Consider the following 72089-nt stretch of genomic DNA (forward strand, 5'->3'; position numbering starts at 1 on the left):
GTCCTCTTTATGAAGTACGGTAGAGTATGATTGCATACATTACGAATGGGTGAACTATCTCTCAGCAATATGATTGTTATCTTGAGTGTATTAACCCATTTAAATCTTTTAACAGTCTTTTGAAATGATACTGTCCACTAAAGTCACACAGTTACATAGTAGTACTGGTGGGACTTAAACCCAGATATAAACCACTCAAGCTATTTTCTTGAACAATTGACATCTATACTACAGACTTCACATGCAACATCTTGCTTTAATTTCATAACAACCTGAAAAGAAAACAGATGAACAGAAGACTCACTTCTCCTATATTGATGAGACAGTCGAGATTCAGAGACCTTAAAGTTATTTTTTCAAGATGGCCAGCTGGTAAGCTACGTAACAGGTTACAAACCAAGTTCTAATCCCAGAATTAGAGCCACGCTTCTCTTACAGGCTAGGTGATTCACTCTCCTAAACATAGCTAATGTTCACAGCTCCTTGACGTGTGCATCTAGAGAATTTACACTCTAAGCGAGATGCTTGCTCTGGGCTGTATGAGTCATGGACTCACGGAACCCGCTGCACCCACCCAGTGCTTTAATCATAGGAGACTATGTGTTATAATTTAGAGGCTGTGAAAGAACCTTGGTCACAGGCTGTCTTGGAAATGAAAAAAACAGGGTTGCCTCCTGAAGTGCCTTTTGCATGGAGTGGAACCCCGATGGGTCAGGAGGAACAACCAGAGGGCTGTAGCCTAACTTAAACAAATGGTTTGTGTCTTTCTCTCTACCTTCTACCTTACAGCACTAACCATGTATCATTATATGAGCAAAGGACACAGTAAAAATTCAAATAAGGAAGATATACCTCTGGCATGGGAAAAATAACAGAATTATCCTGGTGGCTCGTAAACAAAATACAGCCACGGGAGGACGTTCCTCCTGAATTCATTTTCTTTAACTTTCAGAGATTCTTCCTAATGCCCTGACCACCACCTTCTCATTCTCCTGATAGCCCTGCCCACTGGGAGAGGGGGCACTAAATGCTCTTATGGAATGTCTCATTGAGAAGCCTACATTTTCAGTAATACATTTGCCAACAACGTTAAGGAACTTGAGATACAACATCTGCTCTTGAAGTTGTGGCTTAATAGTGATCATTTCCATTTGGATTTGAGATAATTACTTGGAAAAATGCAGAGTCTCTTGCTTTCCATACTTTAAGCCACTGCTAGTCTAAAATTAGAAATATTAAGCAACATGTTCCACCTTTTCAAATGGAACCAAAGCAAACAAAATATTTCTATTTCTTTTTACTTGGGGTCATAGCAGAGCATACAAGTTCCAAAATTCATCGTGGTCCTGAACCTTTCTGTTTGCAAAATTACTGCACCATTTTGTTTGCTTGCTTGTTCACTTTGAGATAGTGTCTCACTATATAGACCTGGGTGGCCTGGAACTTGATGTGTACATGAAGCTGTCCTTGACTGCATAGAAATTCACCTGACTCCAGCTCAGGAGAGCTGAGACTAACAGTGAACTCCATCAAGGCTAGCTAAGTACCATTTTGGAAAGGGTATGTAGGGCATTCATAGAGCCTATGTGTCAGGCAGGATGCTCAGGTTTGGGCTCATGGCTTAAAGGATCAAATCTTGTATATGTGGAGAAACTGAGATTTTCAAGTCCTGTCCATGGAACTTAGCAAGGAGGGAGGCTGGGACTCAGCATTCTTTAGTTCCAAACTCAGGCACCAATAAAACTTCCACACACTCAGAAACTTAGCACTTACTATCACTATGAGTAAGCACTTACTATTACTCTTGAGTAAGTGTTTTATCCTTATTTTCTATGTGATGGAACTGAGGCTGACAGAGGTTAAAATTCTTGCATCAATTTCCCAAGCTAATAGCTGACAAAACCATATTCTGATTAACTGACTGATGTCAAAGTTTCTCAATCAGATCATACATCAAACTAACTTCTCAGAGCCTCAACTTCTTTCACTGGTATTTAGGAAAACTAATTTTGAAAAGTACCAAATGCAGCTGTCTTACATGTGGATGGTATTTCCGCTTTCCCTCAGCAAAAGACATTAAACCCAGGAGGCACATTGTATTTGCAACAAAATTGCCTTGATGCGTTTGGCGTTTGTGTATAGAGAGACTACTGATTTTCATGAATTAATTTTGGATCCTACTGCTTTGCTGAGTGCCTTTATCTCGTCAAACATTTTGTTGTTTGTTATTTGTTTGTTTGTTTTGTTTTTCAAGACAGTGTTTCTCTACATAGTCTTGAATGTCCTGGATTTGCTTTGTAGACCAGGCTAGCCTTGAATTCACAGAGATCTGCATGTCTCTGCCTCCCCAAGTGCTGGGAATACAGACGTGACCCACTGCATCACACTAATCTGGCCAATCTTTAGAATTTTTTTATATGCAGAATCCTATCATGGGCAAATAATACTTTCTCCTTTCCTACCTCTGCACTTTCTGTTGTTTCTTTTTCTCTTAACATCCAGTTTAATTCCATTATTATAAGACATAATACAGGATGTGATTTCATTTTTCTTTATATTTGTTGAGAATTGTTTTGTGTCCTCATATGTAATAGGTTTTGGATATGGTCCCATGAGCTTCTGAAAATAATGTGTATTCCTTAGTATTTAGGTGGAATAGTATAGTTTTCTATTTGATTTGTGATATTCTCTGCCTTCAGGTTTTCTTTAGTTTTTCTTTTTCTATTTTTTTTTTTTCAGAATGATATGTGTATAGGTGAGAGTGGATTTAGGAAACCATCACTATCACTGTACTGGGTTCAATCTGCGTTTCAGTCTTTATATATTATAGTGCTTATTTTATGAAATTAGGAATGCCTGTGTTTGGTGCACATATGTGTAGAATTCTAATATCCTGTTGGCAGATATTTTTCCTTTAATGAGTAGGAAGTTTCCCTCCCTATCCCTCTGAGGCAGACTTTTGTTTGAAGTTTATTTTACCAGATATTTGAATAGCCATATTATCTTATTTTGTAGTTTCATTTGATTGAAATACCCTTCCCACTCTTTTACCTCAACATGGTATCTATGCTGTTGATGGTGATGTCTGTTTTTTTTTACTCACTTTTTTTTCTGATTCAATCGGTTAGGCTGTGTCTCTTTATTTGTGAGTTGACACCATTAATACTGAGAATTTTTTTCAATAAATGTTCTGAATTTATAAGGGCAAAACCCACGTGCCCTGCATAAGGCAATTTCCTGATGACAAGGATCATGCACCCTCTCACAAGGCTGTTTATCAGCTGTAGATTCCCACACTTAGAACTACAACAGAAACATGTTTACATAACATAACTAAAACTTCTACTACGTATCCCTCTTTTTGTTAAAAAGGGGCTTTTTCTTTAACATTAATAAATTATATGCAATAATAACTATGAAAATTATAGAACTAGAACTTTACATCATATTTTAAAAAGCTGCTTATGTACAATACATTAAACAGTAGTTAAATAAAATAATCTTAAATATCAATATGCAATAATTTAAACAATAGTTAAACAAAATAACCTTAAATTTCTATCAATATACAAAAATGAATAAATGAGAAAAAAGAAACACATTTAATGAAAAAATAAAGCCACAGCATGTTGAAAGTGAAAAATATAATAGACAAAATAACCTTAAATTTTAATATACAATAATTTAAACAATAGTTAAACAAAATAACTTTAAATTTTATACAAGAAATTAGACAACAAACAAAACAAACTTAAATTTCTATCAATATACAATAATCCATACCAATGTCATCCTATATCCTATATTCCCCCCTCTTTTTTAAATGGTTCTATTTTCCCTTCATTTCCTCATCAGTAGATAAGAGAGAAACATAAGAGAAAAAGAAAAAGAGCAGAGAAAGAAAGCCCTGAATTTAACCTTTACTTTGTTTCATCCTGGACCATAGCCAATAACAGCTTATAACCACTCTAGATGACAGCTAACATCCATAACACATCAAACAATCAAAAGCACCCACCCCACCTCTTGGGATTGGGGAATCATGTTTTTAAAACTACTTATTTATGTCTGGGGGCAAAGACATCTTTTGGGTAACCTATGAAAATAAGAATATTGGGCACATCCTGGGAAGGGCAGCTGTATTTTTTTCTGTACAGTCTCTGTGGGACTGATCATTTGGACTAACCCTTTTGAGGCTTTTTTAATAAACTGTATACATTTGCTTTTCGGATATTTGTCATTAATTTCTCCCAAGGAGTTACTGCAAGCTCTTTGCCAATCTTCACTGATTACTCACAATAACTTAATCTTAACATTAGTGAGAGTTACTCCATTTTTGGCCATATCTGCTCCTGACAATGTAAATATTCTTATTCTACCTTTTATAATAAATTCAGAAATCACTTCTCTGTATGTTTTCAATTTTTTTACCTGTTTATGTGCAAAGAAAATCTATTCCACAATACTATCTTCCTCTTCCATAATAAGCCCAGTAGGAGAATGAGTTGAAGGCAAAATGACTGAAATACAATCAAGCTGAGGATCAGTTCTATCCACATATGCATCTTGCAGTCTTTGTTCTACCAGAGTTAACTCTTTTTGAGCCTCAGCTGTTTGACATCTGGGACTGTTTAAATCCGAATCTCCTCATAATGTTTTAAAAAAATTACTTAACTCATAAATACCTATTCCAGTTGTAGGCCTCAACCAGTTATTATCTCCCATTAATTTTTGAAAATCATTAAGAGTCTGCAATTAGTCCCTATAAATCTGTACCTTTTGTGTCAAATTTTTGTTGACTTGTTTTATAACCCACGTAGCTAATTGAATCTCCACTTTTAATTTTTTTCTGGAGCAATTTGTAACCCCCAGCATAGCAGAATTCTTTGTGTTTCTTTAAATATTTTCTCTAAAGTATATGCATCTGAATTAGCCAACAAAATATCATCCATGTAATAATAAATGATGTACTGAGTAAATTGCCTACAAATTATCTCTAACAGTTGTCACACAAAATAATGACATAAATTTGGACTACTTAACATTCCCTGTTGAAGAACCTACCAATTGCATCTCTTCATTGGACCACTGTTGTTCAGAGCAGATACTGAGAAACCAAACTTTTCCTTATCCTGCTCATGCAAGAGTACTCTGAAAAAGCAATCTTTCAAATCAATTTTTAATTACAGGCCATGATCTAGGTAAAAAAGAAGGCAAAGAAATTCCTAAATGTAAAAAACCTATTGGTTGAATTATCTATTCACTGCTCTTAAATCCATTATCATCTTCCATTTTCCTGATTTCTTGTTTATACAACAAACATGGGGCTATTCCATGGGCTGATACACTCGTCTCTGTGTTGAGCCTTTAGCTGCTCTTGTATCAGTTGTTCAAGTGCCTGCAATTTTTGTTGTTGTTGTTGTTGTCATTGGCCACAGCTCTTGCCACACAGGTCAGTTTGACATCCATTTTAGGGGTAAGGCTATTGGTATTTAAGCAGTAGCTCCTGTAATAAATTTGGAAACTCAATCCCTGTCATGTCTTGTGTTAGGACTATGGGCACAAATTGTGATTGTTCTTAAATACATGTATCAATACCTTCTCCAGGAGAATCTACCACCTCACACCTAATTTAATCATTGGTTGTTTCTGGGATTGCAGGAATATTAATTTGAGTACTCCATTGTTGTAAAAGATCGATTTATCACAAATTTCTAAGATGTCAGCCAAGTAGAGTCTCAACTTCCTTGTTTGCCTTTTTGGTCTCATGCATTTAATTCACCATACACTTATGCTTATTTGAAATAATTTATGAAATTCAGAAGGTGTATAAACCTTCTGAAGTGGCTGATCTGGATTCCAAGACTTTTGGGCAAAGATACTGCTGTTAGATTCTGTATCTACAAAACCTTCTGCTTTCAGCAGCACTCATTTGTAATATTAATTTGGGTCTCTGATCATTAACCATTGTTTGCCAGAACACATATTTTCCAGTACTCCCAAATGCCCTCTTTTTCTTACTGAGTGTCTTTGCCCTTAGTATAAGGAAACAGTAACAGCTGAGCAAATCTCTTCCCTGCATTAATTTACATCATCTTCTTTACATATGCCATGATTTTAATTAATTCCTTGCAATCCCAATCTGTAATACCTGATCCACAATAAATCCTTAAGAAGTTAATCCACCTCTTCCCAAGACTGTTCCTACTGCCCTTTAAGGTAAAGGACCATAAACACCAGTGGTTATTTTGAAACATTCAGTTTTGGGGGATAGTATAAAAGATTTATCTCTGACCAGATCCAAAGCTACACTGCCTTCAATATATTAGCAAGAGTTATTTTTGATTTTCCTGCCTGCTTGTTACCATACCACCTGGCTAACCAAATAAAAAAGTGTGTGTGTGTGTGTGTGTGTATGTATATATATATTTAATTTATTACAATTTATTCACTTTGTACCCCAAGTGTTGTCCCCTCCCTTGTCTTCTCCCAATCCCCCCCTGACTCCCTCTTCCTTTTTCACCGAGATATTTTAGTGGCTTTGGAGGTGTTCATCATCATGTCTTCCTTGTAGTGAGCTCCCTTTTTCTTTTATTGTTATTTTTATTTTATCTTTTTATTTTTTATTTTTATTAGTTACATTTTATTAACTCTGTATCCCAACTGTATCCCACTCCCTCATTCCCTCCCAAACCCTCCCTCCCTCATCTCCTCCTTGCCCCTTTCCAAGTTCACTGATTGGGGAGGACCTCCTCCCCTTTCATCTGACCCTGACCCTGTTTTATCAGGTCTCTTCAGGACTGGCTGCAAAGTCCTCCTCTGTAGTCTAGCAAGACTGCTCCTCCCTCAGGGGCTGGGGAGGTCAAAGCCTGCCATTGAGTTCCTGTGAGAAATAGTCCCTATTCTCCTTACTATGGGAAATCAATTGGTTACTGAGCTACCACGGGCTTCATCTGAGCAGAGGTTCTAGGTTATATCCATACATGGTCCTTGGGGGGAGTGTCAGTCTCAGAAAAGACCCTGTGCCCAGATATATTTGCTCCTTGTGGAGCTCCTATCCTTTCCACATCATACAAACTCCCCCTTCTTTCATATGGATCCCTGCACTCTGCTGAAGGTATGGTTATGAGTTCTAGTATTTGCTTTGATACACTGCTAGGTAGAGTCTTTCAGAGGCCCTCTGCGGTAGGCTCCTGTTATGTTACTTGTTTTCTCCTATGTCCAATGCACCTCCCATTTGTCTTTCTAAGTGAGGATTGATCATCTTACCCTGGGTCCTCTTTTTTTGTTTATCTTCTTTAGGTGTATAGATTACATTATATTTATCATATCTTATAGGACTATATGAGTGAGTATATACCATGTTGTCTTTCTCCTTCTGGGATACCTCACTCAGAATGATCTTTTCTAGATCCCACCATTTGCCTGCAAATTTCATGATTTCCTCGTTTTTGGGAACCCTCCTCCATTGCTGGTGGGAATGTAAACTGGTACAACCACTTTGGAAGTCAATCTGGTGCTTTCTCAGACAATTAGGAATAGTGCTTCCTCAAGATCCAGCTATACCACTCCTAGGCATGTACCCAAAATTTGCTCAAGTACACAACAAGGATATTTGCAGTATGTTTGTAGCAGCTTTATTTGTAATAGCCAGAACCTGGAAACAACCCAGATGTCCCTCAATGGAGGAATGGACACAGAAATTGTGGTAATTTTACACAATGGAATACTACCCTCTTCTCTCATGACCCTCCCCCAGTCCACTGATAGAGGAGGTCCTCCTCCCCTTCCATCTGACCCTAGCCTATCAGGTCTGGCTGTACTATCTTTCTCTGTGACCTAGTAAGGCTACTGCCCCCCTCAGGGTGAGGTGATCAAAGAGCCAGCCACTGAGTTTATGTCAGAAACAGCCCCTGTTTTCCTTACTAGGGTACCCACTTGGACACTGAGCTGCCATGGGCTAAATCAGTGCATGGCTTCTAGGTTATCTCCATGCATGATCCGTGGTTGGAGTATCAGTCTCAGAAAAGAACCCTTGAACATATTTTTTTTGGTTCTGTTGCTCTCATTGTGGAGCTCCTATCCTCTCCAGGTCCCACTATTTCCTCCTTCTTTCATAGGATTTGCTGCACTCTGTCCAAAGTTGGGTTATGAGTCTCAGCATCTGCTTTGATACCCTGCTGGGTAGAGTCTTTCAGAGGCCCTCTGTGGTAGGCCCATGTCCTGTTCCTTGTTTTCTTCCTCTTCTAATGTCTATTCAGTTTGTCTTTCTGAACAAGGATTGAACATCTTACTCAGGGTTCTCCTTCTCGTTTAGCTTCTTTAGGTATACCAATTTTAATATGATTATCTTATATTTTGTGTCTAATATCCACTTATAAATGAGTATATACCATGTGTGTCTTTCTGCTTCTGGGATACCTCACTCAGGATGATGTTTTCTAGATCCCAACATTTGCATGCAAATTTCATGATTTCTTTGTTTTTAATTGCTGAGTAGTATTCCATTGTGTAAGTGTAGCACTTTTTCCCAAGACTGCTCCTGGACAATTTCTTCAACTGAGGGGCATCTGGGTTGTTTCCAGATTCTGGCTATTATTTTTTGCTGCAGGCCCTTGATCTGACAGGCCTCTCTGTTCATTTCCCAGTGACAAGAGGTTACCTTGTATGACCCTCTTGGATGTTGGACCTGCAATCCCAAGTCCAATGTTCTCCCTTTCCACAGAGGCTACAAAACTCTGGAAGTCTTGGCATGCCATTGTAGCCAGAAACTGCTTGTTCTTTTCTACAAATACCATATTTTCCAGTATTAATGTACCTGTTATTTTGAGCTCTGAAAATTTTAATCTTAAAATTTCTTTGTAAATGTCCAAATTCAGTGCAATTAAAGTACCAGGTATGTTGTTTTCAGAGACCTCCTGCTTTGGCTTGTCCTACGAGATTGGCATGATGCTGCTGGGAGTCAATTATCAGTTGTGGTTCCTTATCTATTCAACAATTGGGCTTTCTCATACTCTTAATGTTCTAATTACTCTCTTACATTCAGTATTTGCATTCTCAAATGCCAAAATCTCTGTCAACCTCTGTCTGGTGTCGGGGTCTGATACAGCTTTATTTACAGCTGAACACTTTCCCCCTCACTTTCCTAACCATGCTTTTCACTTCTCACATGCTTCCATCTTAACCGGAAAACTCTCTAGTTGCACAGCACACTCTTCATTCCTTTTAAATATGCTAGAATTGAGTGGCACTAACAGGTTTCCTACTTCATTCACTTTTTGTTTCTCAGACTCCCTCATACCCTCTCTTTACTTTTCTAATTGTTCAGTCATCCTTCCAACCTTTTCAAAAATAAAATACAGGAAGAAGACAAAACAAAACCAGAAAATCTCTGGGAGCAAGGTGGATGAAAATCCTCTGGCACAAGAAGTTTTGCTGACGTCAAGAAACAGTAGTTCCATTCCTTTGTAACCTACTACCTCTCCTACTGCATTAGAAGCCAAGTTTCCCACTATGCTGCCCCATATAGGCACCACCAATAATCTTTGGTTTGTAAAAGCTACTTTATCTGGAGTTCCTTACGCCTATACCTTCCTTCCAACCCTCCCCTACTCCAGCGCTAGGTAGGAGAGAAAGAAGGTTAAAAGGGACAGGAGATGTAGATATCTTTAGATGTAGTTCCTTGGGGGTATTCCATGCTTCATCATCAGAATATCCAGCAGTCCAGCAAACCGGCAAATCAGAAAACCAGCAGCAGAACAAAGCAGCAGGCAATCCAGCAATAACAAAAACATCAACAAGGACCATCACCAGCAGCAGCTGTATCAGCAGCAGCAGGAGCAGCAGGGGCAGCAGCAAACTCCTTCAAGCATTCTTAGAAGTGTTTCTCTCTAGAAGCATCTTGACACGAAGGAACACATTCTCTCTGTGTCTCTGTTTCTGTCTGTCTTTCTGTCTCTCTCTGTCTCTGTCTCTCTCTCTCTGTCTCTCTCTCTCTGTCTCTCTCTCTCTCTCTGTGTGTGTGTGTGTGTGTGTGTGTGTGTGTGTGTGTGTGTCTAACAGCTCCTATTAACACACAGAGTCCACACCAGTATGTTTTTCAGCTGGCCAAAAATACACAGCCTGCACAAGGCAGTTCCCTGCTGACAAGGATAGCACACCCTCTCATGAGGCTGTTTATCAGTTCTGGATTCCCACATCTCACACTTGGGATTACAACAAAAATATATTTACATAACATAATCAAAACTTCTACTACATCAATTTTTTTATTCCATATGCCTTTTTTTGGGGGGGAGTTAACTTTCTCTTCAGGCCTAAATATTCCTTTCATTAGCCTCTAAGAACTGGATTAGTAGTTATAAACTAGTCTGTTACACTTTTATTTTTTCTTCAATTTTAGTAGATAATTTTGCTGGATATAATACTTGGAGTTGACAGTTGCAGTCTTTCAGGACTTGTAATTCAGCTTCCTACACCCTCTGGCTTTAGTCTTTACAAAGCACATTGTGATGAAAGCTGCTGCCTTTATCAGACTAGATTTTTTTTTCAAAAGGATTAAGGTTCCTTATTTCTAAGATCAATAATCTGAAACCAAGCATTTGAAGAAATTGTTTTTACTCTTCTAGTATGGTTGTCTTCCTCATCTGATATGGATGACTGTGATTCCACAGGCTCACAGATAAAGATGAGCAACCTAGGCAGCATATGATCATCCTCCACTAAAATATCTGAATACAGTTCTTTGTGATATTCCTCAGTGTCACATGATTTCATCATTTACCATCACCAGAAGGAGGCAAGTATCCCATGACTCCATGGTCCAATAAAGCCTGCATTAGCTGGGCATCAAACATTGAATATATTCCAACTTACCTCACCATCTAACATCACGTGGAAGAAGGTAGGCATATTTGGTTGTTCCTACAAATAAGTCTTCTACTCTCAGACAGATCAGCCTCCATTGTGTGTCTCACCACCTACCACAGAGCTCATACAACATCTTCTTTCAACTTATCTTGGGTTCTGATTGTGTTTCTTTGTGTACAATTATATCATGTGACTCTTCTCCAGGACACACAAATGTCTAGTTAACCTCAGATAAGGTGCAGACAACAGACAAGAGAAATTATTCCACCCAAGTCTAGCTTAAAAGACAACTGAGTTTACTAGGGTTATTCAAGGAGCATCGGTAAGCAGTTTTTGGTGCACAAGTGATTTAAGGGCAACTGCATCACCCCAGCTTGGGTGATAACTTAGATAGCTGCAGCCATGAAAATCCCTGCACAATTTAAAGGCAATTTAGACAGCCCAAGAGTCTGCTCTTGTAGCAATTGCTTGCTGCTTCCATAAACTTTAGAAGTGTGAATTTTACAACATACATGAGCTCTATGAGTGGTCCAAAATTCATTAGTTTCTCGATTCCTGTGAGTCTCTTTCCTCTCTCTCCTCTCTCCCCTCTAAAAGAGTTTCTTGGTTTATGGTAAACAGCCGTGAGTGCAGACATGGGTCACCACAGCCACTTGGGGAACTGTGCCACATTTGAAATTGTCTTTGGGTAGAATGAATGGATTGTGCAGGTAAAACCTGACATTTGCAGAAAGAGCTGAACAGAATTAAGAAGCACGAGAAGGACACCCAGCCTCCAAGATCTAATTGTTTCACGATATCACTGAAGAGGTGGGGCCAAAAGAAAGAAGGAAGAGATGCAGTTTAACCTGAGAGACATTAAAGTGGATAGCTGTAAGTTCAGCTCAGGGGAAGAGCTCTTGTTTAGCACACATAACGCTTTTGGCTCTTATTCCTTGCACCACAGCAAATGAGTAAGTAAATAAAAAGCAGTCAAATACTGAGAAGCATAACATGCACAGACATGGACATTCACCTGCATATGTGTACATGGACACAAACATACATGCAGTTTGCATTCATGACGCACAGACACACATTTATCTGCACATGTACACACCATACCACACCATACCACACACACACCGCACACCACTACCACCACCACCACAGAACTCCACGCCACACACCCTAGTCAAGAGTGTGATTAATTATCTTAACTCGGTTTTAGAAATACAAACTCTATAGTTTCAGATTGTCCAAAGCTTCATATGAGACTTTTTAGCATAAACGTGGAAGACTTGCCCAGAGGAAACCAGTAGGAGGACACTAAGAATTAAGCCCTGGGACATGGGGGTGGTAGGGTGATAGGAAGTGTAACCAAGTAGCGTCCCTGGCTGTAGAGCTGGGCAGCCTGTACTAGCTCTTATCACAACACCAGGGATACATCTCAGCCTCTGCAGAGCTGCATCCAGTCTGCCAGGCCCTGGATGCAGTCACTGAAGCTTCCAGGCCCCCAGTGAGAGGCAGGATTTCTTTTTCCAGGCTAGGGTAGATGCTGTGGCTAGTGACTGTAGGAGCCCAGCAAAACAATGGTAACTTAGAATAGGAGACAAAGAGGCATGAAGGAGAGCCCAAAGACGCCATGCATTTGAAGGTGTGTTTCGTCAGTCTCTGCTCAAAAACACTTAAACAAAAGCAGCAAAAATCACATTGCTAGGGCCTTCTTTTCTGCAGAGGTGAGGTCTTTCTCTGATGAGGCTGGGTCAGCATAAACCCTGGACCCCTGGAAACACAAGGTTCTTTATGAGTGGAGCCCAATAGGGTTCAAAGGGCTGACACTGCCGAAGTGTGGTTGTGTGCCCATGATTTCAGAGGGAGATTCTCCAGACTGCACATGCCCTCATTCCTGTCATCACCACCATGAGCATCCAAGCAGCACCAGGGATGAGATGCCAGCTCCAAACCTACCAAGATGATGAGGTGCCAGCTCGCTTCCCTACCAAGATATCTTCCCATTGAATGTGCTGGAGTCACCAGCCTCGGCCTGTGACCTTGCTCTTCCTTTTTAGTGTTGCTAATTATTAATTTTATTACCAACATTTCAAGCACAGAAATTTAAAATTTCATTTTCCTGAGAAAATATCACACTAATTGGAGCAAATCTTATTTTATTAATTTTAATGGGTTTTTTTTGAAAAATTTCTGTAGTTACTATATCCACATCATTTTCCTTCTACCCTGTCTCCAAATCTTCCAGTGCCCCCTCCACTTCATCTCAAATACACACACACACACACACACACACACACACACACACACACATATATATATATATATATATATATATGTAGAGAGAGAGAGAGAGGGAGGGAGGGAGGGAGGGAGGGAGGAAGGGAGGAGGGAGGTGTGGAGCTGTGGCCCATGAACTTTACAGCTGGGAAGGACTATTGATTGCTTTTGTCCCTTTAGTAGCATGCATAGCACTTTTGAAATCTGTGAGAGCTGGTTCTCCAGGAGGAAGTTTCCTAGTCGGTTCCAGTAATGCTATACAGTCTTGTGCCTGAAATATATGGTGTTTTCAGCAATAAGATTTTAACTTCAAGTTCTGGTAGTCAGCCATGAACAGTGGTGATAACCTACATTGATTTGGGAGTTTCTTTTGGTTCCCCTGACCAACTACTCATAAGGCTGTTTTCCTTGCCTGGAAGTGGGGTTTTGTTAAGTGGTCTATGGCTCTTGGGAGGGGATGTTATCATCCCCGTGATAACTCCACTAAACTATGCAGTTTCCATTTCTTCCTTCATAGCACCTATGTTTTCCTCTGTTCCCCTTTAGAGATCCTTCTAACAACCCCCTCCATGGTCCCATTCTATATTCCTGGCTCCTAAAGTTACTTCAGGATCCACAAATAAGAGAGGGCATTTGGCATTGTCTTTTTGTTAACCTTACGAAGTATAATATTATCAGTGTTCATATATTTACCCACAATTTTCATGATTTCACTTTTCTTCACAGCTGAATAAAATTCCACTGTGTGTATGTATGTGCCACCCAGTATTCAGTAGAAGGACACTTAGGTGGTTTGTATTTCTTAGCTATTTTGAAGAGAGGGGCAACAAGCACAACTGAGAAAGTATCTCTGTAGTCAGATATTGAGCCCATTGGGTAAAAGTAAAAGACTGATGTAGCTGGACAATTTGTTAGATCTGTTTTTAGCTTTGTAAATAATTCTCCACACATAGTATAGTTCCACAGTGGCTGAGGCAGTTTGGAATCCACTAACAGTTGTCTAATCCCCCCCCTTTTCCTCTAAACTGACAACATTCTTGATCTTAGCCATTCTGACTGAGGTGAGATTACATCTTCAAGTAATAATAATTTGCCTTTCTATACTTGGTATGGATACTGAACACCTTTAGAAAATAGATTTCATCTCAGCTTTTATTTCTGCTTTTGAGAACTCCTTGTTAAAATCCATAGTCCATTATTTAAGTCAGTAATTTGTTTTCTTGACTCTTTGTTTCTGAGTTGTCTTTGTGGATTCTGGATATTAATACTCTGTTAGATACGCAGCTAGAAAAGATTTTTCTCCCTCTCTATGGGCTTCTTCACTTGATTATTTTGTTGTTGTTCTTTTGTTTGTTTGTTTAGTTTAATGAGGCTCCACTTGTCAGTTGTTGGCTTTAATGCTTAAGCAAATGTAGTTCTCTGTTTTATTGTAAAAATCCTCTCCACATATGAACTTCTCAATATTTTCCACTTCTCTCGCTTTCCTGTCTCGCTCTTTCCTTCTCTCAACTCTTAACCTTTCTCTTCCCTCCTTCCTTTTGCAGCTGGAACCAAAAAAATGAGGTTTCAGGAGAGAACAGCTCTTTTCCAGCTCCAGGAGCTGCCTAATTAGCCTTCTTCCCTGAAGTTCCAGGTTTCCCTTCAGCCCAAAGCTGAGCTGCCATTCATGGGGCACTCAGCCTCTGCAGTGGGAAAGGGAGCTTCCAAGGCCCTGTGCAGCCACTGCTTAGGAGACAGGCCTCCAGAGAAGAGTGGAAGCTTTCTGCTTGGCTTAAGCACGGAAACAGAGTGTGGTATCCTGTTGTCCTGGGTCATCCCTTTGAAGAAGACACTGGTCCCAAAGTCTCATGCTCCTATTCCACTAAGAGGACAAGATAGCCTCCTTGCAAGTATGATTTTTATCCCTTATCCCAGTGTCCCTATTCTTCTAAGATGTGTTCACAAACACCTAAAAAAAACATTCATCCAACACATTTAATATTATTACACAGACAGGGCTGAAATACCATTTTTACAGATTAGGCAGATTTGTTCAAACTCATGCCTGGTCCTTAATTAGAACGAATAATCTTAGCCATACAGCAAAATGAAATTGATGACTTGCTGACAGCTAATCTCTTCCAAGAAACAACAGATGCCCTTAAAATGAAGATATATTTCACAGCTGTTTCTTACCTCCCCCCCAACTAAAAAGAAAGCACTTCTCTTTGATTGAATAATACATTACAATGATTAAGTTGTTAGTTTCAAATATGTTGTTAAGAATTTATGAGAAAATGTGTTCTCTGAGAAGCCTGGGGAGGATCTGGGATGATGATAACACTAAGAGAGAAGGCTGAAGCCCTGAGTGCTTCTGGTGTTTAGAATGCAGAGACCCTGAGAGGCCTCCATTGATGGGGATGGGGCAGGTATTTCTGTGATGATATACCTGGATCCCAGAGCAAATCCTGAGCACAGAGCCCCCGAGAGCAGCAGTTATGCAGCACCTTCAGCCAAAACCAGCATCAAAGGCCACAGTCGCCCACTGCAGCTATGAGAACTAGACAGAACTGTGAGGTGACAGCCTCCTCTCTCTACACCTGACTGGTATTAGGTTAGAGGCTCTAAGAAGACGGTCGACATGAGTGTCTGTGATCATGGCCCTTTACCCTGGAGTCTGCCTGAGGGGTGTGTACATTAGATGATGCTACTAGAAGTATGTTGAGTAGGAGATATTCTCCATCAGACCATTGTTCTCTGATGAAAACTGAGCGTTTTCTCTAATCTGCTTTGAAAGCCCAATGACAGGAATCCTGATAGGGCACAGTGCATTATGAGAGCAGGATGAGTTCACAGACTCAGGCAGAAACAATAAATTATTTTTTTTAACTTTTTTTTCTGGCCCTTAAAATATTGGGTGATGCCATCTGTACTGGGAAAACTTTCTACTGTTCAGTTGATCAGCTGAAATGTTCATCTCATTCAGAAACTCTTTCATGGACAACCAGGAATAATAAATGACTGGGTACATCATTTGGACACCCTCTAGTCCAACTGATGTGTAATATTTGCAATGTACCTGGTCCAGTTCTTAGCTCTAAATGTATCCTCAGCTCTGAAGTTCCTATGTGTTGAACTTGAGTCTCCAATAGAGAAATGGATTTCTTTGAGTTTCTCTCCCCCTGAGATCCTATATGATGATGAATGGTCTGTAGCATCACAGTCTGCATTAGCTGGGGGGTGATAACAAGTTAGTTTAGATTTCTCATCTATAGGACAAGATTTAATATTTTAAAAGCCAAAAAGTTTTAAGTTATGGAAAATTGTTTTGGACAGCAAAGTAAACTTCAAAAAACTTAAAATGAAAGGAGGAGGAGGCGACCAAACCCACAGGTGTGGCTATGATTGCAGCATCAAGAGCATCAATAGTGTGCCTTTTCTGTATTTGTTGCTCCCTCTTCAGAAAGTCGCTGGGTACCTTGGCCTGCTGGCTGCCTAGCGATATCTTTGATTTGTGTAAATAAGGACTTGTAGTTGATGGAGGAGAAGAGGACAAAGCAGACTCTACTAAGTGCAGGAGAGGGCATAGAATTCTAGCAGCTGATGGTTTCATTTTTCTAAATTAAGGGAGGAAAACGAAGTTAGGTGACTTTTTCCTAAGCCCATGAGCTAAGCTGTGTGTGGAGAACTTCATAGCCCTGAATGCAGGGTTTCAAAGAACTGATTATAGATTCATAAATACATTTCATTATTTACCATTGAAAGAGTCTCAATTTCCTTGCAAGTTTATAGTGTCTATGCAACACTAAGTCATGCCTTTATCTAAATGTCTACATTATTTGATTTTCTTTTACTTTCTCTGTATCTATACAGATACTATTTATCTTAATTTTTGTTTTGTTTTTCAGATAAGGCTTTACTATGAGAAATAAATTGCTTTAAATTTTCTGTGTAGCACAAGAACTAAACTTTGCCTTCATGCCTCAGTTTCCCATGTACTGGGAATTATAGATGAATGCCACTATTCCTGGCTGATAACAAAAAGTTTTAACTTTTTTGTTTTATAAAACAGATTGATTTTAAGTTAAATATTTTAAATATAACACATATTTATCTATTTTCTTTATTATTTGTATATTTTCATTGTAAAATGTAGTCTTGTGAATAATAGAGAAGGAAAAAAATCACCAAAATTAGATATACTGCTACTATCAGTTTTGGTATGCTTCATCAGAGATAGTATGTGCACAGAGAGACTGCAATGCTGAACAATGAAACACAGAACTGAACAGCGGAAGTATATTCCAAGAAATGTGTTGTTAGCCAATTCTGTCATGCACATACTCCAAGAACACTCTTACAAGCTAAGACAGACACCAGGCAATATAATCTTTTAGGACCGCCATGAATATTAATTTAATCTAAACTTATATACTTCTGACTGAAGCACCATTGTATAGAGTGTCACCATTCATTGCATGTCAGTGTCCATTGTATGAAACACTGGTTATGGGCTATGTCCCCATTGTTTCCGAGTCAGAAGAGACCCAGGCTGTGCTTTGTACTATTCTCTCAGTAGTACTTTTTTCCACTCAGAACACCTCTTTGCTTTAACATATGTGTCTGTATGTAACTCAAATTTAATTCAGCCTGTCTCAACCTTTATATGTGCTGTTTGCTTTTGAAATGAGCATAAATATGCACATCCTTATGTAGGTGTTTGTGTAAGAGAAATTTCGAGGGGAAATTTCCACCAGTTCTCCTGGCCACAGTTAGGATTTACATGTGCTGTTTGGAGCCCATTCTCTAGAAGATAAATCCTCAAGTGAAGGACTAAAGATGATTAGATTAGATCCTACTGGATTGGAAAGGCAGCGATGTGGGGTTAACCCTGCCCTTGTAGGAAATCCCATCTCCAGTTTTGCTTTCAGCTCTCTATTGCACTTTGCAATTCAATCAGTTATTATTGCCACAGGAATTTCCATGTTATTTCTTGTTTCAGAAGTAACTTATGTGAGACACTGAGTGTAAACTATTTCTTCTCCTTTTAATAAGAGAGTGAATATTCTCACAAGTAATAGAATATAATTAATTTATAACTGAAGAAGTTACCAGAGCTTCTAAAATGGTTTTCCCATTTCCTTATGTTTACTATAAGAGTGAGCTGTCATTATCATAATCTCATTATATTTTTTCAATGTATGATTTTTTTGTGTGAAGAATTGTCAGGCATGAAAATTATCATTTCTTCCATCCACTTTGTATTTAATCTGCTTTTTGAAAATAGTTTTCTTAAATTAATTTGAGCCATTTTCCCTTTGCAATAAAAGAGGTTAGTTGTATACATTTCTAAGGAATTTTATTTTCATCCTACAAATTTTGATGTTTTAATTTTATTAAATTAAAAATTATTTAATTTTTAAATGTGTACAGTGCACACACATTGTATCTAATGTCAATCTCAACATATTATCTGCCGTTGTTCTTCCTATATTTTTTCTTTTTTTATTAATTACACTTTATTCACTTTGTACCCCCCCATTAGCCCCTCCCTCCTCCCCTCCCGATCCCACCCTTCCTCCCCCTTCTTCATGCATGCCCCTCCCCAAGTCCACTGATAGGGGAGGTTCTCCTCTCCTTTCTGATGTTAGTCTATCAGATCTCATCAGGAGTGGGTGCATTGTCATCTTCTGTGGCCTGGTAAGGCTGCTCCCCACTCAGGGGGAGGTGTGTTCCTATATTTTATATAAAGTGTTTATGTGGGGTTGACTAAATGTTTGACATATTTGGTCAAGTTACATGTGCCTTGACTTCAGCTAAAGCAGCTCTGAGGGATCCAGGCACATGGTGGGGTCAGCAGGAAGCACCTATATGAGGAAAGACAAAGGGGCAATGCAGGGTATGAAGCTGTGCCCTGTGTCAGGTGAGTCCCTGCCTTCTTAGAGCTCTTCCAGGCTGTGCCTGTGGAAGATTTCTGCCCAATATTGGTGGAATATCAGTAGGGCTAAAGCTTGCTGAACTACACAAGTAAGTCAGAAAAACCAGTAAGGGGACACAGGTGGGGAAGATTTCAAAGAAAGGGAAAAAGAATGCTGGTGGAACTAAATGAGAGGGTAATAATGAAAAAGGAAGAGTTAAATGGAGCAGAGGGTGGGAAGGCTAGGCACTGAAGAAAGCATACAGAAAAATAGCTTGCACACACACAGACACACACACACACACACACACACACACACACACTTAAGGAAGCAAATAGGTTTCCACAGGACATTTTAAATTTTCTTTAGTGTTAGCTTTTTCTCTGTATGCCATCTGCAGTGAAACAGTGTTTGCCTGACATAACAAGACCACTGAACACAAAGACTCACAGCAGCTATGACTCTATGCACAAGAGCAGCACAAAAGCAAGGCAGCTAAAACCCAGTTTGAATGGTGAAGGAGGGCACAAGTTCCCATCCATAGCTGAGAATCTATTAGCAATTGATGCGGATGGAGGGCAATCGTTCTTCAGGGATGTGACTTCTGAAGGATTACCCATGCTTCTTTAGATGGTCCTATACACACACACACACACACACACACACACACACACACGAGAGAGAGAGAGAGAAACAAACAGACAAACAGAGAGGCAGCATTAGAGAGGAGAGAGAGACTGAGAGAAAGAGAGATCTGCATTGGAAAGGGAAATAGTGGAGGGTAGAGGAAAGAAATTTAAGGGGAGGGAATGAGGTTTCAGTTTGATCACATTTATATGCACGTATAAAGTTTTCAAACAATAAAATATTGTGACATTTTAAAATAGGAAGAGTCTGTTTGTTGTTTCACAATCTGTTATTGCAAAAATCGAGCCTTCCAGATGGCCCTTGGGAGTAAACTCAACAACCAGCATAGTCCTACTCTAATGAAGCCAAGGCCTCTGGCTCTACTCTCTCGTTCCTTTGACAGTGACTAGAGGGTCCCAGAATGCACTCGGCAATCTCACTACAGAGTTTTTCTTTCATCTCATCCTTGACCTCATTGTGTCTGTGCACTGAATAAAGAAGAAAATTCTTAGGCTTAGTGCTCTCAGCACAGTGCTTCCAAATGCTTTGTTGATTCCTAAGTATTTTCTAAGCATAAATTTGTATTTCATCCCATTAAACAAAATCCACATTCAAGTGCATTTAATGTAATCCCTGATCTATTTTAGGTTTCCCAAGAGACTGTGGTGGTTGATACCCTGAAGTTTTATATTTGCTTGTTTTTGTCTATTGTGTTGCTTTTTATATTTTTTATATTTTTATTATACCGATCCACACAAATATGTGTGTATAAAAATACATATATATATATTCATCTATATAACATATATGGACACACATATGTGTGTATATATCTATGAATTTTGATCAGTTTTACACACACCTTCTTAATGTCTCTTATCCTTCTTCCTCTCCCACCGGAATCCTTGCTCCCAATAAGTCCACATCTTACATTTATGTCTTTCTTTTCATGTATTTTTGACTCACCAAAATAAACAGGATGATTTGTACGAGAGTAGAAAGACTTAAGTTGGGGTTGGGGACAAGGGGAAAAAAAAAACATAAGGTAGGGAAAAGCGTTAGTCAAAATTAAGGTTGTCTGTTTGATTTTTGAGACAGATCCTGCTGGCCTAGAACTCATGGTTCCACCCCAGCATCCAGAGTGAGGGGATTATGGGTGTGAACCACCATGCTTAGTTTACCCTATTGATTTTAGTTGGTTTGCCATCATTTAAACACTGCATTTATACTCACATATTAAACTGAGTAAGACCTTAATGTTTTTTGTTTGTTTGTTTGTTTTTTTGCCATCTGGATTGCTAAGGATCCTTCATTTAAAACCTTTCCTAAGAGTCACTAGAATAAACGATATTTATATTTAAGAACCAAATAGAATAAATAAATAAAAAGAATGCAAGCATAAAAGTAAACCACCAAGTATTTCCCCTGAGTTTCCAAAAATGATTGTTGAAAATTAATCTTGCCTTTGTGTTTTATTCCATAGTTTAATCTCTTTTTTATCTGAGTTGTATTATGCATGGTAAAATAAACTTGTCTACATTCTAAGCATCATTCCTGGAGATTTTATTGTTTAGATCTATCAGTTTATCACATCCTGATTTAAAATTTTTCATTTACTACAGGCAACAGGAGTTGCTGACCTGCATAGCAGAATTTCTCATCTCTCTGCCTATTAATAATGCTTTCCTTGTTTTTCCTCGATCTTTCATCAGCATAATCCCAAGGTCAGCATGCTTCTAACAACATGCTTCAAGATGCCCTTCTGATTTCTAACCTAGATCTGGTCTGAAGTCAGTGTCACATATCTTAGGCTTGAGATATGGCAGCTCCCGAATCCAGATGTGAAATTCTAATCTCATTACTCCGTGCTGTCATAAATTAGCCTGCCATTTTTTTGTTTGAAATAACTATCTTACTTTGTTAACATTTCTGAGGGCCAAGAATTTGGAGGGTCTCAGCTGGATGTTACTAGAGAATATCCAAGAGACCTGAAGACATCTGAGAGCTACTGTGTCTGATGGGTACGTAGCTCTCTTTCTGGGATGACCACTAGAGCCAGGCATTCAGCCAACGTATTGGCTAAAGCACCTTCATAACTTTGGCTACAAGACCATTTTAGATCTTGGGGATTTGAGGAATGTGTGCTTAGTTTATGTCTGAAGCTGTTTATAGGCTTGGCCCATTGCTGCTAAAGGTCATGACAGCTCTTCTTGTGGCAGCTCATCAACCTGTAGAGCACAGCCAGGAAATCGGGAATTGTGATGTCTGAAGCTGCCACAGGATCCAGTTCTCTTTCTCACCCCAAAATTAGGCTTATCTTCCACTCATGCCCTCTTTGTTCCCTTAACTCCTTCTCCTAAATATTTACAACTCTTCCTAAGATAGGCCTGAACTTTTATCACTTGCAAGAATGGTCTCCAGTCTGAAAACTCTGTTGATTTCTATCTTGAGACACACACATAACCATAGACTTTTGAAAGTTATGGGGCCCGACTCTACCTGAAAATGGAGGTTATGAGTGAGAAATAAAAAAAAAAAGTTATGATAATTAGAACAACTTAATATATCATCCTTCTTGCCACATAGATAAATCTCTGTGAACCAGAGATGAGGAAAGGAAAACGCTTTCCATGCATGTGTTGCTGATATCTGCATTTGGCTGCTATTGACCATTAGTGTGTAACCTAAGGTAAATTAGTTTATCTCCATTAATGGTGCTATGGAAACCTGCTGTATCCTATGTGGATTCCTGCTCATAGCTCTGTCAAGCTTTGTAAGGATTAAATGGGGTAGCAATAGCTTGTGCACACTTTTTAGAGCCATATCTTGAGGCTATTAGCTACTCTGCATGAGTTTCTTCAAGAATGCATTATATTGGCAAAGCTATTTGTAATCTGTTCAGAAAGCTCTTTATATTTTTAGTATTTAATTATTGACATGGTTAAAACAAATTGTAGTGTTAGACTTTCTGGGGCAGTAGCAACTCTCTCTGGAAGTCCCAATGAAGGGAAACAGAACTCAGCCCTTTGAGAATGGGCTCTCTATTCTGTGGCCCCTGCAGAGAACATGATGCAGACATTTTCTGAAACCTATGTGATTGCATCTCCCCTTCTGTAGAACAGTACTTAGGGAATTGTTGTAAAGTACTTAGTACTTTACAACTCAGAGCCCAGACTCAGCTTCTCTGTCAGGGTTCCCCAGAAGTCTTTCCATGAGGCATTCTGGTCATGTGCCAGGCATAGATAGAGACCCTTAGTAGGTAAGAGATCTCAGAGCAGGTGAAAAGGTCACCACTGTGGCCTCTGTTTTGGTCCCTGGCCTAGAAACTACACATGTACAAAGTGGGTTTTAGCAAATGGTTTTCATGCCTTTTTAAAGTGTCATCAGGTAGAAAGATAATCAAGGACACAAAATCCATGTTAAAGTACTTGTTGATCTGGAAGATTGCTTGGATTTAGTAACCAGATGAACCTGGCTAATAATGAATTTGAAACTTAAGAGAGCAGCTCCATCAGATTCAAGAAGATCAATTCTGAGAACAGAGGAGGCACAGAAGGATATGACTCAAGTGATTTAAGTTTCATTGCCTCTGGAGTGACTTTTCTCCTCTGTATTCTGCCTACCTGCTCATTTTCACATGAGAACAGTCCCACCCCATGTGGACAACCAAGACCTCAGAAGGCTGGTGCTGGGCTGGAAGGGACCACAAGTGTGTGAATCACTCCAGCAGGTTGAGGTTAGTGTCATCTTCAGATGTTGATCCCCCAGTAGTGAGACAGTTTTGATGGATGAATGAGTATGGGAAACCAGTGTCAAGAGGAGATGTGAGAAGGACATAGTTAGATTTTAATCCATCTGGGTAGGAGCAGTAACTACATACCATCCTACCCTATATATGGTCAATGCTACCTGGTGTGTGGAATGGGGTAAATAAAAGAGGCAATCTCTAAATCCTAACCCAAGCCTCTTTCCAATGGACTGTGATGAATCCAGACTCATGCATGAGGTGCTGAGAATAAGTGAATAGTGATTTCCCCATTGTAGTTGACTTCCTGGTGGTCTTTGAGATCTGGGCATAACATTTGAAGGCTCTCCAGTATCTCCAAGAACCCCTAGGGCCCTGACATGTAGAGCCAATGCCAGCCAGTAAGTGTTATTGTTTGTCCTGCTTATTTGTTGTGTTCTTGACTTGGGCCCAACCTGTAAACATGCATTTGCTTTGGGGACAGGTTTGTGTGTGTGTGTGTAGTGTCTTAGGCAGACTTGCTGCCGGATGACCCTGGGCTATGGAATTCTTGGACCTACCTGTAGCGAGTTGGATCCCCTCCACTGGCATCTTTCTTTCTTGGTTGGCTTTGGTTGGCCAGGAGGACTGATGTCTGTATATTAATTGTCTGTCTTGTGTTTATTGTTCTTGGCTGACAAAATGAGACAGATGCAGAGAATCCCAACCCCCTTGACCCTTGTGGAGAGCCATTTTAAGAAAGCTAAGGAACGAGCTCAGAATTTGAGTTTGGAAGTCAGAAAGGAAAAATTTTCTATCTTTTACAGGAATGAGTGGCCAGCTTTCAATGTTGGCTGTCCAGCAAAGTGTACATTTGATTTGCCTAACATTCACCAGGTCCTGGGCATTATCTTTGGCAAGCCCGGACTCCCTGATCAGGTCTCTTACATCAACACTCGGCAAGACCTAGTTGAAGAGCCTCCCGCTTTCCTGATTGGCTCTAACCCCTCATCCCACCTCACCCCAAGACAACCCCCCCCCCCGCCCACTAGAGGATAAAGGACAGGGGCAATTCTCGTCCTAACCTCTGACCCACTTTATCCCGTTCTGTAGGGCAGTACTAAGAAAAAAAAAATCCTCTTTTCCCCCGCCTTATCAGCCTCCAAGGCCCAGGGGTACATCACCCCAGCCAACCCCCTCCCACCTCCCCAAACCGCCCAGGATCAAGCACCACATCAAGGAATGAAAGGTCTTAGGGAAAAAACCGGTCCCCCATCTCACTTATACTCGAGAGATTGGTAGGAACAATCTAGACAGCCCGCTGACTCCACCATCCTCCCCTGGAGGGGCCACAGGACCTCCTGAGGAATGTAGCAATCAGCCACTTCATTGTTGGTCCTTTGCCACTAGTGAGCTATATAACTAGAAAACACAAATCCCCAAATTCTCTGAAAAACCGGGGGATCCGGCTTTGACAGTACTGGGAACTTTGAGCCCATGTGCCTAGATGGAAATTTCTCCAAAGTGGAGCTAAGAGAAAGGGCACAAGATGCTCATTGTCCTGGGAGGAAGGGCAGGAAAAGGCACTTCTCCACTCCACAGAAACGCCCACAGGGAAGGTTCCTGTTCTGTTTAATCACTTCCTTATATCACACTGGGCTTCTTGGTCCTTGAGCTGTGAATATCAAAGTGTAGATAGCACCATGGATTAGGCTACATGGGGGAAGGGAAGAATTGCTCAACTTTCTGTTATTTGAGCCTTTCTAGCATGCACACAAACCTGAAGTATTCTTAAACTTTCCAATGTAGTGCTAAGAAAGTGATAGCGAGCTTTGAGTTCAAGGTGGGAAGTACCTGAAATTCAAAAGGTGATGACTAAAAGTGAGGTACGAGAGAAACTTCTCTCTGTGAAAGTAGAACCCTCTGAGATGTTTTGGGTTTTTGTCCAAAGTCTACCATGGCTACTGGAAGCTGCTCCTTGCTCTTCTTTGCTGCTCTCTAGGAGAGATAAGTAATGTTCTCTCTCAATCTCTGAAGAAGGACACTGAACTGGCAGGTGACAGCTCTGATTCTCTTCTCCAGGCCAGGCTCTTCTTCTTCTTCTTCTTCTTCTTCTTCTTCTTCTTCTTCTTCTTCTTCTTCTTCTTCTTCTTCTTCTTTTTTGTTGTTGTTGTGTGGGAAGCTCTTTGCTGACCTTTTCAGAGACAATGGGCTCTTAGGAGGCTGAGCTGCTGGAGAAGTAGGGAAGAAAGTGAGATGAGTACTGTAGGAATGTGGGTGGTTCTCAGTAATAGGCCTAGACAAGCACAGGCCATTGACATACAACACCATGCAGTCAGTCCTGAAATAATGTACATACAAGCAACTAAATACAATCAGAAGTTGTATCTCTCTCTCTCTCTAAATATATGTATAACATATAAGGACATATAACAATAATAATCATAGAAAAAGAGAGCATAAACTGAAGACAGATTATGGGAGGTGCAGAGGGAGTGGAGGGATTGGAAGGAGGAAAGGGAAGGGGAAAATGATGTGATTGTGTTTCACCCAAAAATTTACAAAAGAAATTAATTAAAAGAATTAATATTAGAATATAGAGAGAAATTAAAGTAAATCATTCTATAAAATCTGTTTCAAAGAGCAAGTCCTTTGAAGAGGGGTGAGAACTCCACTTACTGTGGTTATAAGGATATTTAGAATGTAAAGAGATGGCGCTCATTTAGTACGGCAGCAGTTAGGGATTCTCCTTCATGACATATGACTTCACTAGTTGGGGAATCATTGGCTAGGGTTTCAATACCGCTTTTGAATTCCTTCTTGTTGAAAAGACCTTAAGTCCTTTTAGAGAGCTGTTGACTACCATTAATGCTTTGGGAGTCTCCTAGATGTCCCTGGCCAACAATTTAAAACAGGACTTCTCATGCCCGTTGTTAAAAAAAAATTTGTTAGATTGTCCATAGCACTCATAGGGGGAGAATTGAGAACATTGTACACAGACACAGCCACAAACAACACACACACAGACAAACTCACACACACAAAGTAGATAATAATATGATGTCTCATGACTGTCTCAGACATCATATTGTTATTTTACCTGCACTTTTCTGAATGTATCTGTCTCCCCACCTCAACTAAAGGCGCCCAATTTTCCCATTTCCCCAGTCAAATCACTTGTATCTGTTGTTCCCCCTTCTGTTGTTCTTTTCCTCCTTCTACAGACCCATTTCACCTTCATGGTTTCTGCAGTTACTCCAGGTTATACTGTCACATCTCAAAACTTGAAGCTAGGAAACACAGATATGATGGAACATACAATGTATGTCTTTGGGGTCTGGGTTACGTCACTCAAAATGATCTTGCCTTGTTCAAGACTACAAATTTCATGATTTCATTTTTCTTTATGGCCGAATATAATCTCATAATGTATATGTACCACATTTTTTCATTATCAATTCCTCAGTTGAAGGAGATTTAGCTTGTTTCTATTCCCTGACTATTGTGAATAGAGTAGTAATGAACATGGCTGAACAAGTATCTGTGAAGTATAATATCAACTCTTTGGAACATATGTGGAGGAGTGGTAGAGCTGGGTCATAAGGTAGACTAAAATTGCTGCAGATTCAATACAAGTAAGAATGATAACTGATAACTGTGGCAGGCATATACATGAGTTGGCCAGATACTGATGATGTTCAACCATCTCTCTTTCCTCCCTCTCTTTATCTCTCTCCCTCTCTCTGTCTCTCCTCCCCATTATAAAAGAAGACAAATACAGACACAGACTCAGATACACACACATACACACACACACACACACACACACACACACACATACACACTAATATGCTTACACATGTACTTTGGCTTTTGGATTTCAAAGAAAATGCTGTCAAAATACCCATTGAATGATATAGGTACAGAGACTTTAGAGAGTACTCACGACAAAGAATACATAATTTATTAACAGTTATAGCCAACACCATGTGAAAAGAACCTGATTTACTATGTTATTACAATATTCACACTTCCCATTTTTAATAAAATTTATGAAGCATATAAAAATGAGAAATATGGACCACAGAGCTAACTACCAAGACCTGCTGCTGCTGAGGCATAGGTATTGTCTTCCTCTTTCATATTTTTCAGTGTTTTCTTTAGTTAGTATCTGTGCACGCCTGTGTATGCTCACGTATGTGTTAATACATGTGAGCATGTGTGTGCATGTGCATGCATTCATGTGTGTGTGTGTGTGTGTGTGTGTGTGTAGAATACAACTTAGGAAAGTCAGTTCTCTTCTTCCAGGGATCAAAGTCAGGTCCTCAGGTCAGGTTCAACAGCAAGTGACCCTACCTGGCTGAACCAACTGACTTAAAAGAAACTGTAGACAGCCAGTTTAATCAACCTGGAAAGAGTTGTATACCCCATAATATTTAATTATTTAATATTAATAATTAAACTAGAATTAAAACAAGTTTTAGAAGTGACATGTACAATAATTAAAGTACACTATAAAGTTTTGATAGTAAATTTGAGTGAGCAGAATAAGAAGCTATGAAATTTGCAAAGAAATAAATTGAATAAATAAGAACACTAGAAAGTATAAAAATATGAAAGAAAGATGAAGATTTTGTAAGACCTGTAAGCAATTATCAAGTGTACCAGAAAATACAGGATTGTAGTAAAATCAGAATGAGTGCAGAGAGAAGGGAGGAAAAATATACAGAAATAAGATTGCTACAAACTTTGTAAATTGAATAAACCTCCATTTAAGAAGACAAATGACACCCAATAAATGGGGTCACAGATATCTACACTGAAAAACAACAAATTACTTAGCAATTCAGATAAAGAACAGGATCTTAAAAGCAGCAAGAGAAAAGCACTCATCACAAAGCTTTCTCAGCTTAATAGCTAACAGTTCACTAGAAATATCAGAGAGAAAAAATAACCTAGGAAAACAAATGGGTTCAAAAATTAATAAACAACAGTCACCCAAGATATTAAGTTTCACAAAATTCTATTAAAAAAAAAAGGAAATGAACATGCCGCTAGACCAAGATCAGAGTCTGTTGCCATTAGATCTACCCAAGGAGAATTTTTGAGTGAACCTTAGGGTTCAACTAGAAGAATGATATACAGTGAATATAAAACAGAGAGAGAGAGAGAGAGAGAGAGAGAGAGAGAGAGAAACAAAGTGCTCCAGCAAGAGTGATTGCATGACTAATAAAAAAGACACTATTATTGTATTTTTGTTTTGGAACTTGTATCTTATTTCCACTACTATTTAAATAATAATGGTGTAAAATAATTATAAAATAAGTGAAGAGAAGCAATTTATAAAAATATAAATTCTGCTAGTAACAGCAATAACAACACACACACATACACACACACACAAATAGAAACAGAATGTTTTTAATGTTTTATTGAATTTAAAGTTGTATCTAATCAGCCTTTCTTCTACCTTCCAGAGGACACAGCCAGAAGAACTCAGTAACTTTCACTTTGAAGGAGGTCTGCAGGCTCCAGAAATAGCCAGGTTAGAGCTGCTCAGCCTTTCTTCAGCCCACCTGGGACATATTTGCCTATTGGTCCCCAGGAACACCCAGACAGCAGAAGTGAGCATCTGTTACTCCTTGGGTTCAGTTCCTAGCACCCGCCCAGAGCAGTTTACCACCTCCAGAAACAGCATTTCTGATTTCTGCCTCTGGCTTCCTTGGCACTGTGGTGGTTTGAATGAAAATGCCCCCCTACAAGCTTAGATATTTGAATGCTTCCTTGTTAGGGAATGGTACTACTTGAGAGGAATTAGAAAGTGTGGCCTTGTTGGAGTAAGTGTGATCTTATTGGAGGAAGCGTGTTACCTGCTGGGCTTTGAGGTTTGAAAAGGTCTATTACAAGCCCCGAGTCTCTCTCTCTTTCTGCTGCTAGCAGACCAAGATGTAGAACTCTCAGCTCCTTTTCCAGTATGAGGTTAGCCTCTGTGTCACCATGTTCCTGCCATGATGATGATGGACTGCACCTCTGAAACTGTAAGGAACCCCCTTTAAACATTTCCCTTTATATGAGTTGCTGTGGTCATGGTATTCTTCACAGAAATAAAATACAGACTAGGACAGACACCAACAACCATGGCACACATATGGATAAGTAGGTACACAAAAAAGAAAATAAGATGGGATTACATGTTACAAAAAGATCACTGTAAGTATACAAGACATAAATACACTCAAAATCAGAGCGTGAAATGATATATTCTGCCAACACCATCCTAAAAGGAGTTATAGCAAGTATGCCTCAGTAAACAAGATAGATTCTAAGTGTAAGACTGTTAAGAGATGAAAAGGAATATTATATCAATAAAAGTATGGATTTATGAAGAGCATGTAACAAATATACATGCACTGAAAAACAAATCTCTGAAATAGGAGAAGCAAAATTGAAGGGAGGTGTCATATTCTTAAATTAACAGTTGGAGTGGGGGCAGGGCAAGATGTCAGCACCGGGAGGACTCTCATTCTGAGCAGCAGCACAGCAGGATCAGCACAGTGACCAGCAATCAGAACTCGCAGCCATAAAACACAAGTGATTGTGTTTCCCAGGTGAGATGATACCCCACAGTGGGGGATTCAATCAGCTTTAACTCACCCAGCTAAACCTCGGAAGAGATCCTGGTTCTGCCAGATGCTTGGTCGCCAGCCCAGAGCCACACGCCAGCGTGATCTGGTCACTATCCCAGACTGAACTGTGGGCCCACAACATCACAGACTGGATTTACCAGTCGAGAGATAACCCCACGGAGCAGGAAATGATTGCGACCGACCTTAGGTCACCCAGACATCCCCTGGAAAAGACTCGGGTTCCACGGGTGCCCCAGGAGCCAGCCTGGAGCCAGAGCCAGGGACCCAGGCACCTGCATAGAGCCCTGCCTGCATGCCTGATTCGCCGCCTCAGATAGAACTGTGGGCCCCAGGGCACCAAAGACTGAGTTTCACTGTCAGGTATAAACCCACAGGGAGGGAAACGGCTGGTCTGATCTCAGAGCACTCAGCTGATACCACCACCCCAAAAAGGTCTTGGGAAAATCACCCAGTTTAGGCAGACGCCCAGGCTCCCAAAGGCCAGAAAGGCGGAGCCAGGGGTGGGTGTCTGTGCCTGTGGGTTCTACTCACCACCCCAGACAGAACAGTGGTCCACAAAGCAAAGACTGGGTGTCCCTGGCAGGAGGAAACCCCACAGCAGGGGGGACCATCAGGTCTAATGCTCAGGACACCCAGCACCAAAAGATTTTCTGGATTCACGCAGACTCTAGACTCTAGCTTTCTAATGCAGGCAGGAGTGCTGTGCTCAGCTGCCATTATTGAGTACCCCTAGGACACTGGGGCACACAGCTGCACCCTCAGACCTACAAAAGCCAGAGAGCCATCACAGCAGCCCTCAGATACTGTTCCAAGGATCAACCAGTTATCCCTAGCTAGACTGACAAAACTGTGGGAATCCCTGGTCCTTCAAGAAGGCTACACCCACAGTGTCCAGAACAGAGCACTGCCCGCAGCCGACATCCCAGACAGGGGCACACAACTTCCGGTCCAGACTGAGGCACCCAGCCTTCAGACCAGAGTAGAGCCCTCAGTTACCAGCCTCCAGACCAGAGCGGCGCCCCCAGGTGCCAACTCAACCTAGGTGCACATTCTCCAGGCCCAGAGCAGATCACCCGGCCTCTGGCCCAGAGACTTGCTGGGCGCTCCTCTCACTTTCCTGGACAGAAATGTGTGCCCCAGGATAACAGACTGAGTTTCCCTGTTGGGAGAAAACCTCACAGCTAAGGAATCAGCAGGTTCTTCAAGAGGACTGTACCTGGAAAACTGTAACAACAGCAGCAGCTCACTAAATTTATAACAAGAAACCCAACAGTGGGGCAGCTGTCTTCAAAACTTCTATGGGTAAGAGGAGAGGCCCCCTACTGCCTCAAAGACCACAGCTACTACTCAGGGCTATACACCTGAGGTGAGCAGTGGCAATTCCTGAGAAACACTGGCCATACAGTGACCATACCCAAAAAGCAGAGGAGGACTCCTTCAGGAAAAATCATCTTCTAGCCAAGGGGATTCTCCCTACTTCAGGACTCCAGGAAGCACAGAAACTAACAGCCAACACCTAAAACAGCCCAATGGTAGAGGTCAGTGTAAAAGCTCAACCAAAAAAAAGACAGAGCAATATGGCATCTCCAGAACCCAGCCATCCAGGGGCGAACAGCCCTGGACAACGCAGCATAATAGAAAATTAAGAAGATGACCATACATCTATGCTGATGAAGAGGATAATAGAGGAAACGAATAAAATATGTAAAGAATTAGAGGAAGATAAAACCAAACAGATCATGGCTATCTGTAAAGAAATGGAGGAAGTTAAAGACAAGCAGATTATGGCCATCCATGAAGAAATACGGGAAAAAGATGCCAAACAGTTTGTGGCCTTCAGAGAAGAAATAATTAAATCACTGAAAGAAATAAAAGAAACAGAGTTGAAGGAACTAAAAGAAAAAGAGGAAAATACAATCAGACAGGTGAAGAAAGTAAACAAAACAACTCAAGACCTAAAGATAGAACTGGAAAAATTAAAGAAAACACAAATGGAGGAAATAATGGAGAGGAAGAATTTAGGGAAGAAAACAGGAACTACAGAGGTAAGCATAACCAACAGACTACAAGAGATGGAAGAAAGAATCTCAGGTGTAGAAGATTTAATGGAAGAAATCAATGTATCTGTCAAAGAAAATGTTAAATCCAAAAAATTCCTGACACAGACCGTCCAAGAAATCCAAGACAATAGGAAAAGACAAAACCTAAGAATAATAGGTATAGAGGAAAAAGAAGACTCCCTTCTCCAAGGCCCAGAAAATATTTTTAACAAAATCATTGAAGAAAATTTCCCCAACTTAAGGAGAGGCCAATAAGAATACAAGAGGCCTACAGAACACCCAACAAATTTGACCAGAAAAGAAAATCCTACCGCCATATAATAATCAAAACAGTAAGTATACAGAACAAAGAAAAAATACTAAAAGCTGCAAGGGAAAAAGGCCAAGTAACATATAATGGCAAACCCATTAGAATCACACCTGACTTTTAAACAGAGACTATGGAAGCTAGAAGGGCCTGGACGGATATCATGCAGACCCTAAGAGAACACAGATGTCAGCCCAGGCTACTATACCCTGCAAAACTCTGAGTCCTCATAGACGGAGAAAACAAGATATTCAATAACAAAAACAAAATTCAACAATACCTAAACACAAATCCAGCATAACAGAAGACACTGGAAGGAAAAATACAACCCAAGAAAATTAGCTTCTGTCAAGAAAACACAGGAAATAATTAACCTTACTACAGTAAAACAAAAAGCAACCAAGCACACAACCTTATGACCACAGCCAACATCAAAATCAAAGGATCTAACAGCCACTGGTCATTAATCTCTCTCAACATCAATGGACTCAACTCTCCAGTAAAAAGACACAGATTAACAGAATGAATAGGTAAACAAAACCGAGCAATCTGTTGCATACAAGAAACACACCTAAGGCACAAAGATAGATATTACCTGAGGGTAAAAGGTTAGAAGATGACTTTCCAAGCAAATGGAGCCAAGAAACAAGCAGGAGTAGCCATTCTAATATCTGATAAAATAGACTTTCAACCAAAATTAATAAAAAGAGATGGGGAAAGACACTTCATACTCATCAAGGGAAATTTCTACCAGGAAGACATCACAATCCTGAACATCTATGCCCCAAATACAAGAGCACCCACATTTGTAAAAGAAACATTGATAAAATTTAAACCACATATAGATCCCCACACATTAATAGTGGGAGACTTCAACACCCCACTGTCAACAAAGGACAGGTCAACAAAACAGAAATTAAACAAAGAAACAATATCTCTGATAGAGATCATGAATCAAATGGACCTCACAGATATTTACAGAACTTTACACCCGGACACAAAAGAATTTACCTTCTTCTTAGTGAAAGACCCCCTGAGGGTATCTTTTGTCTGAGAGACCCCCTCCCAAGGATCAGCGAGTCTAGGCGTTCGGATGCAAACAGCAAGAGGCTTTATTGGATATACGGGTACCCGGGCGGAAAGCCACTCAGATGACTTTACGCGCCCTTCCGGGTGGAAAGCTGGGTTTTTTTTTATAGGGTTAGAGCAGAAGCACTGATACAGAAGCGAGAAGCATAGTTACAGGGAGCTGACTGGCTCTTTCACATGAAACCATAACATGAATCAGGGTTGGCAGGGACACCAGAATTCCAGGAACTGGGTGGTCAAAACAATTATGACGACCTTGACTAGTGCCGCCATATGTTGCTTTTCCCAGGACTCCTATCTCAGCCGGACCACCTGTCAGATATCCCATGAGGGTGGTCAGGACAAAGTTGTTTTTGGCTCAGTTGGGGCAGCCTTGACCGCAGATATCTTGAGGGGGTGACTTAGCTGGATTTCTCAGAGTAATTTTTAGTTCCCATCCGGCCTTTACTATTTTTCCCAGAACTGTGGTACACCACAAAATGGCATTAGCTATGTTTAACTCTGTTTAACTCAGGGTGATATGGGGTCTTTCATTCCCCCATTTCTTTGCTAACTTAGAATGGAATCTTCCATTCTAGGGCCTAGGGGCAAGTACTTTCTGTTTCCCGCTGTCAGAGTTGATGATACTGTTGGGTCAGTACCAACGCTTGTATGACAGAGAGCCGATCTTTTATGAACTGGACCAGCCGATTTAGAATACAAGGCCCAAATAACAGAATCAAGAGAATTATGATCAGGGGGCCCATGAGGGAGGAAACGAGGGTGGTGAACCAGGGGGCTTTATTGAACCAACTTTCATACCAACTCTGTCCCTCCTTGAAGAGTTTCTCTCTCTGGCTAAGTCTTTCTCTGAGCTTGGCCATATTATCTCTTACTAAGCCGGTATAGTCGGCATAAAAGCAACATTCTTCTCTTAAGGCTGCACATAATCCCCCTTCTTGTAAGAAGAGGATATCTAGCCCCCTTCGATTCTGTAAGACCACTTCTGACAGAGAGGTTAAGGATTTTTCTAGGGCACTTACTGATTCTTCCAATGCCTGTAAGTCGGTATGCATAGCCTGCTGTAGTTGTTGGAATTGATTCGTTGCTGTCAAGGCGGTGGCCCCAGTCCCAATTCCGGCGGCAATGCCTCCTACTGTTAGCCCCCCTAGAATTATTGCCAAAGTTAAAGACACGGGTTCCCTATGATACCGAATTCTTTCTTCAAAGTGTCTGTAGATATAGTCCGGTTTGTGATAGACTATCTTAGGCCATAATTCAATAAGGACACAAAAGTCAGAACCAGCATTCCAGCCTATAGCTGATATGCAGGGGGTTAGGCCGGTATTACATGCCCAATAGGTACCATTGGGACCAGTCAGGTAGTAATTTCCGGTATCAATATTGGCAGTGGAATCACAAAGTTGCTGATAAGCCACAGGTATCTTTCCGACACAAAGCCCCTGCCCGGACACTTCAGACAGAGTCAATCTATGTTGGGCAGAGGGGTAGCAGTTCGCTGGAGGGCTTGTATGGTTAAAAAAGTTACCCATTACGGCCAATCCTTCATAATAGGGTGGAGTTGAAACCAGGCATAACCAGCATTCTTGGGTCTGATCGGGATTGGAGTGGTTTAGCACCTGATAAGCTCCTGTTATTAGATCTAGAAGTCTATCTCCTGATCTAGGCCTCTGGGGAGGCTGTATAGTAGGGTCTATGACAGTCGGGCTAGGGGAAGAAACAGAAGCATTTGGGGCCGTGGGCCATAGGGGTGGATGTTTTGGCTGAGAGGGTCTTTTCTGATCTGACAAGACCGGGTTGGGGCCCACAGACCTAGTAATAGGTAAGACCTTTATAAGCCTGAGCCGAAAGGTGAGGCCTATGTCCTTTCGATCTTTATAAACCCGGAGGCCCCATCTAAATCCTTGTGAAGTCCAAATCTGGTGTTTGGCTTGTGGAGTAAATTGAATCAACAGGGGATTGCACCATCCTTTAGTTTTGCCCTGAGGATTACATACCCCCAACGTGGTTTGTTGGAGAGGTGTATTAAGAGGGACAGATGTGGGATTCTTTCTTTTTACTGTAATATAGTCCCAGGAGGAGGAGGGCTTCCAGTGAGTGTCTCCTGAGGTTTCACATCCCCATGAGGCACAAAAATATTGATCTGTCCACCCACATTTATGATGGAGAGTTCTATTCCGATGTGTACCAGGACAGACATAAATACCCCATACCCCACTGCCGGGAGGGCCCCGCAAAAGGGCCCTCCCAACCGAATTGATGCAGCTTGGATCAGTGGCCCATCCTGGGGTTATCCGTTCAGGCGCTCGGCCCCCAGGTGGAGGTCAAAAAATATCAGGAACTGCCCAGTCGGTATCTGCTCCAAGGGCAAGGGCACAGAGATCCACTTCTAAATCTGGCCAATGGGGCTGGGCCCCAATAGAGGAGCTTGTCATGACTATATCCCCAGCTTGGTTTTCGATGACCCAAGTATAATTGTAAACCTGATGAGGGGAAGCATAAGTTATTTCTAGACTTAAAATTAGACACAAGCTTATTAGGGCTCCCCACGAGTCAATCTTATCTTTAAGGGATTTTGGGTGCGGTGAAGTTTCCATCTGGCTTTCGACTCCGGGTGGTCGGGTAGGAGTTCGGAATTGGCGGCCTTGACGTGGGAGGCGTGGACCCAGGCTGCGATGCCGTCTACCTTTAGGGCCGTGGGTGTCGTTAGTAGTACAGTGTAGGGTCCCTTCCAGCGCGGCTCTAGGTTCTTGGTCTGATGTCGTCGCACCCAGACCACGTCCCCGATCTGGAATTGGTGGGGTATCACAGGTTGATTTAGCTGTTCTTGGTATGCAGCTGCCAGTGGTTTCCAGACCTCCTGTTGTACGATTTGCAGTGCCTGTAAATGAGCTTGGAGAGGTCGAGAGAAAGAGGCTATGTCAGGGTCGAGGAAGTGGGCAGCTGGCGGTGGGGCACCATAAAGGATTTCAAAAGGAGTGAGTCCATGAGGGCCAGGTGTATTTCGGGCCCAATACAGTGCTAAGGGGAGGAGGGTCACCCAATCCCTAACGCCAGTTGCAAGCGTCAATTTAGTTAAAGTCTCCTTAATAGTTCTATTCATTCGTTCTACCTGTCCTGAGCTTTGGGGACGATAAGCACAGTGTAATTTCCAATCAATCCCCAGTAGTGTGGCCACCGACTGACTTACCTGGGAGATGAATGCAGGGCCGTTGTCGGAGCCCAGTGCCTGTGGCATACCATACCCGGGGAAGATTTCTTCCTAAAGCTTTTTGGTGACGACTCTGGCAGTTTCATGTTTGGTAGGGTAGGCTTCTACCCATCCAGAGAAAGTGTCCACGAACACCAGCAGATACCGGTATCCATATAGTCCAGGCTTGACTTCTGTGAAATCAAATTCCCAATGGGTTCCGGGTCGGTGTCCCCGGACTCTGGCCCCAGGACCCACCTTACTGTGTCCAGCATTTACTTGTGCACACACGGTGCACCTTTCTGCCACTTGCCGTAGAATCTTGTCTTTCCCCAGCAGATGGTAGGTGTTTTCTTCATTTTCAAGAAGGGCTTTCATTTTTCTGTAACTCAGGTGGGTCAGTTTATGGAGATAATCAACCAAGTAATAGGTCAAACGTTGGGGCCACACTAGTTTTCCCTCTAATGTCCATTTCTGCGTTTTAGGGTGGTAGGTAGCCCCCATTTCTTTTAGTAGGTTTTGGTCTTCCTGGCCATATTGAAAAACAGGCCCTTGATCTCGTGTAGGGGAGTCTATGATTGTATCCTCTATTGTCAGGACTTGAGAAACAGTAGGGCTTTCCTGTTGAGCCACCCTACGGGCAGTTTCATCTGCCAGGCGGTTACCTCGAGCCTCAGGGCTGTTCCCTTTTTGGTGGCCCGGACAGTGAATGATGCTCAACTTTAAGGGTAGGAACAACGCCTCGAGCAAGGCTAGTATTTCAGCCTTGTTTTTGATTTCTTTTCCCTCCGAGGTCAACAGTCCCCTTCTTCGGTATATTTCCCCATGAATATGGGCCGTGGCAAAGGCATAGCGGCTATTGGTATAGACGTTAAGCTTCTTACCTTCTGCCATCTGGAGGGCTTGAGTTAGGGCGATGAGTTCAGCCCGCTGTGCCGAGGTACCAGGTGGTAAGGCCCTAGCCCAAATTACCTTAGTCTCAGTGGTGACCGCAGCCCCTGCTCTTCGTTCTCCGTTGTCTAAAAAACTGCTCCCATCTGTGTACCAGGTGAAGTCGGCATCAGGGAGGGGCTGATCGGTCAAATCAGGCCGGGTGCCATGTACCTCTGCAAGTATCTGGAGACAGTCATGAGTTTCTGGACTCTCCGGTAGGGGAAGTAGTGATGCTGGATTGAGTGTTACCACAGAGCCAAAACGTACGTGGTCAGTGTCTAGTAGTAGAGACTGATAGTGGGTCATGCGGGCATGTGAAAGCCATTGGCCCGGAGGTTGTTTGACCAGGGCTTCCACTGCATGAGGAGCCAAAATTGTTATCGGTTGCCCCATTGTTAGCTTACTTGAGTCTTTGGTTAGGAGGGCAATTGCCGCGACCATCCTCAAACAGGGAGGCCACCCTGAAGCCACCGGGTCAAGTTTCTTGGACAGGTAGGCAATCGGGCGCCTCCATGGCCCCAGTCTTTGAGTCAGGACTCCTTTAGCATAGCCTTGTTTCTCATCAACAAATAGCTCAAAGGGCTTATTTAAGTCGGGAAGTCCCAATGCGGGGGAGGTTATTAAGGCCTCTTTAATAGCTGTGAAGGCCGTTTGTTGCTCATTCCCCCAGGTGAAAAGGGTACCTGGTTCGGTGGGTGGGTAGAGCGGTGCAGCCATTTCGGCAAATCCTGGAATCCAGAGCCGACAGAACCCCGCCGTTCCCAAGAACTCCCTCAACTGCTTTGGGCTTTTAGGCACTGGAATATTCAGGATTGTTTGTTTTCGTGCTCTTGTCAGCCATCTTTGACCATCCCTGATCTGATAGCCTAAGTAGGTGACTTGCCTCTGACATATTTGGGCCTTTTTAGCTGAGGCCCTATACCCCAGAGTTCCCAAAGCCCTCAAGAGGGCCTTTGTTCCTTCCCTACATTGTTCTTCAGTTCTTGCAGCCAGGAGGAGATCATCCACGTATTGGAGCAAGATTAGGGCTGGGTGTAATACCCTAAAGTTAGCCAGGTCTCGATGTAATGCCTCGTCAAACAGGGTAGGGCTATTCTTGAACCCTTGGGGGAGCCTAGTCCAAGTGAGTTGTCCTGATAACCCCAACTCTGGGTCCTTCCATTCAAAGGCAAAAATGGACTGGCTCTGAGGATGGAGCCTTAGGCAAAAGAATGCATCCTTGAGGTCCAGGACTGTATACCAAATATAGGCCGGTGGTAATCCGGTCAGCAAACTGTATGGATTAGGGACTGTTGGATGTATATCCTCTACCCTCTTATTGACCTCTCTTAGGTCCTGAACGGGGCGATAATCGCCTGTGCCTGGCTTTTTGACCGGAAGGAGGGGAGTATTCCAGGGAGACTGGCAAGGGGTCAAGATTCCCTGTTCCAAAAGCCTCTTTATGTGGGGCCGGATTCCTTGGTAGGCCTCTCAAGACATAGGGTATTGTCTGATGGAGACCGGAGTTGCGGTCGCTTTGAGGGGTATAATTAGAGGTGGCTGTTGGTAGCCAATCCCATTCCCCCTGTTTCTGCCCAGGCAGATGGGAAGTTGTCCAACCAGTCAGATATGTCCTCAGCCGGAGGCCTCTCAGGGGGCCTCTCAGGCTCATGTAACCGATATTCATCCTCCAGGTTAATGGTCAAGACATGTAATGGCTGTCCCTGCGGCCCCGTAATATGGGCTTTAGTCCCTTCAAAATGAATCTGCGCTTTAAGTTTCATTAATAGGTCTCTTCCAAGCAAAGGGTAAGGGCAATCAGGTACATGCAGAAAGGAATGGGTCACCTTACCAGTAGCAAGCAGTACTTTTCTTTCGGTGGTCCAGCGGCACTTCTTCCCTCCAGTAGCTCCCTGAACCCATGCTGACTTATCAGACAGGGGTCCTGGAGACGTGCTGAGCACTGAGTGTTGAGCTCCGGTGTCCACCAAGAAGGTGACGGGTTGGCCCCCCACGTTAAGGGTTATCCTGGGTTCAGGGGGGGGGCTCCTGACCCCGACCTCCCTAATCCTCGAGATTGAGTAGGGCAGTTTGAGGCCGGAGTTTGCGTGGCCCCTTTGGCTTTTTCGGACAGTTTTGGACCCAATGACCTTTTTCTTTACAGTAAGCACATTGATATTTATCCAGTGGGAAGTTTCTTCGACCTCCCAGGTCCTGTCTATTCTGCCTCTGACCTGTCACTACGGTTGCCAACAACTTACTGAATTCCCTGTTTCTCTTACGTTCTCTCACATTCTCTCTCTCCTCTGCTTCTTTCTTCAGTCTCTCATCTCTCTCTTCCTGTGTCTCTCTCGTTAAAAATCCGTTCTGCCTCCTTCAGCAAATCCTGCACTGAACACTCTCTCAAGTTTTCTAGTCTCTCTAACTTCCTTCTGATATCTGGGGCAGATTGCCAGATGAAAGACATGGCCACGTTAGTCGCCTGATCTGGGCTCTCTGGATCATAGGGAGTGTACATACGGTATGCCTCTTTAAGTCGCTCTAAGAAAGCAGAAGGGGACGTTTGAGTCACCAACTTAACCTGGGCCAAATTGGTAGGGCGCCTTGCAGCCCCTCGGAGACCCGCTATAAGCAACTGGCGGTAGAGACGTAGGTGTTCCCTACCGCGTTCAGTGAAGAAATCCCAGTTGGGCCGTTCCAAGGGGACGGCAGCATCAATCCGGTCGGGTAGTTGGGTAGGTTGTCCATCATCTCCTGGAACATTTTTGCGGGCCTCTAAGATGACTCGCTGTTTCTCCTCTGTGGTCAGCAGCGCCTGGAGCAGCTGCTGGCAATCATCCCAGGTAGGCTGGTGGGTCACTAGAATGGACTCGATAAGGGCTGTTAACCTAGAAGGGTCCTTTGAAAAAGGAGGATTGTTATTTTTCCAATTATATAGGTCAGACGCAGAGAAGGGCCAGTATTGGAGTTGGCGGTCTGGCCCCGTCCGCAACGGAAATGCCTGAGAGGAGGGATCAGGAGTTATTTCCCGACGCCCCCTCAGTCGCCCTGCTACCGGGGACGAGGGGGGTTCTTCTTGGGGTTCCCGTCTTGCAGCCGCCCCCTCTGGTTCCTCTACAGGTACAGGGTCTGGGTTCCCGTATGGAGGAGGTTGTTCAGTTAGGAGGTCCAGAAGGGGACCATCATCTGCCGGCAGCACTGGGGGTGTCTTCTTTTGCCCAGAGGTCTCCTTTGGATCCGACTTCATACGAACCGGAAAAAGTGTAGAGTTAGTAGGGGCTGGAACTAGTGGAGGAGAAGGAAAAGGGGCGGACGGGGTGGACCTCGGCCGAGGGGGAAGGAAAGGTTTTACCCATGGTGGGGGATTCCTGACCAGAGATTCCCATGTGATGATATAGGGAATCTGGTCAGGATGTCCATGGGGTCCAGGATCCATGACTTTGACTTTAACCTGTAAAATCACTTCTAAGTTAAAAGTGCCATCTCGTGGCCAGCCCACGTCAAAGGTGGGCCACTCCGATGAACAGAAGGTGTCCCATTTCCCTTTTCGCACATCCACCGAGAGGTTGTGGACGATATCACGGACTTCCTTGAAATGCTGTAAAGTTAAACTTTTTGGGGTGGTGACAGTTTGTCCCATGTTTTCAGCTAGATAGAAAACACTTACTATACTTATAACAAAAATTAGACAGACAAAACACAACACAAGCCGCGCGGCACGAGATTGGCGCAAAACTGAAAGCAAAAATTCAGATGGAGACTGTGTTGGAGATCCGGTTTCTCCGTCTCCCAAATGGAGCACGTAGCCTTCGGTCAGGGGCGAAGCCCCAAAAAGCCTGAGTCAGCTCGTACTTCCAGTCAGACGGGGAGCCAAGCTGGCCCCCACTCAGATGAGAGTCAGTGGGACCGAACCCACTCAAACTCTCTCAGACACCTCTGGGACGTATCCCAAAGGTTGCGGAAGAGAAGTCTGAGCCCGTCAGCTCCTTCTGATTTCCACCTGATTCAGATGACCTGATCAAGTCTCAGATTGCACACTAAACAGACACAGAAACACATGACAAAATGATGGCTACACACAACAGAAAAGACGGCTGGCCAGCTTACCTCCCGAGGGTGGGTCGGTGGTCCCTGGGAGGGGGTCTCAAATCCCAGATGAGCCCCCACATGAAAGACCCCCTGAGGGTATCTTTTGTCTGAGAGACCCCCTCCCAAGGATCAGCGAGTCTAGGCGTTCGGATGCAAACAGCAAGAGGCTTTATTGGATATACGGGTACCCGGGCGGAAAGCCACTCAGATGACTTTACGTGCCCTTCCGGGTGGAAAGTTGGGTTTTTTATAGGGTTAGAGCAGAAGCACTGATACAGAAGCGAGAAGCAGAGTTACAGGGAGCTGATTGGCTCTTTCACATGAAACCATAACATGAATCAGGGTTGGCAGGGACACCAGAATTCCAGGAACTGGGTGGTCAAAACAATTATGACGACCTTGACTAGTGCCGCCATATGTTGCTTTTCCCAGGACTCCTATCTCAGCCGGACCACCTGTCAGATATCCCATGAGGGTGGTCAGGACAAAGTTGTTTTTGGCTCAGTTGGGGCAGCCTTGACTGCAGATATCTTGAGGGGGTGACTTAGCTGGATTTCTCAGAGTAATTTTTAGTTCCCATCCGGCCTTTACTATTTTTCCCAGAACTGTGGTACACCACAAAATGGCATTAGCTATGTTTAACTCTGTTTAACTCAGGGTGATATGGGGTCTTTCATTCCCCCATTTCTTTGCTAACTTAGAATGGAATCTTCCATTCTAGGGCCTAGGGGCAAGTACTTTCTGTTTCCCGCTGTCAGAGTTGATGATACTGTTGGGTCAGTACCAACGCTTGTATGACAGAGAGCCGATCTTTTATGAACTGGACCAGCCGATTTAGAATACAAGGCCCAAATAACAGTATCAAGAGAATTATGATCAGGGGGCCCATGAGGGAGGAAACGAGGGTGGTGAACCAGGGGGCTTTATTGAACCAACTTTCATACCAACTCTGTCCCTCCTTGAAGAGTTTCTCTCTCTGGCTAAGTCTTTCTCTGAGCTTGGCCATATTATCTCTTACTAAGCCGGTATGGTCGGCATAAAAGCAACATTCTTCTCTTAAGGCTGTACATAATCCCCCTTCTTGTAAGAAGAGGATATCTAGCCCCCTTCGATTCTGTAAGACCACTTCTGACAGAGAGGTTAAGGATTTTTCTAGGGCACTTACTGATTCTTCCAATGCCTGTAAGTCGGTATGCATAGCCTGCTGTAGCTGTTGGAATTGATTCGTTGCTGTCAAGGCGGTGGCCCCAGTCCCAATTCCGGCGGCAATGCCTCCGACTGTTAGCCCTCCTAGAATTATTGCCAAAGTTAAAGACACGGGTTCCCTATGATACCGAATTCTTTCTTCAAAGTGTCTGTAGATACAGTCCGGTTTGTGATAGACTATCTTAGGCCATAATTCAATAAGGACACAAAAGTCAGAACCAGCATTCCAGCCTATAGCTGATATGCAGGGGGTTAGGCCGGTATTACATGCCCAATAGGTACCATTGGGACCAGTCAGGTAGTAATTTCCAGTATCAATATTGGCAGTGGAATCACAAAGTTGCTGATAAGCCACAGGTATCTTTCCGACACAAAGCCCCTGCCCGGACACTTCAGACAGAGTCAATCTATGTTGGGCAGAGGGGTAGCAGTTCGCTGGAGGGCTTGTATGGTTAAAAAAGTTACCCATTACGGCCAATCCTTCATAATAGGGTGGAGTTGAAACCAGGCATAACCAGCATTCTTGGGTCTGATCGGGATTGGAGTGGTTTAGCACCTGATAAGCTCCTGTTATTAGATCTAGAAGTCTATCTCCTGATCTAGGCCTCTGGGGAGGCTGTATAGTAGGGTCTATGACAGTCGGGCTAGGGGAAGAAACAGAAGCATTTGGGGCCGTGGGCCATAGGGGTGGATGTTTTGGCTGAGAGGGTCTTTTCTGATCTGACAAGACCGGGTTGGGGCCCACAGACCTAGTAATAGGTAAGACCTTTATAAGCCTGAGCCGAAAGGTGAGGCCTATGTCCTTTCGATCTTTATAAACCCGGAGGCCCCATCTAAATCCTTGTGAAGTCCAAATCTGGTGTTTGGCTTGTGGAGTAAATTGAATCAACAGGGGATTGCACCATCCTTTAGTTTTGCCCTGAGGATTACATACCCCCAACGTGGTTTGTTGGAGAGGTGTATTAAGAGGGACAGATGTGGGATTCTTTCTTTTTACTGTAATATAGTCCCAGGAGGAGGAGGGCTTCCAGTGAGTGTCTCCTGAGGTTTCACATCCCCATGAGGCACAAAAATATTGATCTGTCCACCCACATTTATGATGGAGAGTTCTATTCCGATGTGTACCAGGACAGACATAAATACCCCATACCCCACTGCCGGGAGGGCCCCGCAAAAGGGCCCTCCCAACCGAATTGATGCAGCTTGGATCAGTGGCCCATCCTGGGGTTATCCGTTCAGGCGCTCGGCCCCCAGGTGGAGGTCAAAAAATATCAGGAACTGCCCAGTCGGTATCTGCTCCAAGGGCAAGGGCACAGAGATCCACTTCTAAATCTGGCCAATGGGGCTGGGCCCCAATAGAGGAGCTTGTCATGACTATATCCCCAGCTTGGTTTTCGATGACCCAAGTATAATTGTAAACCTGATGAGGGGAAGCATAAGTTATTTCTAGACTTAAAATTAGACACAAGCTTATTAGGGCTCCCCACGAGTCAATCTTATCTTTAAGGGATTTTGGGTGCGGTGAAGTTTCCATCTGGCTTTCGACTCCGGGTGGTCGGGTAGGAGTTCGGAATTGGCGGCCTTGACGTGGGAGGCGTGGACCCAGGCTGCGATGCCGTCTACCTTTAGGGCCGTGGGTGTCGTTAGTAGTACAGTGTAGGGTCCCTTCCAGCGCGGCTCTAGGTTCTTGGTCTGATGTCGTCGCACCCAGACCACGTCCCCGATCTGGAATTGGTGGGGTATCACAGGTTGATTTAGCTGTTCTTGGTATGCAGCTGCCAGTGGTTTCCAGACCTCCTGTTGTACGATTTGCAGTGCCTGTAAATGAGCTTGGAGAGGTCGAGAGAAAGAGGTTATGTCAGGGTCGAGGAAGTGGGCAGCTGGCGGTGGGGCACCATAAAGGATTTCAAAAGGAGTGAGTCCATGAGGGCCAGGTGTATTTCGGGCCCAATACAGTGCTAAGGGGAGGAGGGTCACCCAATCCCTAACGCCAGTTGCAAGCGTCAATTTAGTTAAAGTCTCCTTAATAGTTCTATTCATTTGTTCTACCTGTCCTGAGCTTTGGGGACGATAAGCACAGTGTAATTTCCAATCAATCCCCAGTAGTGTGGCCACCGACTGACTTACCTGGGAGATGAATGCAGGGCCGTTGTCGGAGCCCAGTGCCTGTGGCATACCATACCCGGGGAAGATTTCTTCCTAAAGCTTTTTGGTGACGACTCTGGCAGTTTCATGTTTGGTAGGGTAGGCTTCTACCCATCCAGAGAAAGTGTCCACGAACACCAGCAGATACCGGTATCCATATAGTCCAGGCTTGACTTCTGTGAAATCAAATTCCCAATGGGTTCCGGGTCGGTGTCCCCGGACTCTGGCCCCAGGACCCACCTTACTGTGTCCAGCATTTACTTGTGCACACACGGTGCACCTTTCTGCCACTTGCCGTAGAATCTTGTCTTTCCCCAGCAGATGGTAGGTGTTTTCTTCATTTTCAAGAAGGGCTTTCATTTTTCTGTAACTCAGGTGGGTCAGTTTATGGAGATAATCAACCAAGTAATAGGTCAAACGTTGGGGCCACACTAGTTTTCCCTCTAATGTCCATTTCTGCGTTTTAGGGTGGTAGGTAGCCCCCATTTCTTTTAGTAGGTTTTGGTCTTCCTGGCCATATTGAAAAACAGGCCCTTGATCTCGTGTAGGGGAGTCTATGATTGTTTCCTCTATTGTCAGGACTTGAGAAACAGTAGGGCTTTCCTGTTGAGCCACCCTACGGGCAGTTTCATCTGCCAGGCGGTTACCTCGAGCCTCAGGGCTGTTCCCTTTTTGGTGGCCCGGACAGTGAATGATGCTCAACTTTAAGGGTAGGAACAACGCCTCGAGCAAGGCTAGTATTTCAGCCTTGTTTTTGATTTCTTTTCCCTCCGAGGTCAACAGTCCCCTTCTTCGGTATATTTCCCCATGAATATGGGCCGTGGCAAAGGCATAGCGGCTATTGGTATAGACGTTAAGCTTCTTACCTTCTGCCATCTGGAGGGCTTGAGTTAGGGCGATGAGTTCAGCCCGCTGTGCCGAGGTACCAGGTGGTAAGGCCCTAGCCCAAATTACCTTAGTCTCAGTGGTGACCGCAGCCCCTGCTCTTCGTTCTCCGTTGTCTAAAAAACTGCTCCCATCTGTGTACCAGATGAAGTCGGCATCAGGGAGGGGCTGATCGGTCAAATCAGGCCAGGTGCCATGTACCTCTGCAAGTATCTGGAGACAGTCATGAGTTTCTGGACTCTCCGGTAGGGGAAGTAGTGATGCTGGATTGAGTGTTACCACAGAGCCAAAACGTACGTGGTCAGTGTCTAGTAGTAGAGACTGATAGTGGGTCATGCGGGCATGTGAAAGCCATTGGCCCGGAGGTTGTTTGACCAGGGCTTCCACTGCATGAGGAGCCAAAATTGTTATCGGTTGCCCCATTGTTAGCTTACTTGAGTCTTTGGTTAGGAGGGCAATTGCCGCGACCATCCTCAAACAGGGAGGCCACCCTGAAGCCACCGGGTCAAGTTTCTTGGACAGGTAGGCAATCGGGCGCCTCCATGGCCCCAGTCTTTGAGTCAGGACTCCTTTAGCATAGCCTTGTTTCTCATCAACAAATAGCTCAAAGGGCTTATTTAAGTCGGGAAGTCCCAATGCGGGGGAGGTTATTAAGGCCTCTTTAATAGCTGTGAAGGCCGTTTGTTGCTCATTCCCCCAGGTGAAAAGGGTACCTGGTTCGGTGGGTGGGTAGAGCGGTGCAGCCATTTCGGCAAATCCTGGAATCCAGAGCCGACAGAACCCCGCCGTTCCCAAGAACTCCCTCAACTGCTTTGGGCTTTTAGGCACTGGAATATTCAGGATTGTTTGTTTTCGTGCTCTTGTCAGCCATCTTTGACCATCCCTGATCTGATAGCCTAAGTAGGTGACTTGCCTCTGACATATTTGGGCCTTTTTAGCTGAGGCCCTATACCCCAGAGTTCCCAAAGCCCTCAAGAGGGCCTTTGTTCCTTCCCTACATTGTTCTTCAGTTCTTGCAGCCAGGAGGAGATCATCCACGTATTGGAGCAAGATTAGGGCTGGGTGTAATACCCTAAAGTTAGCCAGGTCTCGATGTAATGCCTCGTCAAACAGGGTAGGGCTATTCTTGAACCCTTGGGGGAGCCTAGTCCAAGTGAGTTGTCCTGATAACCCCAACTCTGGGTCCTTCCATTCAAAGGCAAAAATGGACTGGCTCTGAGGATGGAGCCTTAGGCAAAAGAATGCATCCTTGAGGTCCAGGACTGTATACCAAATATAGGCCGGTGGTAATCCGGTCAGCAAACTGTATGGATTAGGGACTGTTGGGTGTATATCCTCTACCCTCTTATTGACCTCTCTTAGGTCCTGAACGGGGCGATAATCGCCTGTGCCTGGCTTTTTGACCGGAAGGAGGGGAGTATTCCAGGGAGACTGGCAAGGGGTCAAGATTCCCTGTTCCAAAAGCCTCTTTATGTGGGGCCGGATTCCTTGGTAGGCCTCTCAAGACATAGGGTATTGTCTGATGGAGACCGGAGTTGCGGTCGCTTTGAGGGGTATAATTAGAGGTGGCTGTTGGTAGCCAATCCCATTCCCCCTGTTTCTGCCCAGGCAGATGGGAAGTTGTCCAACCAGTCAGATATGTCCTCAGCCGGAGGCCTCTCAGGGGGCCTCTCAGGCTCATGTAACCGATATTCATCCTCCAGGTTAATGGTCAAGACATGTAATGGCTGTCCCTGCGGCCCCGTAATATGGGCTTTAGTCCCTTCAAAATGAATCTGCGCTTTAAGTTTCATTAATAGGTCTCTTCCAAGCAAAGGGTAAGGGCAATCAGGTACATGCAGAAAGGAATGGGTCACCTTACCAGTAGCAAGCAGTACTTTTCTTTCGGTGGTCCAGCGGCACTTCTTCCCTCCAGTAGCTCCCTGAACCCATGCTGACTTATCAGACAGGGGTCCTGGAGACGTGCTGAGCACTGAGTGTTGAGCTCCGGTGTCCACCAAGAAGGTGACGGGTTGGCCCCCCACGTTAAGGGTTATCCTGGGTTCAGGGGGGGGCTCCTGACCCCGACCTCCCTAATCCTCGAGATTGAGTAGGGCAGTTTGAGGCCGGAGTTTGCGTGGCCCCTTTGGCTTTTTCGGACAGTTTTGGACCCAATGACCTTTTTCTTTACAGTAAGCACATTGATATTTATCCAGTGGGAAGTTTCTTCGACCTCCCAGGTCCTGTCTATTCTGCCTCTGACCTGTCACTACGGTTGCCAACAACTTACTGAATTCCCTGTTTCTCTTACGTTCTCTCACATTCTCTCTCTCCTCTGCTTCTTTCTTCAGTCTCTCATCTCTCTCTTCCTGTGTCTCTCTCGTTAAAAATCCGTTCTGCCTCCTTCAGCAAATCCTGCACTGAACACTCTCTCAAGTTTTCTAGTCTCTCTAACTTCCTTCTGATATCTGGGGCAGATTGCCAGATGAAAGACATGGCCACGTTAGTCGCCTGATCTGGGCTCTCTGGATCATAGGGAGTGTACATACGGTATGCCTCTTTAAGTCGCTCTAAGAAAGCAGAAGGGGACGTTTGAGTCACCAACTTAACCTGGGCCAAATTGGTAGGGCGCCTTGCAGCCCCTCGGAGACCCGCTATAAGCAACTGGCGGTAGAGACGTAGGTGTTCCCTACCGCGTTCAGTGGAGAAATCCCAGTTGGGCCGTTCCAAGGGGACGGCAGCGTCAATCCGGTCGGGTAGTTGGGTAGGTTGTCCATCATCTCCTGGAACATTTTTGCGGGCCTCTAAGATGACTCGCTGTTTCTCCTCTGTGGTCAGCAGCGCCTGGAGCAGCTGCTGGCAATCATCCCAGGTAGGCTGGTGGGTCACTAGAATGGACTCGATAAGGGCTGTTAACCTAGAAGGGTCCTTTGAAAAAGGAGGATTGTTATTTTTCCAATTATATAGGTCAGACGCAGAGAAGGGCCAGTATTGGAGTTGGCGGTCTGGCCCCGTCCGCAACGGAAATGCCTGAGAGGAGGGATCAGGAGTTATTTCCCGACGCCCCCTCAGTCGCCCTGCTACCGGGGACGAGGGGGGTTCTTCTTGGGGTTCCCGTCTTGCAGCCGCCCCCTCTGGTTCCTCTACAGGTACAGGGTCTGGGTTCCCGTATGGAGGAGGTTGTTCAGTTAGGAGGTCCAGAAGGGGACCATCATCTGCCGGCAGCACTGGGGGTGTCTTCTTTTGCCCAGAGGTCTCCTTTGGATCCGACTTCATACGAACCGGAAAAAGTGTAGAGTTAGTCGGGGCTGGAACTAGTGGAGGAGAAGGAAAAGGGGCGGACGGGGTGGACCTCGGCCGAGGGGGAAGGAAAGGTTTTACCCATGGTGGGGGATTCCTGACCAGAGATTCCCATGTGATGATATAGGGAATCTGGTCAGGATGTCCATGGGGTCCAGGATCCATGACTTTGACTTTAACCTGTAAAATCACTTCTAAGTTAAAAGTGCCATCTCGTGGCCAGCCCACGTCAAAGGTGGGCCACTCCGATGAACAGAAGGTGTCCCATTTCCCTTTTCGCACATCCACCGAGAGGTTGTGGACGATATCACGGACTTCCTTGAAATGCTGTAAAGTTAAACTTTTTGGGGTGGTGACAGTTTGTCCCATGTTTTCAGCTAGATAGAAAACACTTACTATACTTATAACAAAAATTAGACAGACAAAACACAACACAAGCCGCGCGGCATGAGATTGGCGCAAAACTGAAAGCAAAAATTCAGATGGAGACTGTGTTGGAGATCCGGTTTCTCCGTCTCCCAAATGGAGCACGTAGCCTTCGGTCAGGGGCGAAGCCCCAAAAAGCCTGAGTCGGCTCGTACTTCCAGTCAGACGGGGAGCCAAGCTGGCCCCCACTCAGATGAGAGTCAGTGGGACCGAACCCACTCAAACTCTCTCAGACACCTCTGGGACGTATCCCAAAGGTTGCGGAAGAGAAGTCTGAGCCCGTCAGCTCCTTCTGATTTCCACCTGATTCAGATGACCTGATCAAGTCTCAGATTGCACACTAAACAGACACAGAAACACATGACAAAATGATGGCTACACACAACAGAAAAGACGGCTGGCCAGCTTACCTCCCGAGGGTGGGTCGGTGGTCCCTGGGAGGGGGTCTCAAATCCCAGATGAGCCCCCACATGAAAGACCCCCTGAGGGTATCTTTTGTCTGAGAGACCCCCTCCCAAGGATCAGCGAGTCTAGGCGTTCGGATGCAAACAGCAAGAGGCTTTATTGGATATACGGGTACCCGGGCGGAAAGCCACTCAGATGACTTTACGTGCCCTTCCGGGTGGAAAGTTGGGTTTTTTATAGGGTTAGAGCAGAAGCACTGATACAGAAGCGAGAAGCATAGTTACAGGGAGCTGATTGGCTCTTTCACATGAAACCATAACATGAATCAGGGTTGGCAGGGACACCAGAATTCCAGGAACTGGGTGGTCAAAACAATTATGACGACCTTGACTAGTGCCGCCATATGTTGCTTTTCCCAGGACTCCTATCTCAGCCGGACCACCTGTCAGATATCCCATGAGGGTGGTCAGGACAAAGTTGTTTTTGGCTCAGTTGGGGCAGCCTTGACTGCAGATATCTTGAGGGGGTGACTTAGCTGGATTTCTCAGAGTAATTTTTAGTTCCCATCCGGCCTTTACTATTTTTCCCAGAACTGTGGTACACCACAAAATGGCGTTAGCTATGTTTAACTCTGTTTAACTCAGGGTGATATGGGGTCTTTCACTTAGCACCTCATGGAACCTTCTCCAAAACATACCATATAGTTGGTCACAAAGCAAGCCTCAACAGATACAAGAAGATTGAAATATTCTCTTGTATCTTGTCTGATCACCATGGAATAAAGCTGGACTTCAACAATAACAGAAATAGCAAAAAACCTACACACACATGGAAACTGAACAACTTGTTGCTAAATGACAGCTGGGTCAGGGAAGAAATAAAGAAAGAAATTAAAGTCTTTCTAGAAATCAATGAAAATGAAGACACAACATACCCAAACTTGTGGGACACAATGAAAGCAGTGCTAAGAGGAAAGTTCATAGCACTAAGTGCCTTCAAGAAGAAATTCGAGACAACTCATTCAAGCAACTTAATGGCTCACTTAAAAAACCCTAGAAAAAGAAGAAGCAGACACACCAAGAAGGAGTAGACAGCTGGAAATAATCAAACTCAGGGCTGAAATCAATCAATTAGAAACAAATAAAACAATTCAAAGAATCAATGAAACCAAGAGCTGGTTCTTTGAGAAAGTCAACAAGATCGACAAACACTTAGCCAAGCTAACTAAAAGGCAGAGAGACACCACTCAAATCAACAAAATCAGAAATGAAAAGGGGGACATAACTACAGATACTGCGGATATCCAAACAATCATTAGGACTTATTTCAAAAGTCTATATGCCACAAAATTTGAAAATCTAAACGAAATGGACAATTTTCTTGATCAATTTGACTTATCAAAGCTGAATCAGGACCAGGTAAATCAGTTAAATAGTCCTATATCCCCCAAAGAAATAGAAGCAGTCATCAAAAGTCTCCCATCCAAAAAAAGCTCAGGACCAGATGGCTTCAGCGCAGAATTCTACCAGACCTTCAAAGAAAAGCTAACTCCAATTCTCTTCAAACTATTCCACAAAATAGAAACAGAAGGAACATTACCAAACTCATTCTATGAAGCCACAGTCACCTTGGTACCTCCACCTCACAAAGACTCAACAAAGAAAGAGAATTTCAGGCCAATCTCACTTATGAACACTGATGCGAAAATACTTAACAAAATACTTGCAAACGGAATCCAAGAACACATCAAAGATATTATCCACTATGACCAAGTAGGCTTCATCCCAGGTATGCGGGGGTGGTTCAATATACGGAAATTCATCAATGTGATCCACCATATTAACAAACTGAAAGAAAAAAACACATGATAATCTCCATAGATGCTGAAAAAGCATTTGACAAAATCCAACATCCATTCATGTTTAAAGTATTGGAGAAATCAGGGATTCAAGGCACATATCTAAACATAGTAAAGGCGATATACAGCAAGCCTATAGCCAACATCAAACTGAACGAAGAGAAACTTAAAGCAATCCCACTGAAATCAGGGACAAGACAAGGCTGCCCACTTTCTCCATATCTCTTCAACATAGTGCTCAAAGTCCTTGCTAGAGCAATAAGACAGTTGAAGGAGACCAAGGGGATACAGTTTGGAAAGGAAGAAGTTAAATTATCACTATTTGCAGATGATATGATAGTATATATGAGTGACCCCAAAAACTCTACCAGGGAACTCCTACAGCTGATAAACACCTTCAGCAAAGTGGCCGGCTACAATGTTAACTCAAAAAAAATCAGTAGCACTCCTGTATACAAAAGACAAAAGGGCTGAGAAAGAAATTAGGGAAACAACACCCTTCACAATATCCACAAATGACATAAAGTACCTTGGTGTAACCCTAACCAAGCAAGTCAAAGATTTGTATGAAAAAAATTTCAAGTCTCTGAAGAATTAGAAGAAGATATCAGAAAATGGAAAGATCTCCCATGCTCATGGCTTGGCAGGATTAGCATAGTAAAAATGGCCATCTTACCAAAAGCAATCTACAGATTTAATGCAATTCCCATCAAATTACCAACACAATTTTTTACAAACCTGGAAAGAAAAATTCTCAACTTCAAATGGAATAACAAGAAACCGAGAATTGCCAAAACAATCCTCTACAATAAAAGATCTTCTGGAGGTATCTCCATCCCTGATCTCAAGCTATACTATAGAGCAACAGTTATAAAAACTGCATGGTACTGGCATAGAAACAGAATGGTGGATCAATAGAACTGAACAGAAGACCCAGAAATAAACCCACACACTTATGGACACCTGATTTTTGACAAAGATGCCAAAACCATACAATGGAAAAAAGATAGCATCTTCAACAAATGGTGCTGGTCCAACTGGATGCCTACATGTAGAAAATGAAAATAGATCTATACTTATCACCCTGCACAAAACTGAAGTCCAAGTGGATCAAAGACCTCAACATAAAACTAGACACATTAAATCAGCTAGGAAAAAAAGTGGGGAATAATCTAGAACTCATTGGTACAGGAGAAAACTTCCTGAACAGAACACCAACAGCACAGGCTCTAAGAATAACAATCAATAAATGGGACCTCATGAAATTGAAAAGCTTCTGTAAAGCAAAGGACACCATCATCAAAACAAAGCGACTGCCTACAGATTGGGAAAGAATCATCACCAACCCTTTATCTGACAGAGGACTCATATCCAGTATATATAAAGAACTAAAGAAGCTGAAAACCAGCAAACCAAGTAATCCACTTAAAAAATGGGGAACAGAGCTAAACAGAGAATTCTCTGTAGAGGAATATAATATCGAATGGCAGAGAAGCACTTAAAGAAATGCTCAACCTCATTAGCCATTAGGAAAATACAAATCAAAACAACCCTGAGATTTTACCTTACACCCATCAGAATGGCCAAGATGAAAAACTCAAGTGACAACACATGCTGGAGAGGTTGTGGAGAAAGGGGAGAAAGGTGGCAATGTAAACTGGTACAACCACTCTGGAAATCAATCTGGTGCTTTCTCAGACAACTAGGAATAGCGCTTCCTCACGATCCAGCCATACCACTCCTAGGCATATATCCAAAAGAGGCTCAAGTACACAAAAAGGACATTTGCTCAACCATGTTTGTAGCAGCTTTATTTGTAATAGCCAGAAGCTGAAAACAACCAGGATGCCCCTCAACTGAAGAATGGATGCAGAAATTGTGGTACATCTATACAATGGAGTATTACTCGGCAATGAAAAATAAGGAAATCATGAAATTTGCAGGTAAATGGTGGGACCTGGAAAGGATCATCCTGAGTGAGTTGTCCCAGAAGCAAAAAGACACACACGGTATATACTTACTCATATAAACATACAACATAGGATAAACCCACTAAAATCTTTACATCTAAACAAACTAAGCAAAAGAGAGGACCCTAACTAAAGTTCAATCCCAATCCTGAATAGGAAAAAGGGATGGACATCAGAAGAAAAAGAAAGCAGGAAACAACCTACGAACCTGCTACACAGGGCCTCTGAAATCCAGAAGAAGAGAACAGGAAACAACCTAGAACCTGCCACAGAGGGCCTCTGAAAGCCTCTGCCATGCAAACTGTCAAAGCAGATGCTGAGCCTGATAGCCAACTGTCGGGCAGAGTGAATGGAATTTTATGTAAGAAGTGGGAAATAGTAAGAGCTGGAGAGGACAGGAACTCCACAAGGAGAGCAATAGAACAAAAAAATTTGAACAAAGGGAACTTCCCAGAGACTCATACTCCAACCAAGGACTATTCATGGAGATTACCTAGAACCCTGACAATGCAGCCACTTACGATGAGAACTGATAGACTAAGTCAGAAAGAAGGAGAGGAGGACTCCCCTATCAGTGGACTTGGGGAGGGGCATGCATGCAGAAACTGGGGGGGTGTGACCGGGAGGGGTGGAGGGAAGTGCTTATGGGGGATACAAAATGAATAAAGTGTAATTAATAAAAGTTAAATAAAAAATTAAAAAAATAACATTTGGAGACTTAATGACTTGATTTTTAATAATCAGTAGAACATATAGACATAAAATCTATAATTTAACAGACTTCAATAACACTATAAACTAAATATGTCTACAAGATTATATAAAACTATATATCTATAGCACTAGAATGTACGCTTTTTTTTTCTTCCCATTGTACACAAACACTACATCATTTTATTGAAGAAACTTGAGCCTCTACAGGGGTTGGCATCTATGGAGGGGTCCTGGAATCACCTTTCTGAATCCTGAGAGGAAAATAGGACATTTTTCGGTCTCTCTATACATAATCTGAGGCCTCCAAGTATTTGATCATTTCTTTTATTTTCTTTCCTTCTCTCCCAAGTCTTTACAGAACTTCTCCCCATCCCTACCATACGACTTTAAGTTCTTTCTCAGAAAAAAATAATCAATATAACAATAATCCCAAAACCAAAATAAATAAAAAATAAATAAACAAAATACCTCCCAAACAAAACACAACGCAAACCTTTAACCAATTAAAAGCTCAGAAAAAGTTTGTCTTGTCAAACATTGATGTGACAGTTTTAGGTTGTTTTTTTCTTATTATATTTTATTTTGTCATATTTTTAATGAATGAATGAGTGTAAACCTAGGCACTAGAGCAAAGGTTAAAAATAAAATGTCCCTCATACCTTTTGGGGTAGGGAAAGTCAGTATTCTCCAATGGAGCGACACTGGGTATATCAACACTCCAGGGTGGGCTTCATGTTCAGGAGTAGTTGACCAATATATAATGGACATCTTTTCTTTTAAAATGCACCTCAAATATGGTTCTAGTAGATCATGATTTGGGCCTCAAGTCTGAACAAGTAAATTTCAAAATGTCGAAATCATTAAAATTATTTCCTACAGTACTGGAATAAATCTAGAGATCAAAAACAGAAGAAAAATGGAGCAATTAAAAAAACATACAACATACTCTTATAAAACAGATTGAAGAAAGTAATTATAAGATAAATTAACAATCCTGCGAATAAAATTAAAATGCAACACCAAAATGTATCTGATGCAGTAAACACAGAGCACAGAGGAATGCTTTGTAGCTATAACTCATGTTCTCATTGAAGAGAAAAAGGAGCTGAAGTGAATTAAAGATATAAGAAAATAAGAACAAAATAAAACCCAAACTAGCAGGAAAACAAACCAAACCTAATAAAATCAGATCAAAAATGAAGAAAATACATTTTACAAACAACAAAAGAACAAAATAAAATGTGTAAACAATAAAATGTGTAAAACAGATGAATTTTCACAGAAAATGATAAAATAACTAAATAAAATTAGAAAGTGGGGACTTGGAGAAATGCAGTGCTGTAAGAGGGAAAACATTCTTAACAAAGAAAATACAGGGCTGGATAGTTTTCCTCATAAATATAAATACTCAGACTCTGAGAGAAGAAAGGGAGAAGGAGGAAGAGGGGAGAGAGGCAAAGAGAAAGTGAGGGAGAAAGAAGGAATGAAGGAGAAAGGTGTGTGAGTGCGTGTGTGTGTGTGTGTGTGTGTGTGTGTGTGTGTGTGTGTGCATGTCAGAGAAAGACAGACAGACAGAAAGACAGACATGCATGCAGGCAGACAAAAATATATGAATGCACACAAAACACCCAGTTCATTCTGAGGCCAGCTTTAACCTTCTATCAAAGAATAGTACAGAAACACAAGAAAGCCAAAGATCACAGATGCAAATGAGTGCAAATAGGGAGGCACTGAAGCCTGTGCAGTGGTGTAGCAGAGGAATACACCATGTCCAAGCGGGTGTTCTCCAGGCAAGCAGGCATAATTTAATTCTAAGGTAAGAAATCACTCTGTGTAATGCATTATGTTAGTAAATACAAAGTAACAACTCGGTGATTATCTCAATGGGCTCAGAAAAAAAGGCATGTAAAAAGAGCCACATTTAAAGCTCAGGGAACATTGCTGAAGAATGGGCAGAAAAACTGTAAGAGCCAGAGGACCAGGAAATTTACTGTGTGATTTTTATCTCCTACTACCACCAGAATGTACACCTGTAGAGCCTCACCAAAATGATCTTCCAAACCTGAGCTAAACAAAGAGAACACCAACACATATGCATGGGAAAAAGACAATGACTCAATCTCACACAAGGAACTACAGACAACTGTGTAAAGCAGAGAATTGGAGCCATGGTGCTCCCTAGAAAAGAGCACTGGAATCAACAGGCTATATTTAGAAATATATATTTATATACAAATACATAAATGCTTGCAATTAATGAAAAAGAGTCATAAATTTGAAGGAGAGTGAAGAGTGGTACATAGATGGGTTTTGAGGGATGAAAGGGAAAGGAGGGATGTTATTCAATTATAATCTCAAAAATAAACAACAAATGCCACCACTCCTTCACAATATAAATCTAACTAAAGTAAGAGAGAAGAGAATGTCACACAAACATTCCACAGCTAACCCTGCATTAGTGAAAAACTGAGTATTTTCCCCTGGAGATTACTAATAAAAGTAGGATGCTTGCCTTTGCTATTGTTATTCCACATTATTTTGGCAATGCAAGACAGCAAAATTAGGCAAGTAAAAGAAAGAATAGATATCCTAGCCAAAAAGAAACAAAAAAAACAAAAAACAAAACGCTCTCTACATTTCTAGGTGGCTTGACTGCATATTTAGAAAATCCCAAATAATAAGCCGGCTCATAAAATGCTATCATGGTTCATTGCATCAGCAATGAGCCATGAAAAATTAAAACTACAATTCTATTTATAATAGCTTCCAGAATGATAGAATAGGGATAGGGAAAAGTACAAACCTACAAGAAACTAAAAGACTTGTAACAGCTGAACAGCATTGCTGGAAGCCTTAAAGAATAGCTAATTAAGTGGAAAGTTGCACTGCATCCACAGATTCAAACACTGAATATTGTAATATTGTTTTGCAGAAACCCTATCCAAATACATAGATGGAATGAAATCCATTAAAAATTTCAGAGGCTTATTGTTTAAGAAGTGTAAGTGATGGTCCTTAAACGTTCATGCAATTATGGGAGAAGCACAAGCCACAGAACAACACTGAAAAAAAAAAGGAACTTTATCTCTGTCTGGGTTCTTATTTGAATACAGTAAAGAGTAAATCAATATAAAATGAGGTTATCGTGTTGGGTCATAACTCAGTCTGACAGACTGATGGCAATCTGGTTGATGACTGAAGATAAACATATATGTAGCAAAATGCCATGTGACAACGAAGGCAGGGGAGAGTGGAGAAGCCAGAAGGTAGCAGGAGGCAGAGCTGCTTCCAGACATTAGAAGGGGCCAAGCCTTGCTGACACCTTGTGGGAGGTCTCTCTCTCTCTCTGAACTGTAAGGCAATACATTTCACTGTTGTTCATCCAGTTTGTGCTGCTTTGATATGGAGGCCCCAGAATACCTTACAGAAACTCATATTTTCTGATTTGACATTTCTTATTTGAGCAATAGTAACCGAATCTGTGTGGCACTGCCATAGGGTGGATATATTGGCCAAAGGAAGAGAATGAAAACCAATATGAAAATCAAGAAGACCAATTGTTTTTTATTTTTCTTTATTTTTTACAAAGGCACCAAGACCTATCCCTCAGGAAAGAATAAAAAGAATAATATCCTCAACAAATGGTATGAGATAACTAGATAACAATATACAAAGTATCAAACTGGATGCTTATCATATACCATGTAAAATGTTAACTTTATCTTTTTATTAATTAATTTTTTATTAATTACAATTTATTCATTTTGTATCCCAGCTGTAGCCCTCTCCCTCATCCCCTCCCAGTCCAGCCCTCCCTTCCTCTTCTCCTATGCCCTTCCCCCAGTCCATTGATAGGGCCATCCTCCACCTCTTCCCTCTGACCCTAGCCTATCAGGTCTCATCAGGACTGGCTGCATTGTCTTCCTCTGCTGCCTGATAAGGCTGCTTGCCCCCCACCCCCTCAGGGAGAGGTGATCTAAGAGCCATTATAGAAACTAAATACAAACACAGAACTTTTGGAGGAAGTGTTACAGGTATTTTCATAATCTTAGATTTCGCAAATCTGAAGATAAGCACAAAATATGTATAGCAAAGTAAAAATAGACAAAATTGACTTAACTGAAAAAGAATCATGCACCCAATGTCTACCAGTAAAATGAGAGAAAATATTTGCATGTAAGTTCATATTTATTGAGCTCCTGCTCACAGTCAGATACTAAATGAGAATGCAGTAATGGGAATGCAGAGAACTTGTGTCTCTGATAAGAAATAATAGTTTTGAGGTGTGATGAGAAGAGGATCAGTTAACAGAGAGGGACTCACACATTTCTTCTGTTGGGTAAAAACCAGCAGACTACTCTTTAAAATTCAGAAGTGGGAGGACGAACAAAGTAGAATTCGGACTTAGTTATCTGTAGGCAATGGCTGGTGCTATTCACATCCAGTTTCAACAACAGTTAAAATTACGGTTCTATACTAGAATTTGGCAGCCAAGGAATGAGAGTGGCACCAATACATGCACAGGGTTCCAATCTGAGAGAGTGGATGGCTTGTCTTCCCAGGGACACCTGACTCAGGGCATCTTCTTTTCTGTCAAGCTCCTTTTATAAGAGAGACTCAGCAGCCCTACTAAGGAAAAGAGTGACACCCAGTTTCCAAATAAGGGCTTCTCAGGAGAATGCCTGATGCTGGTGTGGGAGGAGAGAGTATTGGAGGGGCATAGGCTCACAATCCCAAACAAATTTCCCTTCGGAATAATACTGCATAATGAATAGGCTTTGGGAGCCTGAAGTTGCTTTTCAGGGAGCTAATGCATGTAAAGCTACCCTGTTATAGGAAAAAAGGAGAGAGAGGGAGATTGCTTTCATTTTCCTGCAGACAATGATATCTCACTGTGCCTTCTGAAAACCATGTAATTTTATAAAATCTGTTCGATTCAATACAAAAGTTCCTTACTCTTCTAATGTTCCAATTTTCTCTTTCTCACTTTTTCTGCATCCTATCCATTTGTTTCCCCTTTTAACCCTGCTCTCTTTTCCTTCTATCTGTTCTTATGTAGCTATTAGAGATTTGATGTCATCATTTTGCCCCTCTGCTTGCAGCCTCTCTATTTCCATTCTTCTGTCCTCCAATCTCCCCTTGAGGTCTGTACAGATCTCTCATAGAATAAGCCAGCCACGAGGTCCCAGTCAGATCTCCTCTGTCCTGTGCAGACAGTAGGGCCATCACTTTGTCCACTGTGATTGTCTAAGAGTGGGATGGCTGGCCCTAAAACTCAGATGCTGCAGCAAGTGTATCAGGTCTGAAGCTGCTTGAGGAATAAGGGGATAGATTTAAAAAAAAAAAATCATACCTGTTGCTGCTCAGGGCTGAAGGGCTCTAGGTCCTTTATTTGAACAGTAAGTTTTGTATTTCATATGTTTGTGTAAATTAGGGCTAAATCTGGACTTATACTCTTCTTCCACAAGCAATGAACTTAAATATCTTCCCAGCATTGTTAGAGCTAATTTGTTTGCATCTATCTCATGTCCATTGTATTAGAGATGGTGCCACATTAAAGATAAATTTGCCATTTATTTTTTGTTATAAGTTAGGCATAATCACCAGTCTTTTGGAAATCCATCATTGATTCTCCACACATTCCTCAGTGTCCTTTAAGACAGGTCACTGTTAAAAGTTTTTACTAACCTGTATCTGTGATGTTTGAGACTATTATCCTGGAGGAGATGAGCTGCTCATCACAGTCCTGTTCCAACATGCTTGATGTGACTTTACCTATCAAGGCAGTTCCTATGAAATTGAACAAATGATAGAAAATTAAAAAGTGTGACAGTCATTTAAGAAGTCTCTAATACTTTGGCACATTCCAGGTTGTGGCTATTGTAGCTATTATGTTATGTGCCATCAATAAGATAAGTTACAGAAAAAAATTGTTCCAGGCCTGCTGCTCATAAAAGCAAACCCACTTATGATTTCACAACCCAGAGCTGAAACACCCTTTAAAGGTTTAGTAGATAGATGGAACTGTTATCATCTTTAATTTTTTTTCTTCCTGGAATATTCACAGAGGCACAGGCATGCAAGCATTTATCACCAGGGTTCTTCTTGGTGATGGAGGTAGTTTTGCTCTTGCCATTAATGGTATTCAAAGTATCTGTACTGATCTCCAGGGGGCCTGCCAGAATGAACAAAATAGCCAGTGTCACTGATCTCTTGTTTAGTTTTATTTTGTTTTGTTTTCAACCCTCTGTCTACATTGCAACTCACATAAAAGTGAAGATTAAGTTATCATCAGATGAAAACAGGAACGCCAGTTGGAGGCTGACCCTGGGTCACAGGCCCATAGTTTAGGCAGCTCTGGAGCATCTACAAACGGAAGGATGGGGATGTTTCTGAACTGAGATTGGGCAGAGAATGTTGTTATCCCTCAGTGGGCTATATTTAAAACAAGCAAGCAAGGAAACAAACAAACAACAGAAGTTACAGTTGGGAAAAGGATTCTGATTGTTCAAGGGCATGGGTCAGCAGAATCCTATATCTCCCCATGCCGAGACACACCTCAGCAGCGTCTGGCTTTAGGCACACAAAGTTATAGAGTAGAAATCCCATGGCATACATTGTCTGGTTTTGAAACAACAAAGCCGTTGGAGAGCATGGACACTAACACACCACCCTTTTCCCGCACCTTCTCATTTTATACTCCACTGACTTATTAAACAGCAAATACTGTACTACACTCGAGACACAAAAATTACCTGCATAAAATGATTACATATTATTATAAAGCAAACATGTAATGGATGTTATAAGGGAGAAATTATATAAACAATTAACTTCATATTTAATTAATAAAATCCCTGCTCAAACATTATCTACCCGTAGAACAGCCACTTAACCTCTGTGTACTTTAACCCCATTCATTAAATTATTTCAATATTTCACAGATATTTATGGAGATAGTAAGCATATAAGACATGGGGTGAATAATACTGGACATGCCTGAAACAAAAATAACTTCATTCATAAAATTTACAGTCCAGCAGAGAAGAATAACATAAGTAACATATTTCACCTAAAGAAGATAAACAAGAAAGAGGACCCAGAATAAGATGATCAATCCTCACTTAGAAAGACAAATGGGATGGACATTGGAAGTAGAAGATAAGTAACTTTTAAGTAGAGTTAATCTTCCTTAACTTGTATTTTACTTTGTTTCCTAATTCACCATGTTGCTATAACATCTTTAAGTAATAGGAAGCCCTTTCCAGCCTGGCCTCTGGTCCTGGGTCCTGTGTGATGCTGACCACTCAGGTTTTCTGTTTACCAAGCCCTTGTTCTATTTTCAGCCCTCCCTATACTCTCGAGCCTTGTCCCCTCTTGATCTCTCCAATCGCTCTGGTTGGATTGACAGTGTTTACTGTTTATAGTTAGCGGCGTCCATTTGTTTTCTAGAGCGATTTTCAGTCTTTGACTCTCAGTTTATGAATGTCTTTTCTAGTTACATGAGTGTTTTTTAGGGGCACAAGATAGCTGAAACTTGTTTAAAATCCAGTCAGCTGGGTTATAACATTCGATTGGTGAGTTAAGGCCTTTTGCATTCAATGATATAATTGAGAAAGGTTGCTGTTATTATTTTTGCTGTTTGTTATTCAGATTTCTTGGATACTTGATTGTTTTTTATATCCTAGTAGTGCTGGAAATTTGCTGGTTTGTTGTGTAGAACATGACTGAATCCACACTATTTCCCTTGTGTTCATTGGTTGCTTTCCTAACAGATTTTTTTCTTGTTGTGAAACCGTATTCTTTGTCTGTGTGTATTATTCCTTAAGAACTTTCTGGGGCCCTGGCCTTATTATTATGAATTTCCTTACCTTGTGCCACAAATATTTTTAATTATCCACTTTAACAGATAATTTTGCTGGGTATAACAGTCAAGTTTGGTGCATATTTATTTTCAAGGCTTATTAACGTACATTATTCCTTGATTTCCTGATCCTTAGGGTTTCGATTACATCTGATGTCATTCTAATGTTGTCATCCTTACCTCTGTATGTTAGTTGATGTTTCACCCTTACACCTTTAACATATTTTTGTTAATTTTTAAATTTCATATATGTATAAGGTATACATTTATTATACTTATCCTTCACTTCTCACCTCCAACTGCCCATCATATTTCTCTCACCAATTTATTTCTTCCTTTTATAATCCTTAATCAGTTAATTAATTTTTAATTAACTGGGTCCAGTTGGTGCTGCCCATTACCCACATGTATGTGGTCATACACTGTGGTATAGGATCTTAATAATGACCACATTCCTACAGAAAAGTTATATTCCCTCCCCCAGTAGACATCAACTTATCAGTCGGCCTCCAACTGGGGTAGGACTGTAGGAGCCCCTCTTTTTACATGTTAGAATTATTTTAACGAGCTTGATCTGTTGAGTTCATGCAAATAATGAATGGCCATGTGGTGTCCAAGGGACTACATCTCACAGCCCTCCTCCTCTTAATCCTCCAGCTTTTTTTTTTTTCAAGACAAGGTTTCTAAGGGTAGTTCTGATTATCCTGGACTTGCTTTTGTAGAGCAGGCTGGCCTCAAATTCACAAAGATTTGCCTGCCTCTGTCTCTGGAGTGCTGGGATTTCAGGCATATGGCCGGCCACCACACCAGCCCAGCTATGACTCCCTCTTTCACAATGGTCCCTGAATGTTAGTTGGGGGTGGGTGGGTGATATGGATGTCCCATGGAGATGTGAGCATTCTCAGTTGCTTATTCGCGGTGCTTTGAACAATAGCGTATCTTCTGCAGTAATCTTTATCCAGTGCGGTAAGAAGCTTCCTTCACCAAGCCTGAGAACAGCACAAATCTGTGAGTATACACAAATATTTAGAAGGCAGTTTGATAACATGAGAGCTTAGCAAAACAACACCAAATTCTGACATAGGACCCATGGCTTACCATGGAACTGGTTTGACCACTTTAAAACACCAGGACTGAATGCCCTCCTGTGGAGTGGGTCTTAAATCTAATCAAGAGAGCAGGCACTTGGCCTCATCCACACTTGTCACCACTGCAGCAGTGAGCACATCCTGCTGGCAACTTAGTATTGTAGCATGCAGGGGCCATTGCTGAATATGACCATTGATTTCTATGCTAGAATTTCATTTTCTAGTAGCCTACAGACCACTTTCCATTACTGTGGAAGCTAGTCAGCAGGGGATGTTTCCTGGTCAGTCATATGCTGATTTCCCTGTATCCTGAAATATGTACTGTTTTGGGTGTCACGGGGGGGGGGGGGTCCCTGATGAACAACACATAGGGAGGTAACCTGAGCCTGACACTGACACTGAACAATTCTTGCAGCAGAATTGTTCACTCATGTTGGGGACTTCTGCAAAAACTGTGCGTGCGTGCGTGCATGTGTGTATGTGTGTGTGTGTGTGTGTGTGTATAGGGGGGAGCAATTAGCTTACAAACTGGTGGTATTTCCTAACATTTCTTCATACACTGTTCAATTTGGTTGACCCACCCTCTTTTACTCCATTTTCCACTTGCTGTCTCAAGCACCTCTTAAACCTGTATCTCCCCATATTCCTCCCTTGCTCTTTCATATCACGTATGCTCTATCTTTCATGCCAATATTACAGGTCACCAAACAGTTTTTCATATATTCTTCATTTACTTAAGCTTTCCTCTGACCTCTTATTTCCCTATCTCTACCATTCCACTGTAAGTTTGAGCACTTCTGCCCACACCTTTTCTTCTATCTACTTTAATTGCACCTTTATTCTGCTATCCCTTCTCCCTCAAGACATCCCCACCACCAATAACCTGTTTCTAGTTTCCTAAGTTCCACACAAAACAAAAACAGAAGATTTGAGGATAAGGTGTCATGTGAAAGAGAACACGCATGTTTGTTTTTACAGTCCTGGGTTTTCTTACTTAGCGCGATTTTTCCAATTTCATTCTATTACCTGCTATTTTCATGACTTCATTTTTCTTTGGGGTGGAATAATATTCAATATTCTATTGTACACCCACTGCATTTCCATATTCATTTGTAGGTTGAAGGACATGGTTTCATTTCCCGGATATTGTGGCTAGAACAGCAATAAACTTGCAAATATCTCTGTAGTGAGTTACAAAATTCTTTATGTGAAGAAGTCAAAGTATCACTGTTTGCAGATGATATGATAGTATACCTGAGTGACCCCAAAAACTCTACCAGGGAACTCCTACAGCTGATTAACACCTTCAGCAAAGTGGCTGGATACAAAATTAACTCAAAAAAAAAATCAGTAGCCTGCCTGTATGCAAAGGACAAAAGGGCCGAGAAAGAAATTAGGGAAACAACATCCTTCAGAATAGCCACAAAGGACATAAAGTACCTTGGTGTGAACCTAACCAAATAAGTCAAAGACTTGTATGAAAAAAAATTTCCAGTCTCTGAAGAAAGAATTAGAAAAAGATATCAGAAGATGGAAAGATCTCCCATGCTCATGGCTTGGCAGGATTAACATAGTAAAAATGGCCATTTTACCAAAAGCAATCTACAGATTCAATGCAATTCCCATCAAATTACCAACACAATTCTTTACAGACCTGGAAAGAAAAATCCTCACCTTCATATGGAACAACAAGAAACCCAGAATTACTAAAACAATTCTCTACAGTAAAAGATCTTCAGGAGGTATCTCCATCCCTGATCTCAAGCTGTACTATGGAGCAACAACACTAAAAATTGCATGGTACTGACATAGAAACAGACTGGTGGATCAATGGAATCAAATAGAAGACCCTGAGATAAATCCACACACTTAAGGACACCTGATTTTTGACAAAGATGCCAAATCCATTCAATGGAAAAAAGACAGCATCTTCAACAAATGGTGCTGGTCTAACTGGAAGTCTACATGTAGAAAAATGCAAATAGATCCATACTTATCACCCTGCACAAACTAAAGTCTAAGTGGATCGAAGACTTCAACATAATACTAGACATACTAAACCGCTTAGAAGAAAAAGTGGGGAATACCCTTGAACTCATTGGCACAGGAGACAACTTCCTAAACAGAACACCAACAGCACAGGCTCTAAGAGCAACAATCAATAAATGGGATCTCATGAAACTGAAAAGCTTCTGTAAAGCAAAGGATACTGTCCTCAAAACAAAATGACAGTCTACAGATTGGGGAAAGATCTTCACCAACCCTATATCTGACAGAGGGCTGATATCCAGTATATATAAAGAACTAAAGAAAAAAAAAACAGCAAAAAAAAAAAAAATCAAGTAATCCAATTAAAAAATGGGGTACAGAGCTAAACAGAAACAGAGGGATATCGAATGGCAGAGAAACACTTAAAAAATGCTCAACCTCTTTAGCCATCAGGGAAATGCAAATCAAAGTGACCCTAAGATTTCACCTTATACCCATCAGAATGGCTAAGATCAAAAACTCAAGAGACAACACATACTGGAGAGGTTGTGGATAAAGGGGAACCCTTCTCCACTGCTGGTGGGAATGTAAACTTGTACAACCACTCTGGAAAGCAATCTGGCGCTTTTTCAGACAACTAGGAATAGTGCTTCCTCAAGATCCAGCTATACCACTCCTAGGCATATATCCAAAAGATTTTCAAGTACATAATAAGGACATTTGCTCAACCATGTTTCTAGCAGCCTTATTTGTAATAGCCAGAAGCTGGAAACAGTCCAGATGCCCCTCAGTGGAGGAATGGATGCACAAATTGTGGTATATCTACACAATGGAATATTACTCAACATTGAAAAACAAGGAAATCATGAAATTTGCAGATAAATGGTGGGATCTTGAAAAGATCATCCTGAGTGAGCGATCCCAAAAGCAGAAAGATGCACAGGGTATATACTCACTCATATAGACATATAATATAAGATAAACCCATTAAAATCTGTACACCTAAAGAAACTAATCAAGAGGAAGGATTCTTGCTAAAATGCTCAATTCCTATCCAGAAAGGCAAAGAGGCTGGACATCAGAAAAAGGAGAAAAGAGAGAACATCAAAAGCCTGACACAGAGGACCTCTGAAAAGCTCTGCCCTGCAGACTATCAATGTAGATACTGAGACTTATGGGCAACCTTTGGGCAGAGTGCAAGGAATCTTAGGAAAGAAGTGGGAATAAGTAAGATCTGGAGAAGACAGGAACTTCACAAGGAGAGCAACAGAACCAAAAAATCTGAGCACAGGGGTCTTTCCTGAGACTGCTATTCCAACCAAGGACTATGCATGGAGATAACCTAAGACCCCTGCACAGATGTAGCCCATGGCAGTTCAGTATCCAAGTGGGTTCCATTGTGATAGGAACAGGGACTATCTCTGACATGAACTGATTGGCCTGCTCTTTACTCACCTCCCCCTGAGGAGGAAGGAGCATTACCAGGCCACAGAAGAAGACAAAGCAGCCACTCCTGATGAGACCTAATTGACTAGGATCAGAAAGAAGGAAAAGAAGTCCTCCCCTATCAGTGGACTTGGGGAGGGGCATGCATGCAGAGGGTGGAGGAAGGGAGGGATTGGGGTGGGAGAAGGGAGGGAACCATGGGGGAATACAAAGTGAGTAAAGAGTAATTAATAAAGAAAAATAATAAAAGGAAAAAAATCCTTTGTGTATATGGTTTACATGGGTCATATGGTAGTTCTATTTCTAGTACTTTGAGCAACATCTAGACTAGTTCACACTCAAATAGTGTATAAGAGCTTCCCTTTCCCCACATCATTGCCATCTTCCGTTGTCACTGCTGTTCCTGAGGATGACCATTCCGATGAGTAATATACCTTTGACCTGCATTCCCCTGAAGGCTAAGGATGTTGAATATTTTTAAGCATTCATTAGCCATTTATATATCTTATTTGTAGAGCTGTTTGTTCTGTTCCTTTGCCCATTTTTTATTTAGACTGTTTTCTGGGTGGGTTTTTTTTTAAGATTTTTAAAAAATATATTCTAGACATTGACAGAGATATAGGTGACAAAATTTTTCTCTCATTCTGTGGTCTACCTGTTCACTAGAATGACTGTTTCCACTGCTGTGCAGAAACTTTCATTTGTTTCTCTGCTTTGTAATTTTGACATCTTGATTATGATCTACAATAAAGAGATTCTTATTTGTTTGGGGTTTTAAATGATTCCTGCTCTTGAGTGTCTACATTTTCTCTATGTTTTAAAACTCTTCAGATATAATTTTTTCTGAATAAATGCCCTCAGCCATTTGATTTTAACTCCCCTTCTTCTTCTATTTTATCTATTTGTAGATTTAGTCTCCTGAATGAAGCCCAGATTTATTGGAAGTCTTGGCCATGTTCATTGATTTTTGTGTTGTTGTCTCAGGCTACTTCTCCAGTCCTGAAATACACTACTCACCTTGAGCTTGTACATTAATGATATTTCTTACTGTGTTCTAAAAATATGATTGATGATTCTTGCATTTTCAGAACTTATGTTTGATTCTTTTTTAGTGTCTTTCTTTCCTTGTTAGATTTTCCTCCCTTTTTTCCTTTTGCTTTTGTTTGTTTGTTTTGAAAAGATTGTATTATATTTTCATCATTTAAAACATGGATGGACATTGGAAGAAGGAGAAAACAGGAAACAGGACAGGAGCATATGACAGAAGGCCTCTGAAAGACTCTATCCAGCAGGGTATCAAATCAGACTTTGAGACTCATAACCAAACTTTAGGCAGAATATAGGGAATCTTATGAAAAAAGAGGGAGATAGTAAGACCTAGAGAGAACAGGATCTGTACAAGAAGAGTAACAGAACCAAAATATCTGGGCACAGGGGTCTTTTCTGAGACTGGTACTCTAACCAAAGACCATTCATGGATATAGCCTAGAACCCCTGCTCAGATGTTGCCCATGGCAGCTCAGTTTCCAAGTGTGTTCCCTAGAAAGGAGAACAGGGACTGTCTCTGACATGAACTCAGTGTCTGGCTCTTTGATCACCTCCCCCTGAGGGGAGAACAGCCTTTCCAGGCCACAGAAGAGGACAATGCAGCCAGTCCTGATGAGACTTGATAGGCTAGGGTCAGATGGAAAGGGAGAAGGACATCTCCTAGCAGTGGACTGGGGGAAGGGCATGGGAGGAGATGAGGGAAAGAGGATGAGTTTGGAAGGGAACGAGGGAGGGGGCTACAGCTGGGACACAAAGTGAATAAATTGTAATTAATATTAAAAAATAAAAATTTAATTAAAAACAATTTTAAATTTAAATATATTTTGATCATATTCTCCCTTCCTCCAAGTGTTTTTTTCAGATTATTCTCTGCCTCCCTACCCACTTAAGTTCTTTCTCAAAATAAAAAAAAAAAAAACTCAATACAACAACAAAATATTCCAAAGCCATGAAAACAAAATAAAACCACACAGAAAAAGAAAAAGAAGAGGAAAAAAAAAAAGAGAAAGAAGCTTAACCAAATAAAACCACATTTAAAAAAATTATGGAACCCACTATGTGTTTGTCAACTACTCCTGAAGTCGATGACTGTCCTGGGTTGCTCCATAAACCAGTGTCCACCGGAGAAAACTGTGTTTTCCTCTCCCAGCAGGTATAAATGGAAGTTCGGCTGTAAACCTTTACCCTACCACCCAGGTTTTCATTCATTCATACATTCATTCAATTATTTTTTAAAATACAACTAAATAATATTTAATAAAATAAAACAAAAATCATCTCATCAAAGTTGGACAGGGCAAACCAACAAGGGAAAAGAGCCCATGAGAAGGCACACAAATTGGAGACCTGCTTATTCATACACTTAGAAATCACATACAAACGCTAAACTGGAAGCTATAATACATATGGCAGAGGACCTGGTGCAGAGCCATGCAGGCCCTTTGCATCCTGCTACAGTCTCTGTGAGTTCATATGAGCTTTGCTGATTTGATTTAAAAAACCTTTATCTTGTCTAGGTTTATGTCAACTTGATACCAGCTACAGTCGTCTGAAAGGAGGAAACCTCAATTGGGAAAATGTCTTCATAAGATCCAGTTGCAAGGCATTTTCTTAATTAGTGATAGATGTGGGATGGCCCAGTGCATGATGGGGTGGTGCTATCCCTGGGCTGATGGTCTTCAGTTCTAAAAAAGCAGGCTGACCAAGCCATGCCAGCAAGCCAGTGAGTAACACCCTTCCATGGCCTCTGTATCAGCTCCTGCCTCCAGGTTCCTGGCCTGTGTGAGTTCCTGTCCTAACTTCCTTTGATAATGAGCAAAGCTATGGAAGCTTAAGCCAATTATACCCTCTCCTCCTCAACTTGCTTTTTGGTCATTAGGTTTTGTCATAGCAATAAGACAGCCTTGTTCTCTCGTATCCACAGTCACCTCTGGTTCTTACAGTCTTGTTTCTCCAGGCTAGTAGGGAATATCTGTGGGATCCGCTGGAGATAGTGTTATGGAGGAAGGGAGGCTTCAGGAGGTATTCTGTCGGAGGAGTGGAGAAGAGATTGGGGCATTTAATTTGGAGGAGAAGAAAAAAGATAAAGGTCTTCAGTTAGCTCCCTGTGTATTCAATTTTCTACCTGGGTACTAATTCTTTCACAAACTTTAGTAATTTAGAAAGCCATAGCCTTCTTTCTGCTTTATCTTTTGTTTTGAAGTTGTTAAAAAATTCTATCACTTCCTGTATTCCCTCCCAGTAACCCCTCCCCTGTCCACCCCAGTGGCTCTAAAATTTATAGAATCTTTTTCCTTTATTGTTACTATTAAAACACACACATTCATGCACACACACGTATGCACACAAACACACACACATGCATGCAGCAGTCTTTAGTTGCCTATAGTTCTTGCTCTAGGGATAGGACCCCTTGATGTTTCACCTTTCTGTGTTAAGTTGGTGTGTGTATTGATATTGACATTTTTAGGTGTTGTTTAAGCAGCCACACTGTTGAGGAATCATTTCTGTGTGTCTTTCCTGTCTTACAAAAGAATCACCATCTCATAGAGATTTCCTCTAGTTCTTACAGTCTTCCTGCCCCAACGTCTGGTATGTGCTCCTTAGCTTTGGGTGCAGGGCATGTGTTGTAGATCTATCAACCTTGCCTGGGTTCCTCATAATCAGTTGCTCTCTGCATCATGATGAGTTGAGGTTTTCTGTGATTGTCTCCTTTTAATGCAAAAAGAAGCTTCTTTGAGAGTGAGAGCTACACTTGGCTGTGGATATAAGGAATATTTTTAGAATGAAATGAAAATTATGCTAGTCTGATAAAGCGATAGTTCTAGATACTCCTGTAAAATCCATTACCCCACAAGTTTTGATAGGTTTTTAGTATCAAGCATGACTTCACTGTTAGTGGTCCTTAAGTCCAGTTAGACAGCTAGTGTTTACCACCATTATATAGGTGCCATGATTGTACCTTTATAGTTATCTTGCTATGATGGTCGTTGTTGTGGTTCATAGTAATCACAGATAGATAAGAATGTTGATTGATTTCCTCTGTTGGTAGCATGCTTAGTACTTTCTGGTACTATGAAAGCTAGACCAAGGATGGAGGCTAGTAAGCTAGATCCAGCTTGATTCTTCTGAGTTCTGTGTCCAAAGTACATGGTGTCTTTAGCAATAGAAACTAGCTTTCCACCTTTGATAGGCAAATAAAGTCAATAGCCATAGCCTTTATTGTAATATGAGTCATTTGGACTATTCTGATCAAGACCTCAGATGAAATCTCATGGTACTTGGGTTTGTATTATATTGTTTATGGTTCTTGTGGAAAAATAAAGGCTATGTATGACAAACTCAAAGCCAATATTATCTTAAATGGAGAAAAATTCAAAGCAATCCCATTAAAACCAGGAATGAAATGAAGCTGTCCAGGATCTCCATTCCTTTTCGATATAGTGCTTGAAACACTAGCCATGAGACAAGAAATGGAAAGAAGGAAATCAAAACGGTACACATTGGAAAAAGGTAAAATCATCCCTATTTGCAGATGATACAATTTTATACATAAGGGATCTCAAAAAGAAACTTTAGAAACGATCACCAACTTGTGCAGAGTGGCTGGATATACAGTCAACTTAAAAAAGAAGTAGCTTTTTAGTCACCACCAACAAAGATGCTGAGAAAGAGCTCTTAGACTCAAAGAATAAATTGTCTAGGAATAAATCTAAACTAGATGAAAAATCTCTGTAATGAAAAATCTGGTCTCTGAAAAAATTTCAGAAATACACTATAAAGTAGAAAGCAGAATTATAGAAGCTGAATTAATATTATGAAAATTATCATTTTAATAAAATCAGTTTATATGAATTCCATGCAATCTCAATCATTCTTCATGAAAATAGAAATCTTAAAATTTACAGGCAAAAAAAAAAAAAGACTCCAGACAGCCAAAGCAATCCTAAGCAAAAAGAACCATATTGTAGAGATTACCATTCCAATTTCAAGATATATTATAAAACTACAGTAACAAAAATAGTATGGCATTGACACAGAAACAGGTATGTAGGCCAGTGGAGCAACATAGAAGACACACATGA

The 72089-nt window shown here is 42.0% G+C and overlaps 2 protein-coding genes across 2 annotated transcripts; both read right to left on the bottom strand.

Annotated features, from left to right (window-relative positions):
* Positions 1-35838: 35838 nt before the first annotated feature.
* On the bottom strand, positions 35839-41233 carry LOC129672052 (uncharacterized). Its single transcript, XM_055601252.1, is given in 4 exon segments — positions 35839-39161; positions 39164-39638; positions 39640-39949; positions 39951-41233. Coding segments are annotated over 4 exon segments (5202 nt in total). The 3' UTR covers positions 35839-36027.
* A 2939-nt stretch (positions 41234-44172) lies between these two features.
* Positions 44173-49566, bottom strand: LOC129672053 (uncharacterized). The gene is given in 3 exon segments (XM_055601253.1): positions 44173-47495; positions 47498-48282; positions 48284-49566. Coding segments are annotated over 3 exon segments (5202 nt in total). The 3' UTR covers positions 44173-44361.
* Between the last annotated feature and the right edge of the window lie 22523 nt (positions 49567-72089).

The sequence above is a fragment of the Psammomys obesus genome, unplaced genomic scaffold (assembly GCF_907164565.1).
Source record: "Psammomys obesus unplaced genomic scaffold, mPsaObe1.curated_primary_1811, whole genome shotgun sequence".
Taxonomy (NCBI): Eukaryota; Metazoa; Chordata; class Mammalia; order Rodentia; family Muridae; genus Psammomys; species Psammomys obesus.